At 41.8% G+C, this 72,089-nt stretch overlaps 1 protein-coding gene across 4 annotated transcripts; it reads right to left on the bottom strand.

Moving 5' to 3' along the window:
* Window positions 1–25,767: 25,767 nt before the first annotated feature.
* Map9 (microtubule-associated protein 9) lies at window positions 25,768–62,964 on the bottom strand. 4 transcript variants are annotated; one of them, NM_001081230.1, is made up of 14 exons: window positions 62,781–62,964; window positions 61,912–62,061; window positions 61,062–61,146; window positions 57,422–57,745; window positions 49,634–49,857; window positions 46,835–46,928; window positions 43,869–44,113; window positions 42,029–42,099; window positions 40,790–40,958; window positions 39,053–39,142; window positions 37,667–37,828; window positions 37,375–37,520; window positions 37,059–37,191; window positions 25,768–29,908 (listed from the first exon to the last, which is right to left on the bottom strand). In NM_001081230.1, exons 2-14 carry the CDS (start codon window positions 61,984–61,986, stop codon window positions 29,786–29,788), a joined length of 1,941 nt encoding a protein of 646 aa, NP_001074699.1. In that variant the 5' UTR covers window positions 61,987–62,061; window positions 62,781–62,964; the 3' UTR covers window positions 25,768–29,785. The 4 variants fall into 4 exon arrangements, with proteins under 4 accessions (NP_001074699.1, NP_001343386.1, XP_030108399.1 ...); NM_001356457.1 differs by having other exon boundaries at window positions 62,722–62,849; XM_030252539.1 differs by lacking the exon at window positions 62,781–62,964 and adding an exon at window positions 62,479–62,772.
* Window positions 62,965–72,089: the final 9,125 nt, after the last annotated feature.

The following is a 72,089-nucleotide window of genomic DNA, read 5'->3' as shown; positions in this document are numbered from 1 at the left end:
ACATCAATGCTCTGAAGAGTTACATTTTCTACAATAATAAGTACAAATTGATCTACCAAAACATTTAAGGATTAACATGTTACAAAGGGTTTTCAATCAGTTGTTAACAATAAAAATAAAATGCGCTTTGATGAAGATTTATTTTTTACTTGAAATCCTTTTTAATTTGGAAGTCTCATATGCAAAAGATGCCTTTGAGAAAAAAATGTATTCACTCTTCTTAGCTAGTAAATAGGGGGACTAGGGAATGGAGGAGAGCAGAAATTCTAAAGCTCCCGTACAGGCAGAGTTAGTGGGTGGAAGTATAGAACACACACCAAGGCATAAACTAACCAGTTCACAGTTACTAATGAGGTGAGCTCTTCTTGGTCTATGAACAATGGCAGTAGTAACATAGTAGAGATGGATCGTACATAGTGCTTCATTTAAAAATTAGATTTATTTATTTTATTTTATGTGAGCATTTTGTCTACTTGTATGCCTGTGCACTGTGTGTGTGACTGATGTACTCAGAAGTCAGAGGAAGGCATCAGATCCCCTGGAACTGGAATTGCAGATGGATGTGAGCTATCTTATGGGCTCTGGGAACTGAACCTGGGACGTCTGCAAGAGCAACAAGTCCTCCTAACTGCTGAGCCATCGCTGCAGCCCAAGAGATAAACTAAGAGTTTACAGCAGACTCACCCATAATTGTCAAAACTTAGAAGCCACAAAGCTGTCCTTTAGGGGGTGCACACTGATTTACCCAAACAATGGGCTTCTACTCATCAACAGGAAGATTGGAGCTATCAAGTTACAAATAGACACTGTCATGCATAGTACTACATGGATCTGGAAAGACTACTCCTTAAGGTTTCTGCAACATATATAGAATCGTTTCCTAGCAGAAAAGCCAAAGCCAAGGACAGAAGGAATCTATTGCTACCGTCAGGGAAATATGTCCAGAAAGAGCTCTGATGGGGTGGGAGACAGAATGGAAACTGTGTGGGGATCTCTAAGACTAATCAGGGAGTTGGGATAGGGAGGCTCCTAGGAATCTTATGAAGATGACCCTAGCTGAGACTCCTAGCCGCAGGGGATATGAAGGCTGAAGTAGACACTTCCTGTAGCCAGGCAAAACTCCCAGTGGAGAAAGAGAGACCATGACCCGCCCATAAAACCTTCAAACCAAAATTTGACCTGTCAATAAGAAGTACAGGGATAAAGAGAGCAGAGATTGAGGTAACAGTCAACCAATGACTGGCCCAAATTCAGACCTATTTCATGAGAGCGAGCCAACTCCCGACACTATTAATGATAATACTCTGCTATGCTTGCAGATAGAAGCCTAGCATAACTGTCTCCTGAGAGGCTTCATCTGGTAGCTGATGGAAACACATACAGAGACCCGCAGTCAAACATCAGGCAGAGCTTGAGAGTTTTGTGGTAGAGTTGGAGACACGACTGGGCAAGACATAGGGATCAAGGACACCACAAGAAGACCTTTAGAGTCAATTAACTTGGGTCCATGGGGGCTCATGGATATTGATCAACCAACCAAAGATGATCTTCATGTTGGTCCCCTATCAATTGTAGCCCTAGCGATGCCCCTCAAAGATTTCAATTCTGTCTCCCAGCTCTCTCCCATGCCCCTCCCCACACCTGATTCCCTACCCCTGTTCTTCCTCCGTCTTATCCCCTCTGACTCTGTTGCCTGATGTTGGATACCCTTTCCCTAGCTGGACTGCCTGGTAGGGTCTCAGTGGGGGCAATTGCTTAGTCCTGTCATGACTTGATATCCCAGGGTGGGATGGTATCCAAGGGGACTTCCTCTTCTCTGGGAAGAGATTTGTGAAGGTGTGACTGGGAGGAGAGAATGGATGTTGTGGTGTGTGTGTGTGTGTGTGTGTGTGTGTGTGTATGCTGTGACTGGGATGTAAAATACATACATACATACATACATACATACATACATACATACATACATACATACATTGAAAAAAATGTTTACAACCCATCTGACTGCAGCTTTTCCATGAACCTGTCTGTAATTTCATTACTGTGTGTGTTTTTCTTCATTCTCTTGCTGTTTCTAGTCGTGGCCATTCCCAGCCTCACCAGACATAGTAAAGTCCAGGTAGTTTCATTCTTTTAATTAATATGAAAAATATAATTAATGTAGCCTTCTTACTAAAAATAAATGCAGTGCTTAACAGCAACAATGGCAAAAGTAAGCATTTAGTTTTTCTTTTTCTTGTTGCTGTGACAGAACAACTTAAGAAAGAAAAGGTTTACAAATGTTATACATACGAATGGTTCCAGGCTCCCATCCATCACAGCATGAAGTGTCAGCTTCATGCAGAACTTGTCACATCACGTACATAATCAGGAACAGAGAGCAATGATGAATGGATGCTACTGCTTAGCACTCTTTCTCCAGCCCAGTTCACATGCCCAGGAAATGGTTCTGCCCATAATAATGGTCCCAATATAAATAATAAGGTGACTCTTCCCTCTCAATTAACATAATCAAGAAAATTCCCGTCAGGTAAGACTAGAGGCCCATCTCCCAGGTAATTCTAGATTCTGTGGAGCTATTAACAGTAAAATCACAATAACAAAAGCAATTCTAAATTCCCTATATGCTGTTAAAGTTTTCTCACGTTGCATAAATTATGCCTTTCAATTGTTTTTCTTTTTCTTGTAGCTATAACAAAACAACTTAAGAGAGCAAAGGTTTACAAATGTTATACTTTGAGAGGTTATACATTAGATTGGTAGAGGTGGGGAGACTCACCCTAAATGTGAGTGACACCATCTGTGGGATGAGATCCCTGATAGAATAAGAAGAGAACGCAAGCTCAGCACTAGCATTCAGCTCTCTCTGCTTCCTGACTATGGATACAATGAGACCAGCTGCCTTACATTCAGCCATGACTTTGACTTAGACTCCATGGTGGACTACGCCCTTGAACTGTGAACTGTGAACAACAACAACAAAACCCTCTCTGTGTTCATGCTGCTTTTGTCAGAGGGGGAAGACAAGTAGCTAAATGGATAAGGTGCGCTCCTGGTCCATTCTATGGAGATCAGGTTCCCCTACCAAACAAATGAGTCATTGGTTTGTTGTGGCTTTATATGCTGCTGTAGCGTGTGTATGTGTGTGTGTGTGTGTGTGTGTGTGTGTGTGTGTGTGTTAGCATCTTGGTTACAAATATTCTTTTATGTTTCTATTTATTAATGGGTTTACATCCAATGCTTTGAAAATAGTTTATTTCACACTGAAGTATATATGTTTGTTATGAACTCCTTCTTAAATGCTGGTTACAGGGGTCACTTAAGAAAATCCCTATTCTGATAGTCAGGCATCTGTATTAGCTCAAAAAAATTACATCCACACTTGTATCAGTCAGGGTTCTCCATAGAGACAGAGCCAACTGGGGTGGGGACAAAGTTGGATGGAGAGGCGAGAAGACAGGAGAAGAAGTGTGGGGAGTGTGGAGATCAACCTTGTGAAGGAAAAGCTTGGGAAGGAGAGTGAGGTGCCACAGTCTCCTGCAACTCCTCAAAGACTCCTGATTTGCAGTACATGGCATTAGATCTATGATAGCTCCTGGAACCCCTGTGGGCATCAAAAAAAGAACTGAGGCCAGGGAAGTGGCTGCTTTCTCCATCTTCGTGTATTCATAGATAGCCTAACAGGTGACAATGCTCCACCCGCAAGACCCCATCCTCATCAGGCAGGGCTTCCATTGCACCACAGTGACTGTGGCGAGATACAACTGACCAAGGGTTTAGGTGCTTGGGATTGGCTCAAACAGAGTACATAAGCTTATTTGCTGTACAATAAACTCAGATCTGCACCCTGATGCTGGTCTCTGGAGAATGATTATAGGGTTTTGTCACATGACTCTGTCACTTCTCATCACCACCCCTATCCATCCTTGGTCCTGCTCCTAAAAGGGAGAGTGAATTTGTTAGTAGAATTGTGGTGACTAAATAGTTATGTTTGTGGGGCAAGGCAGCAGGCTTGAAACTCAGGTAAAAATTGATGCCATTTGAGAAAGAATTCTTCCTTCTAGAAAGCTTTGTTTCTCTATTATTGCTCACAACTGAACAGATGATGTTTGTCTATATTATTAATGAGATTAAACTCCAGGAAAAGTTTGTTGGATGCAAGTATCAATCAGATCTACAAAATACACAATAACAACTAGGATGATATTGAGTAAAACACCTAGGTATCGTAACTGTCTTTGTTGGAATACTATAATAAAATACCAAACTTGGTCACTCATAAACACCACAAAAATAATTTCTTACCGCTCTAGAGTTTAGGGCTCTTTAGGACAGATATCTCCTAAGGAATTACTTCTTCCTTATAAGATGCTGTTTTTCTCTCTGCCTATGGGGGAAGTTGAGAGAGTTTTTAAAGGTCTTTTTCGTAAGTACACTAATCCTGCTTTGGGTAGACTAAAGGACATCTGTGATCATGAGAGGGTTTGGAGTCTGTGTCTACCTGAGATCAAAAGACAGATGTGTGTGTATGTGTTAAACATCAGTGTAGAGCAGGAGGTGAACACTTCACTTCAGATGAGACTCAGCAGATTCGTGTGAAGCTAGCAGATTAACCCTGCAAATTTAACCCTGGGCATGGCCACAATTCCATGACTTTGTATTCCTTCCTTAGAAAGCTTAAGGAGAATCTGGAATTTTCCAGCCAACAAAAAGTAATCTTTGTCCAAGAAATAAACAATAAACAAAACAAAAACCTACAAAAAGTAAACTCTCTAGGGAGGCATACTATTGTCTTGGTTAAAATGTATCTGGCGTCGGCTTGGGCTGGACATTAATATATACAAATCTCCGAGGAGATTCATTTACTTGGGTAAAGGAAATAAAATGGTAAATTGAAAATGAGTGAAACCAGAGAATTGAATGAAATCTCATCTAATTTACTGAAGGCTAAAAAATGAAGATATAAAAAAACATGGCTTTTATGTAGTGTCCCTCTGGTATGAATCTTTAACACTGTCACCTGTTCCTATGTTTGTATCCCCCACTCTTTCATCACACAGACACACACACACACACACACACACACACACACACACACACAGGGGGGGCATCATTATAAACAAATTATATATACAAGCTAAATTTTGCTACAGGACATGATATAGTCTAGACAAACTTGGGTTTTTTTTTTGAAGCCTTAAACATCTGGTTTAAAAATTCTGCCTTACTGAATTTCAGGATACCACATCACTTGTCCTTTGGAATATATCATAGATTTAAATGATCAGCATTTCCATTCAGAACTAATGTTTTTAGTGGACTTCTTCACATCTTCCTAGAAGTCCTTTTTCCTTTTTTGTGCCTGTGAACACGAATACAGGATTTAGGCTTTCCTGGATGCCCTTCTTCAAAAGTTCTCTGCTGCTTGTTCATTGCCTGTAGGAAACTTGTCTCTGCTTTCAAAGGCAGCTCATTTGCTCCTGACTTTTATTGTGACCGATTAAACTTCATTGGTCAGTGTTTCATGCGTCACTCAGCAATATGCCACAATGAAAAGGAAATATTCTACTCTTTCCCCTTTTTTGTTGGAGAAAGGTTTCCAAGAATCAAAGCTAACCTTATCTTCCTAATTGTAGCCTTTATGAAAAAAAATTTTTTATAAAATATAATGGGGCAGCACCTAGGCTGCAATACTATATAGCCTTTTAAACCTGGCTTGCATTTGCCTTCACTTTTTCTACTGTATAGTCATGTCCTTGACAACTAGGAACTCAGTGTCAAGGCAGGTGAGTGGAATGGATATCATGCCAATATTCCCAGGCAAGTGACTCCATAAAAAGCATTATCAGATCTCTTAAAGACAAATCCTAAAGCTGTCTTTTAGGAATAGTTACCCACAGAATAAAATAAATCACAGATCTAATCTAATCTAACAACTGGTGTGAGGACTACTATCTCTTTCCACCTGATAAACAATCACAGTGGGTCTGGGGATACAACTCAATGGTAGAGTGTTTACTTCATGTGTGTGAGGCCCTGAGCTCAAGTCCCAGCACCACAAAATTAAAACATAAAAATCAAAACACAATAGAGCTTTAGTATTTCAACCCACTGCATTCTATCACTCACTCTTAAATTCCCACTCCTTGAAGCCCACTGTAAATCTCAATCTCCCTCCCTCCCTCCCTCCCTCCCTCCCTCCCTCCCTCCCTTGCTCCCTCCCTCCCTTGCTCCCTCCCTCCCTTGCTCCCTCCCTCTCTTGTTTCCTCCCTCCTTCCTTCCTCCTTTACCCCCATTTCCCTTTCTCTTTCTTCTGTTTTTCTCTTTCCTTTCTTTCTTTCCTCCATTCCTCCTTTCCTTTCTTTCTTTCCCAGATTCTCTACTCATTTTTTCATTTTATAGGATTTTTATTCATTTCTGTTTTCAAGAAGCAATGATTTTAAAATACCTGTATATTGTGTTTTAAGTCGAATAGATGAAAACACAATAACACATACAAAAGGCATTACATATTTCTAAGGCCTATATGTAAATTCAGTCTTTGTAGCCAGTCTGTGGTACTAGAATATTTGTTTTCATTTTAGCAAGAAACATTAATATTTTGAGCAGTGATTCTCAACTTTCCTAATGCTGCAACCTTTTAACGTAGTTCCTCATGTTGTGGTGACCCCCCCCCCCCGAACTAAAAAATTATTTTTTTGTACTTTCTAACTACGATTTTACTATTTTTATTAATCATAATGTAAATATCTGATATGCAGCATATCTGCTATGTAACTTCTCCAAAAAGTTGAGAACCATTAGTTAGTGGATTAGTGACTTGTTCAAATTATCATAGATAATAATAGACAAGAGGCAAAGCTTATTCCTACTGACTCCATAAAACACAGTTTACTGGTCCAAGGCTGGTGAGTAAGGCTACAGATCCTGAAGACACAGCAACAATGTGATAGAAAGTCACTAACCTCTAGCTTTGTAAAAGGTAATTTCATGTGCATATCAAAAAAATATTGCACAGGACAAGTTAAGTAGGCAAAGGAGATCATCCTAGTCATATAAGCCAAAAATTCTGGCTGCTCCAGAAACTGATTTAGTAGGTCACAAAAATCAAGGTCAGTCTGAGTTAGAGTTCAACATCAGCCTGGGCCACATCTTAGACACTGTGTCAAAATTTTAAAAAAAGCTAAACAAGGACTGAGGATATAATTCAATGGTAGACAGCTTAATTGTCCTGAATATCCTCTAAGTTAAACCTCCAATAACACCCCCTCATGTGTGTGTGTGCGTACGTGTGTGTGTGTGTGTGCATGTACAAGTTTTCTCAAAACTGTTGCAGTAGGAGAGAGGAAGCAACGTCATCTCCCCAGCACAGGCAGGTGAAGAGTTTTCCAGTACTGAGGTGATCTCCTGCAGAATGACTGAAGGACATTAGATGGATGAGGTTATCATGGCATTCCAATTCTTATTGTCCCTTATCAAATTGAAATTTCAGAGCTTGGGAGGAAAGGTACAATTTTTCTTGATGATTACTTTATACAGGAATGGTCTCCAAGTTGTTTTTAAAAGCTCCTGACTGATGAATCAACAGAAGCCTAGAGATAATTACATTAAGGAAAGGTTGTTGAAGTCTTTACTCTGGAATAAGCTTGTCTAAAGTCTATTCAAGTTACCGAGAATATTGAAGCCATGCTGGTTGGAAGAGGGGTAAGAAAACCCATTTTGCTTTTATCAGATAGCCTATAGACACAGGCATAAGGTTGATGCTATATTACACGATTTATATGAAGTATACAGATCTTGGGGACCCTTATCTTGACTTATAAAGGCAGAACTCAGAATTAGGGAAAACATTTCCTTATACAAATGACATAACAGCTGGTCTTACTTTTACTAAAAAGAAATTGCTGCAGGCTAGATCTTCTGGTCTAATCAGGGCCTTTCTCGCCATTATTCTCAGAGCCCATCATTAACTTTGATTCCTACTGTTGATCCATCTCAATCATCTTCTCACTTGTCCAGGCTTCCGGCTCTTCCAGTCTAAACATCTTGTTATAAGTGTCTTGTTAGTCTTTTCCTTCTACTGGGAATTGAATCCATGCTGTCACCCATGCTCAGCCAACACAGGGCTATAAACCCAGGGCACCGTTTTACTTTTAATTCTGTTAAAGGCTCAGGATAGCCTAAAATATGATCTGTTGCACAGGCAGGCTTCAAATTTACAAACTTCCTATCTCATCTTCTTGGGTAGCTTTGCAGCCCCTGCTATAATGATCTCTTATATAATACAGACAACCTCCTGTTCTCCTGAGAGAAGGCCTATGTATTTTCTGGACTTCTTATTCACACCCCTTTTAATTCTAGCTAGTACTTCAGTAGACCTAAGAATTAGTTTATGCACTGATTTTTCCTCTAAATATTGTGGAAGATTTGAAAACACTTTCAGCACCATGGACAGCAACTATCCTCAGGAACAATGACAAACATCTCCAGCAGGGAGCCTTTTTCTTTTTTCTTAGATATTTTCTTTATTTACATTTCAAATTTTATCCCCTTTCCTGGTTTTCCCTACAAAAACCCCCTATCCCATCCTCCATCCCCCTGCTCACCAACCCACCCATTCATGCTTCTCTGTCCTGGCATTCCCCTACACTGGGGCATAGAGCCTTCACTGGACCAAGGGACTCTCCTCCCACTGATGTCCAACAAGGCCATCCTCTGCTATATATGCAGCTGGAGCCATGGGTTCCTCCATGTCTACTCTTTGGTTGGTGGTTTAGTCCCTGGGAGCTCTGGTGATACTGGTTGGTTCATATTGTTGTTCCTTCTAAGGGGCTGCAAACTCCTTCAGCTCCTTTGGTCCTTTCTCTAGCTCCTCCATTGGGAACCTTGTGCTGTATTTATTGTTCTATGCTCTGATGATTATGTTCTCACAAGTATTGCAAAGCCTCCATGTTTATAGATAAAGCTGAGGCTTATCTTCTTCTGGCTGCCTATATATTAATCAGGAGTGCTGAGACAAGAGCCTAGGTCATTGTACTTCTAAAACCTCTATTTTGTAGTTTTATTTCCATTGTTGTGTCTTAATACTAGCCACGTGAATGAGAGGTTGCATCTAAGTTCTCTGCTGGACTTGTTTTATTTCTTGTTTGCTTTCTTTTTCACAGAAAACACAGGCATCTTCAGATATCAGAGTGAAACATGAGAAATATTACTCTGTTGTCATGTAGAATATTAACTGTTTTAGTTTGTTTTCTCTAAGTTCCTATATTCTGATTAAAAATTAATATTTAAAGTATAGCAGGAAATGTTCCTTCACATCACTTCTATATCCACCCATCCTCTCTTTTGTGTACTTACAGTTCCAGCATCCCAAACTCAGAAATACACAATCTGGAGTGCTTCAAAATAGGACATGTTTTACTTATCAGCATGATTCTTCAAGCTGTAAGTAATATGAACTGTTGTTTTCTGTACAATTTTATTTAAAATATTGGATGAAATTTTTTCCAGGTTCTACATACAAGGTGTATTATGAAATGTATGTTATGTTAATATTTGGAGCACAACGTAAATACCCAACTATGTATGTGCAAATACAACAAAATCTGAAAACCAAAAACCCATGAGCTTCAATACACTTCTGTTCATAAGAAATTTACATAATAGATACTCAAAAATGTTTTCACCTTTATCATGGGGTTTGCTCTAGTTCCTAGCTTAGAAAAAATAGTTAAAACATCTCTTTGAAAACCTAATTAATGTCTTATCTTCTTCAAGTTGAATTTATGATGGATACTTGCAAAAATTCAGATCATCTCATCCAAGGAAATGTGATGTTTGTGACATGAAAACCTGAGCAACTATGTGGTGTGTGGCTGTATACCCAGGGTGCACCTGTGCAGCTGTAGACTCAGGGCTCACTTATGTGGCTCTAGACCCAGGGTATACCTGGTAGACCCAAGGTGAACCTATGCTTGTATAGACCCAGGGTGAACTTGTGTAGTTGTAGATACACAGGAGTTGGGCTGAGGCTGATATATTTATGAGACTCTTCTGTCAGGCAGCTGCTGCGAGCACATAGAACTGTGATCCAGTTTTGTCTCCTTGAACCTAATCCTTATCAAGGTCAAAAGAGAGATGTGAGGTCTCTGGTATTCTTACAGCACCATTGTCACCTATCAAAGCCATGTGTTTGAAAGGATGTGCAAGGGGTTCATTCATAAACAATGTTTGATTACAATAGAATCATACAGTCAGTCTCCTAGGGAGAAAGGACCGTAAAAGACAAGACAGTACAATCATTGTGGAAGTTCACAATGGCATAAAGATCACTCAGAGATTAGAGTCAGACATTAAGAATCCTGCATCACATCCTAATTTCCTCCCCAGAGAGCCTCCTAAATATTTCTAAGGCAGCTATGCCTGAAACTCAAGAATTTCATTAGGTGGTGAAATGATGCAACTACCTCTGAGAATTAGCAAAGGACATGTAATTCCTCAATGATTTCTTTAGCCAGAATAGTCTGGGGAAAACCTAACCAGATGTTAATGCTCATAGATTAAAAAGCTCTCTGTATTTAGCTAAATGGATGGATGGTAACTTTATTTGATTTTACCTCATGCAGACATTCTATGGCTATGCCCCTGGGGAGAGGAACAACGCCAGGACAAGACTGCCATTCTGGGGGAGAGTTGCTGTGTGACAGAGGACCCTCTTCTATTATGAGTGACAGGATACAGATATCAGTTTTTTAGGAATGATGGGATGCTCCAGTTGACTGGTCAGGACCCCAGCCTTTCCAAGTCTCAACACAGAGCATACGAAAACAGAAAGGACTGTTTTCTTCATGACTCAGTCCAGATCCAACAAGAAAGGGAGTGCTTCCCCTTACTGTGGCTAATTCATTTACCCTGATGTGTCTGTCTTAGCATCCCTGTACTGCAGTAACAGGCGCCATGCAAATGCACAGCTATCAGGGGAGAGGTCCCTCCATTCATATAATCTCATTGCTCTTTGCTTCATGAAATACTGATGATAGATCCAAGCTTTCATTCATTGTTTAGAATAATCCCCTGCCTGTTAGAGACAGTTATATTACTGAACGCTTTTATAAATATTGTGTATGCTTAATGAAACTTCTGGTGTGTGGTTTCATGGTCTGACAACCCTAGAATTAAAAAAAAATCTTGATTAAAATGAAAACTTTAATGTTGTAAGTTCATTTTCTTACTAAGGATTATGAGCACATAAATAAAAGTTCTCCATTCCATTGGATGAAGAGAAAATCTATGGTCTGGGCACAGTAGTAGTCATTGTTTCCGAAGTTCTCAGAGATTTTATGGGGAGAATAAATATCATTCACATCAGGGACCTTCCTAGATCTTCTTCCATTGGTTAAAATTTTCTTTCAGGTCTGAGATTGATTATTTCTTGCCTTCTACTCCTCTTGAGTGTGCCTACTTCTTTTTGTTCTAGAGACTTTGGGTGTACTGTTATTAGTATGATATATCCCATATCCCCATTTTTAAAATGTAGGCACGTAATGCTGTGAACATGCCTCAACTGCCAACATTGTGCCCCATAGTTTTGGGTATGCTGTGTCTTTATTTTCATTCAATTCTAGAAAGTCTTTCTTATTTCTGTCTTGGCCCATTTTCTTCAAGTGGTGAGTTATTCTCCGAGTTTGTAAGCTTGCTGTTGTTGATAGGTTGCAGGGTGTTATTTTTATTTTCTTGTATCTGTTGATACTTAATTTGTTTCTGAGTATATGATCAGTTTTGGAAAAATGTTCTGAGGTACTGACAAAATGGTATATTCCTTGGATTTGAGTGAAATGTTCTGTAAATATCTTTATGTCCATTTAATTTATAACATCTGTTAGCTCCAACATTTTTCTATTTAGTTTTTGTCTGGATTACATGTCTATCATTGAGAGTGATGTATTGACATCTCCTAGTATCAGAGTATGAAGGTCAATATGTGATTTAAGTTATAGTAGTATTTATTCTATGAATTTGAGTACCATTTTATCTGAGGTATAGATGATAAGAATTGATGTTGTTTTCTTTGTGGATTTTTTTTCCTTTGATAAGTATGTAGTATTCTTCCCTATATCTTCTGACTACTTTTTGTTTGAAGTCTATTTGGTCAGATATTTAAATAGCTACACCAGATATTTGCTTGGAATATCTCATTTCATGTTTGATGTGATGTCTATCCTTGGTGCTAAATAAGGTGTGTTTCTTGGTTGCAGCAGAAGGATGGATCCTAGTTTTTCATCCATTCTGTTAGTCTGTGTCATTTTATGAGGAATTAAAACCAACAATATTGAGAGATACAAATTAGTAGTCTTTGGTGATTCCTGTTTTCTTGTAGTAGTAGCAGTAGTAGTAGTAGTAGCAGCAGCAGCAGCAGCAGCAGTTGTTGTTGTAGTGTGTGTGTGCGTGTGTTTCCACTCTTGATTTGCTGGAATAAGTGATTCCTTGAGTTTTCTTGGGTGGGGCCAGCCTCTTCAGGTTGGAGTTTTCTTCGTATCTTCATCTTTAAAGCTGGATTTATATGTTGCTATTGCTTAAGTTTGGTTTTACTGATGAATTTCTTTCTTCCTCCATCAATTATGATTAACAGTTTTGTTGGGCATAGTAATCTGATCTGGCATTATGGTCTACTAGAGTTTGTAGAACATATATCTAGATCCTTTTGGCTTTTAGAATTCTTTTAGAGAAGTTAGGTGTTAATTTAATAGGTCTACCTTCATATGATATTTGTTCTTTATAACCTATTATCTTTTAATATTCTTTCCTTTTTCCTGTACATTTAGGGCCTTGATTATTAGGTACCGAGGAGATGTTCTTTTCTGGTCCAGTTCATTTGGTATTCTATATGCTTCCTGTATCTTGATAGGTATTTCCTTTTTAGATTAGGGATATTTTATTCTATAATTTTGTTGAAGATTTTTTTTTTGTGTGCCTTCGATCTGTGTTTTTTCTCCTTTGTATATACCTATTATTCTTAGATTTACCCCCCACCCCACCAGAGTCCTATGTATTCAAAATGGTTTTTGACAGGATTTTTAGATTTAACAACTTCCCTGACTGAGTTCTCCATTTCTCCTACTGTACCTTCAATGTCTGAGATTCTCACTTGCATCTCTTGTTTTCTGTTGTTAAGGATAGCCAACTCTTATTCGAGTTCCTAAAATTTGCATGTCCATATTTCCAAAAGTTTGGGTTTTCTTTATTGACTCTACTTCTACTTTCAGGTTTTGAACTGTTCTGTTCATTTCCTTCGACTGTGTTTGCTTAGAAGGACTTATTCATTTCCTCTTTAAGGACCTCAGCCACATTCATAAAGGGCTGTTTTAACATATTTGTCTTGTTATTCAGTTAGGTTGCAGCTCTCAGGGCCTGCTGCGGGAAGATTGTGTCCTCTAGTGGAGACTTAATATCCTGACTGTTAATAGTTGAGTTCTTATGCTGGTGTCTCAGTGTCTGGCCTTGGGAAGATGGTAATTCTAGGTGCTAATATATAGTCTTGACTTTCTTGGGTAGGTGGGGTTTTTATTCTTGATTTTTATTGCCCTCTCTGGTTCTTAAAAGGCTGTGGTGGCTATGTGTTACCTGGCAGGTAATTCCTCTGGGATCCTGACAAGTGTGTCTGCTGGGGCTTCTGGTTAAAACATGTTTCTAAAATACCTTTAAGCATCTCACTTTGCCTTTTCTCATCTAATCCTTCTTGTAAGTAATGTTGACGTCCTTTTTAATTGGGTCTGGATTCATATGTTCTGAGCATGTCAGATCCAGCTAAGTCTCCTTTTTCTTCTCTCTATTTGAAAGTGTATTTTAATGCACTGCCTCACCCCCTTTTCTTTTCTTACAGAAAAAAAATCAAAGGAAATAAAAATGTAATGAGATAGAAAAATAAAACCATGTTTCTAAATATTCAAGTTAACATTGAGAAATAAGAATGGGCAGGGAGGTGCCGTTCTGGGTTGGGGGAGGTCCACAGGTGAGATAAAAAGCAGGATTTCCATCATGATCTGCTCAGTTTCCTAGAAATGGGAACAGAGAGTGAGGAGAGGCCATAGCAGGGGGCTACCCCAAAGCTGGGGGTGATGGTTAGGGGCTAGATTTGAAGGAGAGGGGAAGCTCTGCAGTACAAAAACAAATTTGTTTAGAAATATAAAATTGTATTCTGATGACAAGGGGAGACATCTGGGCCCAAGCAATAATTCAGGAGAAAAATCTCCCACAGTCACATTGACATACGCAGACAGAGCACTCTCTGTGCCATCTGATTTCTTGCCACTGCAGAGTCTACATAATCTGCTGAGATGCTTTCATTTCCCTAGGAGCAGTATACTTGGAGGTTAGAACCTTTAGCACTAAAGCAGCTTGCTATAACAAGGTGCATCTGTCAACAGTGAGATCCTTACCCAAGACTGTGTGGCTCTCTATAGTAATAGGCAATTTTCCTTTCAGAGAGAAAATGTAAACTGTCAGATGGCAGAAGTGCTGTGGAGATGGCAGAGAAGTGCAGAGATGCTGGGCTCGGCAAGCAGTTCACAGATGCCAGTCTCCGTGGGTGGTGAGATAACGTGCCAGAAAAACTCATACACATATGTACTACTTTACAGCAGAAAAGGCAGCTCAGGGAATCAGGCTAAAATTCTGCCAGCTTTGCTATATTGGATAGTTTTTTCTAAATATGTTTCCAAAAATAAATTAGTCAGGATTGACTTAGATCATTCAAAATGGAAATAATAAGTATAAACAACCACTACCAGTTCTAAAATGGAGGGAAAAAAAGGTAGAAATAAGAAAAGTTTTCTCCATTGGATTGTCAGCCTATGACATAGTGAATATAAGCCACAATAAAATTAACAACAACAAACCATGAAGCAGAGTTTTAAACATGTGAGGTGAGATATGGAAGCAACGCAAAAGGACATGGAACTATAGAGTCAGAGATCCCAGTGAGCCAATACCAAAGCAGAACGCGACAGGAGGAGTCATCCTGAGAATAGAACAGGCACACTGCCTTCAACAGAGCGATGGATGGCCCACAGAGCATGAATGAGAAAGGCAGAGGATAATATGTAATAGGAAAGAATATAAAGCATCTCAGGAAAATATGGTATATATGGATGACGGACAAGAACATCTGTGTGCATCTCAGGAAAATATGGTATATATGGATGACGGACAAGAACATCTGTGTACCTCTGAGTTCTCTAGTTTAGCAAATGGAAGACGAAAAATCTAATATATGAATTAAGAAAACATTCCTTATTTATGTGCCTTAACATCTATGCTTTTTAACAATGTTGTCTGGCTCAGACAAATAGAACAATGGAATGAACATAAAGCCACGTGTATTATTGGGCTTGCATACTAGGAGACTTTTGTTTGTTTGTTTGTTTGTTTGTTTGTTTGGAAGGAAGGAAGGAAGGAAGGAAGGAAGGAAGGAAAAACAAAATCTAAAATGAACAAACCACCACCGATCAGGTTATCTTAGAATAATCCAACACAATTTAAGCTTACTTTGTGATAGTTCATGAGTCCAAGAACTAAGTATGATCATGATGCAGGCATGGTTGTCTTCTGTGAGGGATTTCTTCCTTGGTTGCAGAAAGCCACCCTCTTACTGTGTCCTCCTTCATAAGGGAAAAAGGGAGTCACCTTTAGTGTCTGCAGACATCAGTCCCATTCTGTGGCCCCACTCTTGTGACAGCTTCTAAGTTTGTGACATCTCAAATGGCCCAGCATTAAGTAACACCACTGGTTAAACCTGCAGCAGTCAGTCCGTAACAGTTAACCCTCTGGGATGGAAATTCCGTCAGACTCACACCTGCTTCTGAGCACACTCAGAGAAGGAAAATACTAAGTCTTGAATGCACCAAAAAAGTATGGAAAACCTTCCAAATTATTTATCTAGCATAATTTCATTCACATACAAATGTTATAACATTACAACCTTAGATCAGATTTCAGTATTGCAATTCTCAACTATTTTGTATTAAGCACTATAAGATAAAACAGCGCAACCTGAGTAGACCCAAGAGTGACTGGAGAAATCAAAGTAAAAGATCAGCAGTCACCCAGAGTTTGTTTAACTGTAGAACTGACTGACACTAAAACTAAGTGTGTTAGGAGTAAAAGTGTTTTTAGTGATCAGGTAGTTCTAATAGGAACTGCATAGGAGAGAGAGAAAAAATATATACAAGGAAGGTCTTCAGATAATGGACGGAAATTTTAATCATTGATAAAAAGTACTGTGAAAATCTACAATAATCACTGGAGCCTATAATAATCACAATAATAATAAAAATCTCTCATGGATAAAAAGGCCAGGGCCTGACGGATTCATCACAAAACTCCATCAGACCTTGGAAGAACTAAAACCAATACTAGTCACAATATTCTGTAAAATAGAAAAGGAAGGTACTTCTCTCGATTCTGTATGAAGTCAGTATTAATTTGATACCTAAAAGCAGATAAAGGTTCAACAAAAATCAGAACTACAGGCCAATCTCCCTAGTAAATACAGACATGAAAATTAAGATAATGCTTACAAACCATATTCAAGAATACTCAAGATGGTCATTCCTTCAGGCTCTACTCCGAACTTTGTCTCTGTAACTCCTTCCATGGGTATTTTGTTCCCCATTCTAAGAAGGAATGAAGTATCCACACATTGGTCTTCCTTCTTCTTGAGTTTCATGTGTTTTACAAATTGTATCTTGGGTATTCTAAGTTTCTGGGCTAATATCCACTTATCAGTGAGTACATATCAGGTGTGTTCTTTTGTGACTGGATTACCTCATTGGGGATCCATCTCATAAACAACCACCAAACCCAGACACTAGGTAGATGCCAACAAGAGCCTGCTGACAGGAGCCTGATATAGCTGTCTCCTGTGAGGCTCTGCCAGTGCTGGGCAAATACAGAAGTGGATGTGCACAGTCATCCATTGGACAGATCACAAGGTCCCCAATGAAGGAGCTAGAGAAAGTACCCAGGGAGCTGAAGGGGGCTGAAGCTTCACAGAAGGGACATCAATATGAATTAACACGTACCCCCAGAGCTCTTTGGAACTATACCACCAATCAAAGAAAACACATGGTGGAACTTGTGGCTCTAGCTATATATGTAGCAGAGGATGGCCTAGTCAGTCATCAATGGGAGGAGAGGCCCTTGGGCCTGTGAAGGCTCTATGCCCCAGTATAGGGGCATGCAAGGACCAGGAATGGGAGTAGGTGGGTTGGGGAGCAGGGGGAGGGGGAGGGGACTTTTGGCGGGGAAACTAGAAAAAAGGATAACATTTGAAATGTAAATAAAGGAAATACCTTAAAAAAAAAAAGAATACTCAAAAGATCACTCCCCATGATCAAGCTTCCAGGGATGCAAGGATGGTTCCACATACCTAAAACAATGAACACGATTTATCATGTAAATGGACTCAAGAATAAAAAAAATCACATGAAAATTTCAGTTGATGTACAATTAAAAAAAAAACCCTTTGATCAAAATCTGAAACCTTCTTATAATTAAAAAAAAAACCCTGAAAAAAATAATAATCAAAATACTGAGTGTGTAGCTTATTCATATAGAAGCAGTTCACTTGAGAATGAAGAAACAATTGGAATGGTTAAGCATTTGACAAAAAAAGGACTGTACTCCAAACTAATTTTAAAAGAATTCCTTATTCTAAGGGCTTTTTGAATCTTTGGCTTTTACCTCACTGAAACTATTTCTGAGCAATTAAATAGATAAAAATTAAGTTTCATTATTTATATCTAACTCATGATTTTCTATTTTTAATCTTGTTAGCACTTACATTCTCCACTAACCTTGATTCTGTTTCAAAATTGGGTATATTTTTAAATTATTTCCAAGCTAACTTTTCTTTAAAATAAGTTGGTTATGTTGGTGGTATTTGTAACTTGTGGCACATTTAATAGTCATAAATTAACAGAATGATAAATGGATGTATGCCAGTTTGAGACAGTATGGTTGCACGTTGAAAAGAACTGTGAAAGAAGTCCTCAGCTAAGTCTTCTTTACTCATACTCGAAACAATTTATTGAACAGGAAAGTTGTGATAGGTAGGAAACTCCGGATCTAAAGCCAATCCCTAAACAGCCTTGAATCTGCTACTTAGACTGAACAACGCTACTGCAGAGAACACATGAACAGTTGTTTCACCCATGACCATAACACTCCATATTTTGCAGTGAAACCAAGTACTCACTTGGTGAGTACTCAAACTCACTTTTGGACAATTTACTGTGACACTGGACAGATGATCAAATGATCCAACACATGGAAATAGCAGTTGTCCCTAGCCATGTCCCAAAGTCCACTTGAAGTTATCTGCCACCAGGAAAAGAGCCCAAAATCACAGCATAGAGTAATGTTGCCTTGTCTTTTATATTATTCTTGACTGCTTCCTGAATGAGTAAACAAAACTAGTGATGGCTTGTCATGTTCTATATCTAACTCATGATTATTATTGATGACAGACTCAGGCAATGGGACTCATAATCTGACAGGTAATAGTCACTGAGTTAGTTAATTGGTTCAAATGCAATTATTTATGACAGAATCTAAACTCATACATACTTACCTTGAGGCAAACACATGTAGGTAGTCTCCCTTTTTAGAATAAGATTACTAAATGACATCACTTAGAGGCTTATAACAGGGAACATGGCTATAAAGGAGATGTAATCACTCTGGAATATTGGATAATCATTCCTTTAAGTGCTTAGGCATACACTTGTAATATGACCCAGCAGCTCATTTCAGAGGCATTTGCTCACCAGAAATGAAGCCCATGTTTCCCAGGAGCCTGGATGAAGGTCCTTAGAGTGGCTGCATTCAGAATCCCAAACACTAAAGCCAGGCACTTGTCATATATACAACGCACAGTAGTATTCTATTAGAAATCAGACGACGGAGACTGACAACACCTCCAGCAGAATCGGCAGAGGAATCTCAGAGATGTATGCTCCATGGAAGAAGAAAACCTTTTATGGCAAATCGGTAGTTTTGTATATTTCTGATGTGGGTGACACAGGTAGACAAGAGAGCAGATTTGTGAGGGCTTGGATTAGGAAGGAGTGTGAGGTTCTCTGGGGTGGTAGGATGTTGTGTTTGTGTATCAGGAGGAGAGTGTATATATAAGTGTATACCATATATATGCATATATACATGTACATATATACAAGACATCAAGACATCAAAACCTTGGAGATCTTCTTATGACTATTTTGCTGTCTGTGAATTATTCTTCCATAAAATATATGTTTAAGCAGTGGGGTAATATCTGAAGAGATGGCCCAGCAGATAAGAGTACTTGCTGATTTTTTAGAAACCCTGGGTTTGGTTGCCAGCACACACAGCAACTGCCTGTGTTTCTAGTTTTAGGGGATCTTCTTGATGAATGTGGGTACATACATATATTCAAGACAGATACACACATATCAACTAAAATATATTCATTTTAAACCATTAAGAAAGCATGGGATGTATGCAGATAACATTATTTACAGTTGATATAATCATAGGCAGTAAAACAGGAGGCAAATTTGGTGGACACTCATCAAAATCTGTCTACTGAAGGCAGCCACCATGTGAGCACCAAATCGGTCTCCGCCCATCGTGGTTCACAGGTGGCTTCTGTGTATATGCTTCCCTCTAACACAGACAGCAAGGCTCGGAGCACCAGCCAGAGAAATGGGCACCTCTTGTAGGCCTGGCTGAGAAATCCTCCCTAGAGTTTGTACTCCTCTACCAATCTTCCAGCTGGATGATGGAAGTCACTGTGGGAGGGGGAAGGGCCAGGATTGCCGAGGCTGAGTGCCATTTCTGTCTTCCCGTTACACTCCTGACCTTATTTCCTAGAGACGTCCCTGTAGAGAAAACAAACTTCCATAGGCCACTGAGGTTTGGGATTTGCTGGTTGTGGTAACTAGTATGCTTATGGCACCCCAATACTGGGTAATTGGGGAAGATCAGATTCATTCTGTTGCTGTGTACATTAAGAGAATGAGAGTGTGTTCATTTGTTTGGTTATAAATCATTGAGGACCTGTTGTCAACAGACTGAAGAGCTAATTATTATTTTATGAGAACAGGTTCAGAAGTAACAAGTACTGCCTTACTTTATTATGTTAGATATATAGGGATAAGGCTCTTGTTAATCTCTCATGATGATAATGTAGCTGCTATAGCTCCAACCAGTATTCTATGTTCAAAGAAAAAGTAACAAAGGGAATTCAGCCTGTGTCTTTTTATCAGGATTTTCAATGCTCACCTAAGCTGCTGAGCACAGTATGCTATTTATACTGGTCACCATAGGAACTAGCATGGGAAAGATGAAATATCAATGTTTAAACTGGGTACCTTGCACCCTACACATTCAACCACAGCTCTATTACCAAGCAAGAACTGAAGCATGATACTGGCTAGGTAACTGGCCATGTCTGCAACATATAACAAAGATCTCCGCAGATCTGATTTGTAGCTTAGAGTATTTGTCAATGCAGGAGATATAAAGACCCATAAAAACAATGAAGGCGATTTTATACAGTTCTGAAAGTCAACAGAAATATCTGCCCAAAGGGGATGTATTTTAATAAGGTTATGACGACCACATTCATAAAGACACCCCTGGACCCTTCAAGCCCAGTTTTCTATTTAACTTACTTGTACTCTCCAGATTCTAAGCAATAAAAAAAAATCTAAAAATAAGACATCTGCAGGGATATTTTCAAAATGCTGGGATAAAATAGTGGGAAAACATCAAATTCTAAGGTCAGAAAAAAATAAAATCTCAAAGATGTCCATGTACTAGCATACTCTATCCAATTTTCAGATTTTAATTTAAGTTTAATGTTGATAAATTCAGTAGTAGTCTCATCCAGTTTGAGTGTATAAACACAATGAAAATGATTCCATCGAGTCTCTTTGTTATGCTGGAAATTCCCAATGAATCAACTCTGAAGAATGATTCATAAACAAAACATATACTTTGGCCTAGTCAAAAACATCTGGAAGCTGCTTTCATATGTGATATTTGTGACAGATTTTACTTGCTGTCATAGCTCGAGGATGATAATGATTATCATTTACTTGAAGGGTGACATTTTCTTTCTCTATTCTTTTTTTTTTTTCTTCTTGATGTGAGGGGCACTTAAGCTAACATACCCAGGAAATGCCAACAGCTTCAGTGAGCTACATATGTAACCACAGTGTGCATGGCTCTATTTATTTTCTCTGTATCTCTTTCACCATAAGAAAACTCTTGTCTAACCTTACATATGGAATACATTTTCATTATTATATGTTAATGTGCATACTTATAATTATTTATATGAATTTCCACATCAAATGTTTTCTAACATCTCTAAGTCTGAGCATCTCACTAGTGTACCTATTTTTACCTATCATTATTTCCCCAGTATGCTCATCAATTCCAACTCTTATGGCTGGTCAGGATGATTTTTAACCAGGGCAGAAAAAAATGTAAGATTCACCAGGAAGAACTTGACAGCTGTCAATTCTATGTGATAAACATTATATTTTCATTTCATTCTTTAGCTGTCTCTTGTGAGACTAGGCTGGGGCCTAGCAAACACATAAGTGGATGCTCACAGTCAGCTATTGGATGGAGCACAGGGCCCCCAATGGAGGAGCTAGAGAAAGTATCCAAGAAGCTAAAGAGATCTGCAACCCTGTAGGTGCAACAACATTATGAACTAACCAGTACCCCGGAGCTCTTGACTCTAGCTGCATATGTATCAAAAGATGGCCTAGTCGGCCATCACTGGAAAGAGAGGCCCATTGGACACGCAAACTTTATATGCCCCAGTACAGGGGAATGCCAGGGCCAAAAAATGGGAATGGGTGGGTAGGGAAGTGGGGGGGAGGGTATGGGGGACTTTTGGGATAGCATTCTAAATGTAATTGAGGAAAATACGTAATAATAAAAATATTTTTTTAAAAGACCGTTTATTATATACTACATAATGAGGAGAGATTGTGAATGTTATTGTCCAAATAGCAGAGAAAATTTTTACCTGTTGGTTGAATTCTTCAATTATAGAATATGCACTTTCTGAAAAAGAATAAAGGAAACAATTCTATTTTATTTTTGCTAAATGTTACAGACAATTTACAGACTCTCCCATCTTAAAAACAAGCAAAGCCCACCCTAGATTCCCCAAGACCCCCTCCCCCTGTGATCCTCACCCAGCATTTTCATTTCCTCTCCTCCCCGTTTCTAAGATGTACTCAAACACTCATCTCTGGGCTCAGATGAAATCTTGTTCTCTTAGACCACCATTGACATCTGTATTACCAAATACACAAACCATTGGTATCCTGGCCCCTGATCTACCATGAGTATTTGTCACTGTCTTTTAAATACTTCTTTTACAATTACCTTCAGGACTTCTGTAACACTGGGGTTTCCTCTAATTGTACCAGCTTTCCTTTATGCCGTGTGCTGGGTCCCTTTTCTTTCCAGCCTATAGGTGTTAATGCAGGGTGTTTTCTGGGACCTTCTTTTCTTCTTCATATATACTCACTGGCTAGCTAATTCCAGCAAGTCTATGATGTCATAAAAACATCTATATTTATGGGTCTTCTCTTTTCTAGTTGAATATTCAAACTAGAGACCTGTTAACTCTTTGTGTAATTAACATTTACAAAAAGAATTGCTTTCTCATTTAATCTTGATTTTGCCCATTTTTGTGACTGTCTTCATAACTCATCAAGTCTCCGTCTTGGCCAATGAGCCCTTAAGGCTCTGTACTTAAGTCTGCGTGGTTTGCTCAGTCACTTCTGTTGGGATTTGCTCACAATACTTTTCTTTACAGATGTGTGCTGATCCTTCATGAGAGTGACTATCCTTCTGTCTCCTTACCCAGCCTGCAGGTCACTAGACTTATAATCACCACCCTATGGGTTTCATGTAGTCATACATGTTCAGTGTCCTGCTTAGCTCCTGGAGTATAAACTATATAAAGCCATGAACTTGGCTTCATCCCTCCATAATTCTCAGTATCTAGGCTGGCCAGTGGCACAGCCTATGTGTCTATAGCACACAGAATCATGACTGACCCACAATCATTCCTATGAAGCATGGCAATGCCAATTTTTCCACTTTGAATATTTTAAAAAGTTAATCTTTCTTGCTTCATTTCAGAGTAAAATTCAGTTTTCACTTGTTTCATTTGCCAAGAACATATTTGTTGCTTTGCCATAAGCATAGCACAATAAATACAGCTGGATAAATCTTTGCCCAGAAAGAGCTGTGTGGGCTCTGCTTGTGAACTTCTGAGACAAGAGCTCTCTGATCTTGGAGGGAAAAGGTAAAGTCATGCCATCAAACATTTGTCGTGTGAGACCAGGAAATCAGTGTCACTGTTGGTGTGTCCCTGTCTGTAAAGGGTCCTGTAGCAGGCTGGGTTAGCAGAACTGCATTTTCCTTGCATAAAAGTAAACATTTGATTATTATGGGTTAAATTAAATATTGAACTCACACAAAGGCTAAAATATACAGTGGCTTAAAATGTATAATAAAAAGTCCTGTATCAGCTATTTGGATTTAGTATTTTTCTGATTTAATTACGTGAGGTGTCTGCATAGAATCCTAACCAGCATATTTAATATTACATCACCTCCTAATTATTTACCTCCGTAGACAAGACAGCTTGTGTCTGAATAAATAATAAAAGTATTTTAATGTCATGTAGTCTACTTTCTGTCTTTGATGGAAAACATGAATATGGAATATAGGAAGTAATAGAAAGAATTATAGAAGAAATTTTACTTAAGATCTTATTTTTCACTATTTTAGGATACCATTTTTAACTATACCCATCTTTGTCCTATATGTTTCACATGCTAAGATATTTCTAAAATAAACTTGTAAGAACATAAAAATGATATGCATGAATGGGTTATCATATGAAATACCCTATAACTTTCATCAGGGTAATAATAGATATCTCCTCAAGACCTTATCATTGCTTTGTGGTAAAGCATTCAACACCCTCTCCTCTAACTTCTCAGAGGCACAAAGCGTCATAGCTGCAGTCACCTGCTGAAATCAAGTCACCACTTATGTTGCTTCTGAGCAATTCCATGAGCAAGCTGATGAGTAGTTTGAATATTTCCTGGCATTGTGTAGGTGGGATCTTTCCTCTGGTGACTGTCTCCTTTGCTAATCAGAAGTATTTTACTTAGATTTGTTCAAGGAGGTTTTTGAAGACATATTTTGCACCATCAAATCCTCAGTGTAGGAATTACATTAAACACACACACACCAAGCAACCTTTTCTTTTATTGGCTATTGAAATGCTAACATTTCTTGTGCAAAGGTAAATAGATTTTAAGTCATATTGAGTATTGTGTTAAAGTTTGCCAAATTATCAGGAAGCTCTATCTGCAGGCTCACACCTTGTGGTTTGAAAGAACCCCGTCAGTCACTCTTCCAGCAGCTGAGGTACATCCCTCAAAACACTGTCTTGGCAGTCAGTATAGGCCTGAAGGCAGGGAGCTGTGCCTGTTGGGAGACTTCACCTAGTCTCTAGGTGACACCTGCCTCCTTTAGTTCTAGCTGGCCAATGAATGCCATACAGCTGTAACTCTTAATGACATCCAATGCAGCTGACCTACGTAGTCAATGTCATAGATGACTCTTAAGTCTCAGGCAGAGCACCTACTGTTAAGAGTTCCTCACTTTGTTTCAATTTGTAAGTACCAGAGTGACATATCAGCAGCCCAGCTCATGAGGCAGTTCATGGCCAGAGGTGACTGACTCCACAGTGACTCTGGCCATGTTCCCCTCGCTGCCCTGGCAGATCAGAGAGCTCTGGCTCGTGTGTGCACCTGTGGCACATCAGTTGGGAATTTCTGTAGCGGGTATGGGAGAATGAAACCCAGAAGCCTTTTATCTATCTGTTTCATTTGAACCTTCCAGGGTCAGGGCTGAGAGTTGCGATTGTTTAGTAGATATGGCTAGTGATATTTAAAAATAGAAGTTATTCCCTGGCTATTATTGGTTGTTGCCAAGCTCCCTTCCCATCATCCATCCTCCCTGTGCCATCTGCCTCTTCAGGCCCGTGGTCTCTACTACTGCAGCTATCTACACATTAGTCATACTGTGTGATGGGCTAGAAAGACAGCCAGAACTAAAATGAAATCACATTGCCAGAAAACTAGTGGTTATAGAGCATTTGCCAAGGTTGAAGAGACCCTGGGTTCTAGTCTACACACACACACACACACACACACACAGCCCCACGCATATTGAAGATGTAACATGTGTGACTTGATAGTGGAAAAGGCTTGGTGACCTAATATACAGGGAGAGGCGACATCCAGTGTAAGCAGAAGCCCGAGTCTTTCCATTTACTTTAAATGATCCAATTGACTTGTGATGACTTTGGGCTTCACAGAAGAACTGCAGCAGGAAGGTTGTCTGTGTGACTTCTATTCTATAGCCTAAGGGGGCTTCTAACATTCTAGTACTTACCTTAAGTTTTGTCATATTTTACTTAATTCTATGGATTCCGAGAGGTTCGCCATCATTATTACTGATATTTACTACAAAGATATGGGCTACATGCTTATGACACGTTAAGGGAATAAATTAATCAGAATTAAATTATAAGTACATCATAAAAATGATTAAAGGTATATTAGTGTGGAAATATGTCTTTGATAAATTGTTCAATAAAAACGTCAGTTACCAAACTGTGGCTTGAGTTCATTTTATTCCAATGATCAGATACCTATTATAAACACATACATATATGTATATACATGTAAGGAACATAGAAGACAGGGAGAGGCGAGAGACAGAGAACTAGCAGACTAGAATAGGAGCTCCTTCCTTCACCCCCTTATTCCCAGCAACACCAGAGAACTCACTAGAAAATAGACAGGTGAGTGGAAATACCGCATTAACCGCACGCAGTCATCGCGGAGAGATGGAAACATGTGACCTCACTCATCTGCAGTTTACAATCAACGTAGCAATATTACTAACAATTTAGTTATTATGTCATATTTGCAATCCATACAGTAAAATCAGTTTCATATCCAAACCTTAAGTTGAAAATTCCTTCCTGTCCACCATTCATTTCCAGTGAAAGATATATCAACATGACATATTTTATCTTTAGCTCAGAAATAAACACACATCTTACTTATTAACACCTGGTATATAGGTAATAAATTATAACACTCAATAAACTAAACTGAAAATGGCTAACTTGAATAAATTAAGTATAAAACAAAACTGTAGTACTAAGGAGCAGGCATAAAATGTATTTCCCCAACAATCTCAAAGACATCCTAAATTCAGCACCAAGAATTTCACGTACTCTGATTAACCTTATACAATTACCACTACGTGTAGCACAGCATTCCAAAAGAGCAGTATCACATGACATGTCTAAGTAAAAGGGCTTGAAAAAGCCTCCTGTTCTGCACCCACAGAGCACTTCACAATTCTATCAGTCAGTGTAACTAGGAATGAAGAAAATCAATAACAGATTTGCTTTGTGTAGAATGGACACACCTGGGTTTTTAAATGCCTTTTTGTACAGTACAATTGAACTAAGAGTCAAGTGAAATTAGGCAATTTTGGTTCCTGTACTATCTTATTTTTGAGACTAATTTTGACTAGCATGCACTTTTCCTTTCCCCTGATCTGAGAAACTTCCTGTCTCTGTTGGGTTTTTTTTAGGCCATGACTTAGGATTTAAGTGCACTGTTTTCTCAGAGCAGTGTGAGAAGCCAAACAGCTGCTTCCCCTGGAAGGCTGGGGAGAAAGGGGGAATGGGAGACAGTAACAAGCAGCCCCAGGAACAATAACCACAGCTAAACGAAGTTGGTGTGAGCATGAGTGGGCCACACCTGTGGGAAGATGGGCAAAGGGCCCACTGCCAGCCTCGAGGATAACTCTAGGCATTTGAGGTTGGCAAATTCAAAAGTGTTGGGCATCAGGTGACTCAACATAGAAATAGAGTCTATCTAGTCCAGATTGAGTACAAGCTACATCACGCCAAGGAACATCCAGCTGTAGCTGTCAAGCTCCTACAAGGTAGTGCTTTGTCAGTAAAACCAGCAGCAAAACAGTAAACCCCGCTGCTATCTTTACAGCCTAAACCAACTAGTGAACCGGCACCTCCAAGTGTGACGCGCAGGCTGCTGGAATACTGTTATCCGAGCTGTTCTTGGCAGATTTCCTTAAGGAAACTTGAACTCTTCTAAAGAACCGTTTTATTCCTTGTAATGTGTGTGCTATCTTTTTGCTACTATGGAACTAACTTTCACGTCAGAGTTTTGTTTATTATTATTTATAAATCTATATTGATATTTGGTACTTTTGAAGGAAATGCAGAAGAAGTCTTATTTCTTAAATAGGCAAACATATTAGGACCATCTCACCAGGCTTGCTTCTTTCCTCTGTAATTCAGACTGCCACATTCCAGAACTGGATGCGCACCCACTGTCCAAAGCTCTGCTCTACATTCACTGCAGTAGAAAGGGTCAAATCTGATTTAACCATAAATCCCGCACAGGTTGAGTACAGGTTAAGTTTAGGGGAGAAAACTATTACTTGCTCTATAAATAGACCCATCCTAAATCACGTTTGAGGAAATGGCTTTGGGCCCATTGGGCTCATCTTCATTGGTCACTTCATTCTCTTCAGAGGCGATCTCAAGAAAGCAGTATGGAGTTGTCTTCTCAGAGGGTCCTGTCTCAGGCAGTGCTTGCCGGTGACAGGTAAGTCAGAGATGGACCAGCAGACTGAGTTTTTCTGTATGCCACAAATGTAGGCCAAGTGACTACTGTTCTACTCATCCCACATGTCCGTGGTGGGGAGATGTAGTAAATAAATGATAACAATGAATGTTTACTAAGTCCTTATGTCCCAAATACTTTAGATGACTTAAATCGGCCATTCGACATGATTTAGTTAGGCGCTAACAGCGGTAACAAACACAACACTGTAGAAAGTTGTCCGGGAGTGGAAGTGCACACCTGGTGGTTTCTGATCCCTAGAAGCAGCTACACCTTTGTCTCATCTTCCTTTGAGTTCCTTACAATGTGCAAACATTTTTTTTTTATCGCTTCCAATTTACTTCAAGATTCCCTTATCACTCTATTCTCGCAGGCTTGATTGTTTGCAGTTGTAGGAAACCACACAAATGTGAGTCCTGAATCCCAGACAGACAGCACACTGCTGATAATGCTTTCAGTGACCACTTCTGGCAGTCTTGTATGTGAGTCCATCTGCTCCGTGATGCTGCGAAGCAGCTCATGACATCCTGTTTTGTGCACATCCCACGATTCAATACTGCTTAGTGGGTCTTAACACAAGCTGCTGGCTTTGTTGGTATTTATTAGATATGTGATGAATACCTTAAATCCCATGAATCCTTATTTCATTTTATAGATGTAAGAAAATGGGCATGTCCAACCAACATTGCCTGACTTTACACCCTTGGGAGTGACAAGCATTTGCAAGGTCACAGTCTCTGAGGTCACATAGGCTTCAAGGGAGATGTGAAGTTCTGGTCCCCACCACTCACATGTTAGCTGAATGGCAAGTTAGTTTGGACTTCCTAAGTCCCAGTCTTTTTATCTGCACAATAAAGCTAGTAATAGCTACCCTGAACAGCTCCAACAAAGTTGACAAATCGCATCTATAAAGGTCCAGCAGAGATGACATAAGAGCTAAGAGAACCATAGCAACTAGGTTTTCCATTGATTGTCTCTGCATTGCATGATTGCCTACAGCAGCATCCCAACAATTTGTCTGTTTTAAGAGATGGCCAGTCAAGTATAGGACCAGTTGATACAGGGAGAAGTAAAGGTCAAATAAATAAATAAATAATAAATAAATAAACAATCTTGAATATTTTTACAAATTTACTTTCTCATTCAACCGCTTCCATATGCAGGTTGAACCAGTCTTAATTAGTTAAGAAAATGGGAGTTATTTTCATTACCTTTATAACTTTAGTCTAGAAAAACTTTGATAGTCACCTTGAAGTTTTCACAACTACTCTATAAGAAAACACTACCATCAAACTGATTTTGGTGTCAATCAAATAATAAAGATATTGAGATGGGCTTTAGAAAGAACATTCCAGAAGTGAGCCCATTATAGAGGTGGCTACGATTGTCAGGTAAGCCTCAAGAAGGCAAACCACACCGAGATTAAACCCTATGGCAAAGTTCTTTACTAAAGTGACTGACTAGAGTTCTGTGGCCTCAACTGACTGAGTCGATAACTTGCACAGCAAAGATACTTCTGTGACCTGAAGAACTGGAGTTAGAAGAGATAACATGCCCATGGTCTCCAGGGACCTTCAATGCCCAAACTACACTCTAGAAGCACAGACTTCCACAGACCGAGTCATCTCTACGATTGTGGTATCTAGCTGGCATTCTTTCATTAGTGGGATCAAACATTCTTTAAAAAGACTCCGAACTCAGCGACAGTGACCACGAATCACCCCACACCAGACTGTTCAGGTCATAATAAAGCTTCATGCGTCTGGATTGTCCCAGCAAACTGATGAGGACACTTCAGAAAATGTTTCCACTGATTAAACTGCAAAGTATCTCTTTCATGCTCCACAGAAGCTCCTGCAGGGAAGTGACATAGAGTCTTCTAACCACAAATAATGAGATGACTCGTTTTAAATCCATGAGTACAGTTGGTGAACTGAAAAAAAAATCAAGAACCAGAAACATCAAAATACTTTTGAGGGCGCAGTTCTGCTCGGAGGACTCCATGGTGGGTGTGTCTCGCTCTCAAGGAAGGAGTGGCGCTTCTTCTGTTTCCGTTCAATTCTTTCTTGCCTTTCTTTCTTTTCCTAAAAGGGGGGGGGGGTGGACAACAGAAAACTCTAAGTTTATATATACTACGTGAACTTGCTATTAAATCGGATTATTAGAAGAAAATAATTCATTTTAAGATCCCCGTATACAATTAGTTGTTTAGTTAGTGATAAACAAGCAGCTAGGGAATATTGCTGATTTGCATGATTATATACGGATTTACTATGAATCTATATGAATGTCACATCATCTTGTTTGTCTTTTGAGAGAGACTCTCATCAAGCATGGTCTAGCACCAAATCACTACACAGTCAAGGAGGACCCTGGACTTCTAACCCTCCAGCTCCCCGCTTCCCAACTGCTGGGATTAAAGGAGTGAACCAGCATCATGCCTGGCTTCACCCTACATTCAAAATGTTGATGGCATAATAAAAATGATGTCCAACTAGTCATGGAAGCTTACAACTACAAACCTAATATTCAGGAGCCTCAGGCAAGATTGCTAATGAATTTGAGGCTAGCATGGGCTACATATTGAGTTTTAGGCAGCCTGAGCTATAGAGTGAGACCTTGCCTCAAGTAGATGATGATGATGATAGTGGTGGTGGTGGTGGTAGTCATAGGAAATAGAGAAGGGGAGGATAGGAGAAGAAGGATTTTAGCAGTGACAAGAAGTAATGTTTTCAGCATGGGGATACACACACAATCCCAGCTCTTGGGAGTCTGAGAGAGGAGTCTCGTTAAGTTGGAGGCCAGCTCTGTCTACACAGCAAGACTGTGCCTCAGAAACCAAAATAGAAAACCTGTGACTGTGCAGGTTTATAACAAACATCGTGACTTTGAAGTTAGTGGTGACCTTTGGGTAACACACTTCCGGAAGGAGACCGGAAAGAGCCATGTCTGATGTGCCACAGCAGCGCAGGACATCCCAGATGCCGAAAGATCTAGTCTCACATTTTATTGAGCTTGTGCACATTACAATTTCTTGCCCTTGCTGTGAGTCTTTTGTTCAACTATTTGATTTATCTAACTGCATAGATACCAGTGCTTTTAATTTTTAGTAGTTTCGGTATTTTCAAATGATATAAATACTGTCCTTGTGAGTTCTGTTTGTTAATTTGAGTGTTAGGTTTTACAGAATGTTATTAAGACAGAAGTCAGCCTCAGAAAGCAGTGGAGCATATTAAGAACACGTGAGCAGCCTCTGAGCAGGACCAGCTCTGAGGCCCTGTGTCAGCTCCCTCAGGTCCCACAGAATATTTCCCTCCCCCAACCTTCCCACTGTTTACCTATGTTTAGTTTCACTGATCAACCTTTTATTCTCGTAAGCAGCTGTGGGCACTGACCTGCCTGCCAGCATCCACACTGAATCTTAGATTAGGATACCTTGATGCTTTTCAATTTGATAGCATGGCTTTATTCCTTGATGACCCTGAGCAATTAAAGGTTTAGAAAGCGTGTCAGACCCAGGAGACACTGAGTTTCATTTTATTTTGGTTTTGGCAGTAGCATGGAATTTTCTATGAACTGCACTAATCCTTTGGACATTTTTTTTCCTGCTTTAAAACAAAGCCTGGAAGTCTAAATCTCAAAGGCATTAACCAACAGCAAGTCTCCTGCCACCACTAATGTGCGCCACTCCTCACACATCACGTCCTCGTGTGTGATAGGCTCCGAGGTCTCGGTGGAGCTTCTACTCTTCTGGCACTGTGACACCTGGACGTTTGTTCCTTCACTCAAATGTCAAGCAGTTACCTTACACTTGGGGTCATGCTCAGAGTGCTTATCAATGCAAACACTGAGACACACAGGCTTTCTGTTGCTCAGAAAAGTTTCAAAATGGACAGGTGAGAAACAAGTAAATTGATAACATATAACCCAAAATTGTGTGAGTTTTTATGAAACAGAGGACAGAGGAGCAATGTGTGTCCACAGAAACGTGGATTAAAGTACAGGCGCACCCGCCTGAGCTGATACACATTGGAAGGCCACAGCATGTGGGGACTCACTGGGGGAAGAGTTTGCAAGCAGAGAGGTGTCAAGAGTCATAGTTCAGAAAATCTGGGAAAAAGCTGGTGATGTCAGAGGAAACAAAAAGGAAGCCTTTGGGACCAAGGCATGGGGGACAGGAGAGTCATGCCACATGGGAATAATGGGACATAAGTCATGGTACTATCCAGAGTTCAGGTGGCAAAGGACTGTAAGGACATATGCCAGAGAGTATTGGGAGGACACTGAGGGAGGAGCACGTATGTGTGTATGTGTGTGTGTGTGTGTGTGTGTGTGTGTGTGTGTGTGTGTGTGTGTATGTGTGTGTGTGTGTGTGTGTGTGTGTGTGTGTGTGTGTGTGTGTGTGTGTTTATGTGAGCATGCTACCATCTCAGGGGGAGTGAACCAAGTGTTACAGCACTAGGTGGCTTGGCCAATCCAAGAACTTTTCTACTTTGGTTTTGGTTTTGGTTTTGCAGGTGACAGGGACAAAGCAAGGGAGGAGGGGGCTGGGCAGTGTGAGGAATCCCAGAAGTGTCCACCAGCTTTCTAGAGCATTAGAAAAGTAAAGACAAGCAGAATACGAGGAACCAGAGCTGGCAGGAGCTGCTGAGTAGAGACTTCATTATTTCATTTTTATTTCTGATTAAGTTCCAGGACACATGAGGCAGATGATTTAGAGAGAGAAAGAATGCAGCTTCGCAGAGGGGAGAGGTAGAATATTTCTGTTTTATTGGTTGAAGAAGAAGATTAGTGGCTGTTGTAGACTATTTGATCACATTGTGAAACCCAAGATTGTATTATTTACTGAAAAAAACTATTTCTAGTTGTGGTGTGGCTCAGCCCTTGGCACAAATGTTTTGTCCCTCGGCTGGAATAGAAAAGCCCTGAGAGTACACACCTTTAATTCCAAACAATGAAGGTGAAGTTAGTTTATAGAAAAATGCACCCATGTTTGAAACTGATATCTAATTGAGTGCCATTCAAATTAATAAATCAGAGAAAGATACAACAGAATAGGATATGCCTAATTCACATGAGAAGAGAGAGGAACAAGAGAGGCTACTTAAGAAAGCTGTGTAGATTAGTATAGCGAGATATAAGGTACAATATGTAAAACATATGAAACTGAAGAAGAACGAAGACCAAAGTGTGGACACTTTGCTCATTCTTAGAATTGGAAACAATCACCCATGGAAGGAGTTACAGAGACAAAGTTTGGAGCTGAGACAAAAGGATGGTCCATCTAGAGACTGCCATATCCAGGGATCCATCCCATAATTAGCCTCCAAGTGATGACACCATTGCATACACTAGCAAGCCTTTGTTCCAAGGACGGTGATATAGCTGTCCCTTGTGAGACTAGGCCGAGGCCTAGCAAACACAGAAGTGGATGCTCACAGTCAGCTATTGGATGGATCACAGGGCCCCCAATGGAGGAGCTAGAGAAAGTATCCAAGGAGCTAAAGAGATCTGCAACCCTATCGGAGGAACAACATTATGAACTAACCAGTATCCCAGAGCTCTTGACTCTAGCTGCATATGTATCAAAAGATGACCTAGTCGGCCATCACTGGAAAGAGAGGCCCATTGGTCAGGCAAACATTATATGCCCCAGTACAGGGGAATGCCAGGGCAAAAAATGGGAATGGTTGGGTAGGGGAGTGGGGGGGGGGGGCTTTTGGGATAGCATTGGAAATGTAATTGAAGAAAATACGTAATAAAAAAAAAGAAAAAAAAAAAAAAGAAAGCAGTGTAGAGAGAGGAGAGAGGAAAGGAGGCAGTTTTACTGGAACAGTTGTTCATAGACAGGTTGCAGGAGAGAATAAGCTAGACACAGGTGAAGACAGAATGAGCCAGAGGATAAGAAGGAGCCAGAGTTAGTTTAAGGCCAAGCAGCACAATTCAGGAGAAGGTAAGTACAACCAGTCAGCTTGGAGAGGAGTTTGAGACAGAACAGCTAAGTTGAACCAGCCAGCCAGAGCTCAGAAAGAACGAGAAAGGGTGAGCTTATCAGTAGTAAGTGTCAGAGGCTGAAACCAATATAGGCCTAGGTAAGACAGTACGGAGGCTAGAAGCTTTCAGGACTAGGCCTAGGTTAGCAGATGCAGGCAGTGAGCAATGACAACAGGAGACTAGAAGGCACTTTTAGTAGTGGCATTTCCTCTTATCACTGAACTGCTATCTTTCATGTTTCCACATTATTATAGCAGGTAAATTTGAGTCCCTTCTCATTTATACTTATTTGGAAGAAAACTCTATCTAGGCGTTAATACAAAATCTACACATTCATCTAGACACATTTTACTTGGTGTTTGAACAACTCTTGCTCTTCCATCCTAAAACTTAGATCTCCTCTGTTTCTGATTCTCGGCTAAGACCAAACATGCAGTTCTTTTTTCTGGCTTCCTTCTATGACTCAGAAAAGCAGTGGTTCCCATGAGGCCCGGAGGCAGCCCCGCCTCTGCCGGCTGGCGGCTTGGGGAAGACACTAGAGTGGATGCTGGCTGTCTGCATCTCCCATCAGTACAGACGAAGATGGAGATGTATCATGAGAACAATGTGGCAGGGTAAGAGCTCCATCGGAAGTCAAGATCTGTCAGTCAAGAAAAGTGAGGCGAGGTCTCAACATTCACAGCCTTGCTCCTGAGGATGTCTGCATGCTTGATATTCCTACTGAAGCAAAGAGGAACCATTCAGAACCTTCCAAAGAAAAGGCTGTCTTTACATCACCTGATGCAGCTCTGCTTCTTTTTCTGCAATCTAGCTTCCAAGAGGGAACCTGAAACAAGTTTGACCTAAGAAGTAGGATGCCGAGAATCCATAGGTAATTCTTACCCTCACTATCAGGTAATGGGATACAACAATGTTAGAGTAGGTAAAAGAGTTAGGAGAGGTTTCCTATTAGTTGTGTGCGTCTGGGTTCTTTCCTCGTCTTTACAGTTTCCTCTGCCAGCATAAAGTTTTAAAACAAATGGGTAAGCTGGAGAGTGGGCCAGCAGTGTGCTGTGCGTTCCTGCTCTGGGGTGCATTCCTGGGTGAAGTTTCACTGCAAGGTGCGATATGCGAGCAGCTCTTAAGGCTTTGAGGATGTTTTGTTTTCCCAAGTAATGGTGAGAACGAACGCGTCAATCCTGCAATCTAATAATGGTTCAATAGTCAAGTGTGCTCAGGAATGGGAATATTACTCCAGTTTCAAGGATATTTGGAAATAAAATGGAAACTTCAAACTTTGAAATTTAATTACCCAAGTGATATCATCAGTAACACAAATTATCTGATATGGGAAGTAGTCTAATATTTAAAAAACAAAAAAACAAACGAATCTCAAGCATTAGCTTTAAAAGATCACAAAATACCAACCACTTCATTCAAACATCACACTTTTTCATGTTTTATTTTTAAAGATGGGGCCTACTAGCTAATACTGACCATCTAATTTGTTATTTCCCTGCGTGGAATTGTCATGAAGCAGTACAAGAGTCCCCACACACTGGCAGATGATGCCTGCTTTCCAGTCAAGACTGCTGACTTAGAATGGACACCTTTCCATCACCAGTCTAAGGTTTCTATCCGAGAGCTTTGCGCTGAGTCTCCTGAAGACTTGGCCTGGGTTGGTCATGCATGATTATCCATTTTACTCCTAAATGCTTTATCATGTCTTCTGCTTTTAAGGAATAAAGTTGGTCTTGTGAGCTGTAGGGGGTGCTAATCCTAAAAAGTGTATGAAAAAGAAAGACTCCCCGGAAGAAACACTGTGACGTGGGGTTGTATCACCCAGATGCACGATACATGAAGCCCAGCAACGGAACGGCTAGCACTAGAAAAGTTCCACATCTACTGAGACAGTGGAGCACAAGGTCAAGAAACAGAGCCCCCAGGGCAGGGAGAGACGCTGAGCTCTTGCACCACAAAGACAAGATGCGTCAATTAGTAAAACACATGTCCTGGGAAAATGAAGTAGGAATCAAATTTCCTGTCATGCAAAAAAGAACTTGAGGGCAGACAGGGGAAATGGGAAGATAGATCAGAGCTACAAAAGAATGAGAGAGACTGGGGAGCTGCAAATTACGGGAAGCTCTTTTCACCTAGGTTTGAGAATCAAAGGTCAAAAGAGAAGACTGACAAATCTAAAACAACACTGGAATGGGCATGGCCTCAGACACTGATGAGCCAAGCTGAGAAAGCAAGAGGAGAGTGGGTGGAAAACCTGCAGCTTCTGTCAGAGACTCTGAGTATATTTCCCTACTATACAGAGGCTGCTAGAATCAGTAAGAAAAAGGCAATTCCAATAGAAAAATTGTGTGTGTCTATAATGCGACAATTTACAGAATATACATTCCTAATACATCTTTATAGCTGAAAACAAGCATGCTCAAGTTCAGTCTGAGATATGCAAGTCAAAACAGAACAAAACAAACCCTAACCTGATGCTTTCAGAGAGCAGATGGCTGAATTCAGTTAAGTCAGCTATGAAGAGAAAAAAACCAAAGCCCTGTTAGATGGATTATGGAAAAAATTTTATGTGATTTAGTCATAGGAATGCCATCTACTTGCACAAAGTATAATATTCATGGGTATTATTACTTAAAATTAAGAAAATGAGTCTTTGTTTTAAAATAAAGTAACTAAATGTAACTTGTTAACATATGTAAATTAAAACCAAGTATTTATTACTCACACATGAAGGGCAGCTGGATATTGTACCTTCCAACCTCACAGTTGATCCCTTTCTTTAAACAATGCCTACATGAAACCCCCTTCCCTAGATCATCAGTGAGATCGAAAGAGTATGAGAAATAGACTAGGTTCCTCACCACCATTAACTTCAGTGCTATTGCATGCAGGGGCTGACCACATCTACAAGACTCTCCCCTCCCCTCCGTGCATTTGTCTCTTTCTATGAGGTCAGAGGCATGAGGCACAGAAGCAAGAATAGGCATGATGGGAAGGGACTGAGGCAGGGATGCAGGCCTAGAGCATCCCAACTGCTACAAGCTCAGATGCTTGTGTCAAGCTCAGAATCAAGGTCAGACATGAGAGGCCACGGGGGAATCTGATCTCAGAGGAGGAAAGGCTGAGCACAACAAGGTGCACTCCAGGTGGACGAGGACTGGGAATGAGAAGCAGAAAAGGAAGAAAAAGTCAGTTAAAGTTAAAATTAAAGGGTCAAGTTCATCTGCACGGAACACATACCAGCCACTTTTCGTATTCACTGATGGCTTGCTTGTCTTTGTCTTTCTTCTCGGCTCTCTTCAGCTCTTCCTTTCTTCTCTCATTTATTTTCTCCTTCTCCTTTTGCTTGAGGAGAGCTTCCTTTCTCTCACTCCTGTGTGGGAGAACATGAAACACTGGGAGGTTAAAGAAGAGTATATGCCGGCGATGGCCTCCTGTAGCTTTGAAAGCCATGAGGTTGAGAGGCCGGAGGAGACCTGTAAGCAGTAACTAATTTCTTAGGGAAGCCTCAAGCATTACCATGAAATACCGAACTGCGCATCGTGGGGGGAGTTACCATTTTTCAAAAGCAGTTAAACTGTCTTTCTTTTTCTCAGCAACCGCTTCCTCTTCTTTCTGTTTCTTTGCTCTTTCATATTCTTTCTCCCTCCTGGTCTTCTCTTTGAGGTATTCTAGCTTTTTCTCTTTCCATTTTTCAAATGCCTAAAAAAGTTCAGAGTGACTCTTTTACTTGCCATGGCTTTTTCTGAGATCAGCCTAAGTACAAAAAATCCTGCATTCAAGCCCAGCACTGAAGGGCACCGAGAGCAGAGTCATGCCCCCCCACCCCCACCCCCGGGGGCACTCACTTGCAGGGCCTCGCCTTTCCTCATGGCATTTTCTTCTTCTGTTTTCTTCTTGTTCTTTTCCTCCAGCCTCTTTTTTGCAGCTATTCTCTTTGCTTCCTTCTCTTTCATTGCCTTCCAGGCCTCAAATGATGCCAGGGCTTCCTCTCTCTTAGCAGCTTTTTTCTATGTTGATTAAAAACACAAAACCAAAAAACAAGAAAAGCATTCAATGATGTGTCTACACAGAGGTCGAAGCCTATACATAAATTCAGAAGTATGTATTTGCCTTTAAATGTCTCAACAGTTACCATACAAGGAAGCGACAAAGCAGTTAACTTAGTGAGAATAATTTGAACAAGCTGATCTACAAAAATCGTTCCTCCAATTATTCCCTGCTTTTTGCAATGTCAAAGCACTTGTCCCGTTGCCCTACTTAGAATTCATGAGAACGAAGCATCTTTTGACCTTGGGAGGATGCTAATAAATGTTTTCCAAATAAACTACGCCAGGCTAACTGGTCCTATAAAATGTTTAGTAACAATATCATGAAAGTTAAGAGATTATAAACTACGGTAAGTTGCCCAAGGCATACTGGGTGTGATGCTTGGCTTGATCCCTGTTTTGGTGCTAGGCAGAACTGTCCTATAACGTGAACATATACCAAATGTTAACTAAGGGAACAGCACTAAAACATGCAGGGGCTGTACCAGAGCTGCTGTGATTCAAACATAATGAATTTACTCTCTAAGCCTCATTAAGGCCTCGAATGCGGTTCAACCTTAGAAGACCTAGATTGCATCACAGAGGTGACCTAATTCAGCAGCAAAAGAGCCCAAGGGCACACTCAGCACTCAGAGGCGCAGCCCCTGGAGGCTGCTGCACAAAGAACTGCCTGGCCCCATGCTGCTCAGTGGAGGAACGCGTCCCTGTGCGCCTATGTTAGTGTGGATCAGTACAGTGAAGCGGGAGAGAAGAGCAGGGGCTCTCAGGTGAGAGGAACAGAGCCGAATCACAGTGGGGGCAGGACAAAAATCTCCGGCGTGAGGGGAATGCGGGTCAGAGGTCATAACAGGAATTGGAAAAACAGAACAGGAAAACTGAAAGGCAGTGTGTAGCATCCAACTTCTTGGCTAAACTCTGATCAAAGTCAATTTCTGTGACTGAATCTGCTGGTCACACAAATCCTAAGTTCACAATCAGCCCTGCTGCTTATAGCTCATGCGCATAAAACTTACAATGTATGTGTTTTAATGTAAAAGTGAGATTGAACCCAAACTAAAAAGATGAAATCAGTTCTTCAATATCTCCATTGTACCACTTAAAAATAGTTCATTCACTAACATTAAATATTCAGAGACATTTTGCCGATGTAAAATTCCATCTTTTATGATTCTGTCTTTGTGATACCTGTTCATTTTGGATCCTCAAGTTTTCGCTTTCAATTCTTTTTATTCTGTGCATTTCATGTAAATACACATTTTTCTTTTCTAACCACTCCTATGAAATTAAAGAAAAAAAAGGTTATATGACACTATAAGGTGTCCAAATGACCTTGAATTTTTATCTTCTTCTAAAATATTTGTTGAAAGAAACCACCACGAAATTAATATGTTTTATCTAAAGTAGTATTCTTTTTCCAATAATACTGTAAAACATGAAGATGAATATTGCTGTTTAAGAAAAATCATATGTTAGCTGGGCAGTGGTGGCGCACACCTTTAATCCCAGCACTTGGGAGGCAGAGGCAGGTGGATTTCTGAGTTCGAGGCCAGCCTGGTCTACAAAGTGAGTTCCAGGACAGCCAGGGCTACACAGAGAAACCCTGTCTCAAAAACAAAACAAAACAAAACAAAAAAACAAAACAAAACAAAAAAACAAAACAAAAAAAGAAAAGGAAAGAAAAATCATATGTTTACCATCTTTCTTTATTGTAAGACTGAAATGATTTCCTATAATGGTTAAGTATATCAATATTTTACACTGAAATCCAAGAGTAAAATTTTCTGTAATAGATTATATTCTGTGTAACAAAACAAAAAGAATTTTTCTTGAAGTTGTGAAAAAATTAGGAAAATTGGTCTGTGAAATTTAACAAAGTCTCAGGAGAGAAAAACTTAAAAAAAAATTGTTGGTCATGACCCACATAAACATTCATAAGAACAAAATAAAAGGCATGTAGATTTTCCAACAGACTGGATTCAGCCGTATCTCTATATACAACAATATCTTCTCTTTCTTTAAAAACACTACTTTTATATTTTAAACAAAATATGGCAACAAATACTTGAGAAAAATTCTTAGGATTTCCCACATACTTATAAGGAAAAAAAAACCTCTCTCCCAGTGACAGTGAGTGCCCAGTGACAGTGAGTGCCCAGTGACTGACAGTGAGTGCCCAGTGACAGTGAGTGCCCAGTGACAGTGAGTGCCCAGTGACAGTGAGTGTCCAGTGACAGTGAGTGCCCAGTGACAGTGAGTGCCCTGTGACAGTGAGTGCCCAGTGACAGTGAGTGCCCTGTGACAGTGAGTGTCCAGTGACAGTGAGTGCCCAGTGACAGTGAGTGTCCAGTGAGTGAGTGCCCTGTGACAGAGTGTCCAGTGACAGTGAGTGCCCAGTGACAGTGAGTGCCAAGTGACAGTGAGTGCCCAGTGACAGTGAGTGTCCAGTGACAGTGAGTGCCCAGTGACAGTGAGTGTCCAGTGAGTGAGTGCCCAGTGACAGTGAGTGTCCAGTGACAGTGAGTGTCCAGTGACAGTGAGTGCCCAGTGACAGTGAGTGCCCAGTGACAGTGAGTGTCCAGTGACAGTGAGTGTCCAGTGACAGTGAGTGCCCAGTGACAGTGAGTGCCCAGTGACAGTGACTGTCCAGTGACTGACAGTGAGTGCCTAGTGACAGTGAGTGCCCAGTGACTGACAGTGAGTGTCCAATGACTGACAGTGAGTGTCCAATGACAGTGAGTGTCCAGTGACTGACAGTGAGTGTCTAGTGACAGTGAGTGCCCAGTGACTGACAGTGAGTGTCCAGTGACAGTGAGTGTCCAATGACAGCGAGTGTCCAGCCACCATTTTGGACAGTCGCCCTATTTGTTGCGCAGGCGCTGTGGAAATTGTCGGTTCTCATTTAGGAAATATTTCCCCCTTTACCTGATAAACAGCTGCCCTTATGTGATCAGCCTTGTCTGGCTCTAGGCTCTGCTTCCGTGGTTGCTTCTGGTCCAAGACTTTCAAACTCCCTAAATAGTGTGAGGAGGTAGCTGCAGATGGACTTCTTTTTGTGGGACCGGATCTCTTTAAAAACTCAGAGGTCATCAGCCTGGGAAGTTCCAAACACACCAAGAGCATGTGTTAGAATTGCACCCACCAGTTATTTAAAACTATATTCTAAAGCCAGGTGTGGCACCTCATACCTATCTGCCCCACAAAAGTTTAAAATCAGTCAGATATACACAGTGGGTTCCAGGCTACCCTGGGCTAAGTGTGGGAACCTGTCTCAAACAAAATGAAACAAAATTATGACTGGATGTAATGAATTATATAATTGCTTTGAAAATAATCAGGTCAAAAGAAGTCATGTTTGATTAGTTCCATTCAATATAATTTAAGCTTTATAACTTTGAACTATAGTTCTTTTCTTGGATACTTATACAGCCTTTTAAAGAAACATGATCACATCTCAAATTATATGAAAAATATCAACCAAGTAGGTTTTAATCACTCTTTGAATATGTTATTGTATTATTCTGTTACTTGAGTTGTTACAGAGTTATGCTCTAGCTATAACTCTGGAAGCATGAGACCCTGTATTTAGGATATTTATGGGAAAATCTAGCCTACCTTCTCTCTTGGTGAATAAGGTTTACCTCATGGCAGGACTAGTCACTCATCTGCACACCCCTCATCTGCCCCTAACCCACAACAATCCTCCTGCCTCAGCCTACCAAGTGCTGGATCATGTGCTGGCATGCTTAACTTCAAATGCTTATCATTTTAATAAACTCATTTAGCCTGTGAAAACTGTTCAATTTTTTCCCATGTTTGAAAAACAAACGAACAAAAACACTTAACAGGGAAAAAAAAATAGGTGCTGGTCTTCAGCTTATGGCCATTTATATAGCCTGCTTATCAAAATACAGGAGCTTTAGGCAAGGATCGGTGTGTGAGATTAGGGAAAAAACACAGCTGGAGAGGAAAAACCACAAGAAGACTGCCTACAATGATGGTTTTTCTACGAAAGAGTAAAAGCAACACAGAGTTTTGCCATGAAGTATCCATCCCGGCTGACAGTGGAAATGACCAGGAAAATCCACAGCAGCAAGTGGAAGTTGTGCATGGATTCTAGATTAAGGTGAGTTTTGCTCGATTAGATCCCATGCAGACTTTTACCTGCCAGAGGCACTGGACACTCTGTTATTCGTTGTCTTTTTATTCTTCGTGTTTCTGTCTTCATTTGCTTTCTGGATGGAAAACACAGAAACATTATCACTCACCATGAGGATGCCAGGCTGGGAAGCAAAACTGAGCAAAGCAGCAACGAGCTGCATCTAGAAGTGGCCCTCAACCTTCCTCAGCTGCGATTCTTTAACACAGTTCCTCAGGCTGCTGTGACCCCCACCATAAAATTATTCTCATTGCTATTTCCAAACTGTAATTTTGCTACTGTCGTGAACTGTAGTGTAAATATCTAACATGCAGATGGTCTGAGGAGACCCCTGTGAAAAGGTTGGTTGACCCCAAAGGGATTGAGACCAACAGGTTGAGAACCGCTGCTCACTGTGTCTGTCAGGCATGTTAGGCACTGGGGTGGGTCTGTATGCAGGATGGTCTCAAGGCTCCTATGCATCAGAGGCATGGATGGCACCATCCCAGAAGTAATGTAGCTCATGACACAGATAGCACTGGTGACAGTGAGTGACCAGAGTGGGGATGAAGGGCTTCTCTGGAGAAGCTGACCAGGGGAGGGCCCTGGAAGCATGACGGGGGCTGAGGGGAAAGTGGAGGACAATGGGAAGGTCTACAGAGAAGAAGAAAAGCATGCGTGCCTTGCTGTAGTTAGCAATCCACACAGAAAGAGGACGCTGAAGCTTAGGGGGACAGAAGAGGGGACATACATTCAAAGAAGGATTTGTGAGCTCATCAGATGGCGCTAAGGAGCATGGACATCATTCTCGTGCCCAGAAACAGCAAATAAACTGTACCAGGGGGACTGCTGGGTTCAGAGTGGGAAGGATCCCTCAGCAAAACATAAGAATAAAACAGGGCCTCCTAAGACTATGACCTTACTGTGGTGTGTAAACTTCGTAGTTTAGCTTAGACTTGTCCCTGTTCTAGTTGGCCATCTATATTTTACAACAGACTCTTGCTTGTTACATACAGCTCCCAGTTCCACACAGGTGGGGGTGGCCTAGCAGAACAGTGAGGGTGCCGAGGTAGCGCAGCCCGAGACCAGTGGTGCATGGGTGCTTCTGCACTGTGCCTGCATGAGCCTCCCTGATATGGTTTGATCAGGCTTTGGATTTTGCATTATGTTTATATTTGTACTACGTAAGGCAGCAGTGGGTTTGATATAAGCCAGTTCTCAGCCATTCCTAATGGCGAGGCATGGACATTAGCAATCCGATGCTGTAATAGGTTAAAAGTTCAGAGGAAAATAAAGACTAACAGGGCGACACTGTAAAATTTAAAGGCACAGTAGTCTGACATATCCTATCATAGAGAATCATAGTTATTATAAAACCACAAATCTGTCCCTAACACTATGTTAGGAATATTTCTGTCCTGATGATGGCCCTGTTCATCCACTCTCAAAGGGACAGACACTGAGACACTGGCCTGGCCTGGAGCTCACTATGCAGCCAGAGTGTCATCACACTGCTCATTAAAACTGCTTATGTTTTGAAGTGAAGTTAAAATTTCACCGGTGTAACAACTGCATTGCGCATGATCTGATCTAAAGAAACATATACTTACAGACACATATACTATATGGTTCTGCAATCTTTTAAATTATATTACTAGGCCTGACAGTTTCCAGTGAACACTCGGCTTCACTCAGGCCAAGGGCAAACTTTCCTTGAATTTGAAAGTCCATTGACTTGAGTAATGTCTACTTGAAAATATAATAGCACTATCAAAAGACACAGAGTTGCAAAGACGGAAACACGATACCAGATGGTTCTATTTCATGCGTGACGCTGCAGTGCCACGGTACACATTACCACCGTACCTTGGCCGGCTCTGCTGGCTCAGTGGGTGTTATGACACTCGGGGACGTGGAGAGCAGCGGGTCAGTGGTGAGGTCATCTTCTGTAAATCCACCCTTCTCTCTTTCTTCCTCAAGGTCGTCAGCTGCCACCTGACCGTCCTTGGGCTGCTCGAGTTCAGGAGTAACACAGTTCACCAAAACAGAACTTCCTTCATTTTCATTTGATAGCAAGGAATCCCAGATTTCAGTAGGTTCTCCATCATGATCTGTTTGGAGGCAGAGCACAGCGCTAGATCCTCCTTGTTCCACTCAGTGCATGGCAGATTCATTTACTCTCCTTCACAGAAGTGTGGTCATACTTTCTAAATTGTTTCACTTTTCAGCGAATGCATGCATGTGTGTGTATGTGTGTGTGTGTGTGTGTGTGTGTGTGTGTGTGTGTGTGTGTGTGTGTATACGTGTGACTATGAATGCAGATGCCCTTCTCAGAGGTCATATGAGTCACAGTCTCCAGCAGCTGTGAGGGGCCTGACATGGGTGCTGGGAATGGACTTGGGTCCTCTGGAAGAGCAGCAATACAACATGCTCTTAACAGCTGACCCCTTCTTTTGGAAAGAGGAGTTATAAAGCTAAAACTGACCTTGAACCCCTGACCCATCTTCTTTTACCTCTCCAGTGCTGGAATTGTAGGCATGTGCCATGATGCCTGGCTATAATTTCTCTTTTCTTACAAATCAAAGCTATCCAATTAAATTTGAACACACTCGATTTATGAATGCAAAAAAATGCTTATTTGTGAGACATCTCACAAGTCTCGCACTTAGAAAATACATCATGCCATGCGCATGATTAGGATGGAATAACTATTCCCAAGTAAAGGAGAACACGTATGTGAAAGTCAAGTGCCTGAGACTGCACTATCCACTCATAAAGTCCATATATTTGAAGCTAAAAGAGCATGCTGGGAAGGCAGGAGGCAAACAACTCCACGCACTGTTGAGTGTGAGTTGAACTACACAGCGGGGGAGTTTGGGGGAACTGCATAGCATGGTGGATTGGATAGGTGTGACTCCCACAGACTGATGAGTTTGAATGCTTGGCCCATAGCGAGTGGCACCATTAGGAGGTGTGGCCTTGTTCGAGAGTGTGTGGCACTGTGGAGGTGGGCACTGAGGTCTCCCAAACTAACGTATGTGTAGCACACAGTCTCCTTCTGCTGCTTGCGAATGAAAATGTAGCACTCTCAGCTCCTTCTCCAGCCCCACACCTGCCTGCACACTCCCCTGCTTCTCCACCATGATATGACTAAACCTCTGAAACTGTAAACCAGCCCATTATTAAATGTTTTCCTTCGTTAGAGTTGCTGTGATCATAGTATATTAACATGCAATAAAACCCTAACTAAGACACACAGGTTGATGTAATTCATCTCAGAGATCTAGTCAGGGGCAGGTCATCTTTACCCCTTTCAAGATGCACCTCAGATGAAGAAGGCACCAAGGGCTGGCTTGTTGCACACTCAGGCCTCCTCAGTACAGGCTCAAGCTCCACATCAGAAGACTAAGTTCGGCTTCCACAGAACGGCTCCTATTTATACGGACTCAATAACACTTTGAGACATCCAACAGAAGGAGCCAACAGTCCCTGTATGATAGCAGTTCTGATTTCCACCAAGATCTAACTTGCGGTCACTGAAAAGTCTTAATTCTGCTGCTTTCATTATGGCTACTGGAGATGGGGGTGGGGAAGATGACTAAGTTTAACAATCAGTTCCTCTTTACAGTTGTTATGCTCCCATCTGAAGAGCACCCATGACTGCATTCACTGCTACAATCTTTGGAGCTGTGAAAAGAACAAGGACTTAGGAGTCAGAGACAAACTACGAGTCCACCACTGACCTTAGGCATGTGTCTCAATATCTCTGTACTTCAGTTTTGTTTTGTTTTTTTAAATCTGTAAAATGACAAAAATTACACTATATAGTAAGTACTTATCTAATTTTGCCTCTCTGCTGTTGTGACAAAACACTTGTCAAAACAACTTGGGAAGGACACAGTTTCTTCGGGTTACATGGCCTGATCACAGTCGACCCTTGTGGGAAGCCAGGGCAGAAGCTCAAGGCTGGCAGCAGAGCAGAGCCCATGTAAGATAATGCTATTCCTTGCTTGCACCCCATACCTTATTTTTTTATACAACGCAGGACCACCAGTCCAGGGGTGACATCACCCACAATGGGGTGGTTCTTACCATATTAATTAATCAAGAAAACTAGCCACAGGCTTGCCTACAGGCCACTCTGATGGAAGCAACTCCTCAACTGAGATTCTCCCTTCTGAGCTGTGTCTAAGTATGTGCCAGGGTGACTGAAACTAACCACTTAATGAATGCTAGCCACACACTAGAGTCTCTACAAACAACCCTTGCTTTCAGTTGCACTGAGCTATACATGGAACAACACTAAAGAAAGAAATGGCATTAACAATACACAGGTCACATTTAATACGTGTCTATTCTCATAGTGTCCTCGGGGCTCCTTATGCACCCCTAATTTTTAAAATTCTCACAACCACGGCCATCTAAGAATAGTTCACAGGCCCAGAGAGGCTTGCTACTCTGCTATGTGTCTCCATCTGGATAAAATGTCCAGGTATTATGTTGTGTTATCTGCATGGTTAAAGCAACACACACACAATACAGGTTCTCCTTAAATTATCTCCCCAGTTCTCCTTGAGAGTATGCTGGAGGCATCAAAACACTTTAACACTTAATTTTCACAAGAGCCTTTTGAGACAGGACCTACAATATATTGGGGAATCAAAGGCACTGGGAAATTAACTTCTGTGTTCTGAAGTCTCCCAGTCAATTGCACAGTCAGGATTAAAACTCACAGAAAAGCAAACATACTTTTCCCATAAATATTCAAAATACAGGACACTAAGTAATTAATACAGAGCTCACAAAGAAGATATAGTAAGAGGTGTGACTACCTTTTATGGGCACCTTTTCCTGAGATCCTGGTGATGTGCAACCTCCGGGGCTTTCTTTGAAGGAAGATGAGGTCAGACTTTGTAAGAGTGAGTCCTATGAAAAAGTATTACCATATACGGTTAGCCCTGCGGACTCCCAGAGGCAAGAGAATCATTAACACTGCTGTTAGTTCTAGAAAGTTCGCTCAAGGGTTAAGAGTGCTTCCTGCTCTTCCACAGGACCCCAACTCAGCTCCTAGAACCCATGAAGGCAGCTCCTAGAACCCATGAAGGCAGCTCACAACTGTCTGTAACCTCAGCTCCGGGGCACCTGATATTCTCTTAGGCCCTGGACAGCACGTGCCAAAGTCTCAGGAAGGAAACACCCGGGGCCAGTAAGATGGCTCAGGAAATGAAGGGCTTCCTTCACAAGCCTGGCCACCTATGTCCAATGACCACCCACGTAAGGTTGGAAGATTGTACGTGTCACAAATGTGACCTCTGTCCACCACAGGCAAGTCAAAGCATGCACAGGCGCACAGAGGCAATGCACAAAAGTAGTAATAGATGCAATGTCAAACAGGACAGAAATAAGGGAGAGAAAAAAACAAACAAACAAAAACCAAAGTTGATGGCACAGATGTCTCTGCAAAGAAGACTCCAGTCCCAAATAATTTTACTCATGAACCTCCTAATTTAACGTTTCATAACTGTGTGTTTTATAACAAACTCCTAACAAAGAGAGAAGACACAGACACACAAACACAGGAACAGACACACAAACACAGTAGCAGATAATCCCATCTGACTAACATTCAAACCTGATTACATCTTAGAAAAAACTCATATAGCAATATCCTTAATATACATATCCATCCACACACTTATATGAGAGGCTTGACGAAAGAGTAACAAATCAAATCACAAAAATGACAGATAATTCCTTGATCGATCATGGTGTAAGCCAGGAACACGCATGAGTGACAGGAACATCCACCCCGCTCACGGGTACACACTCTGAAGAAAGGCAAGAGGAGGATGCAGAGAGGAAGCCAGTGTCCCTCCCTCTCACCTCTTCAGTATCTGGTGTGATATCTGGGGCAGAGGAGGAGGCAAGGCATTATGTGAGAGCTACACAGAGATGAAGGGCATGAGAACTGCTGGACACACGGAACCAAGCGGTGACAAAGGCTCCACACCCAGTAAAGAGAAGCTCCGGTCTAGGCACATGGGAAATGCCCTGAAAGTGACCTTCAGGTATCAGAGAAGCGCCAGGGAGAGGTACAGTGAGCAGTAGGGAACATGGATTGTTAAAAAATGGTGTCCAGCAGGACAATAGTTCACTATTATGGGTTAGACTACGTGAGTGAGGCCTCAAGACTGCCTCAGGACCTGGAAACATTCTGAGACTTTCAGCCAAGAAGTCCAACCTCAAACACCAACATTGTGATGACAAAGCTGAGGGAAGCCTGGAGGGAAGCCCAGGGCTGAGGCAGTGGGGAGGTGCTGGGTACGATCCTGTGAGACTTGTCGTACTGTGCTGCTACTTCAAAACAAAAAGGAGCATGCACACACACACACACACACTCACATCACAGTCATTAACCTCAGGGCATGTGGAAAGCAACACTTACGGTTAAGACTCCCTACCTTTATAAACTGAGACCCCTTCCCCAACTCATGTCCACCCAGTGACCTCTGATTTAAGTACCATGTTTGCAAATATAATTGTAGTTACGATGAAGGCATACTGCCCTACCTCCGATAGTACTTGTTTTAGGAAAAGAAGAGGGATACAGAGGCATGGGGCCTGGTGATGGAGGCAGTATGGTGTGATGCCTCTTTAGACCAGGGAGGGAGAACAGATGCTGGCCCCCACCAGAAGGTGCAAGACGCAAGAAGAGAGGTCCTGTCTAGGGTCTTAGATGGCCTGACGCTTAGATTTCAGAACTACAAAAACAACATTACTCCTCTTGTCAGTCTCCTGGCTTACGGCACTTTGTTCCAGCATCTATAGGAATCCAATCCCAAATTCACTAGAGCAGGTAACTGTATTAAATGCATAAAAATCAATGTTTGGGCTCCTCTCTTTGATTTTCCAGAGCAAAATTAAGAACTAGCCAGAGATCACTGTCAGCTCTAAAGAAGACGAGATGGGGTCTGACTTGAGGTGGCAATGCATGAGCTCAGGTCCTGCGGTCGTGAGGCCACACTATCCCTCTGAGCGCATCCTTTCACACCTACACTGCAGATGACCCTGGCCAGGCTGCTTGCAGCTGGTCTTCCTGGATCCGCCCGAGCAGATGACGGAGGAAAATGGACTTTGCTGAGACGTGAGCTTGAAGTTAGCGTTGACAGGTGATCTCCCTGGTGACAGAAACCTGGGGATGGATCAGGTCCCAGAGAAGACAGAGCAGTACCCTGAGAGTCAGTCCGGCCAAATGAAGGAAACGAACCAAAATGTCCTCAGCCAAAGTTATATAAGCAAAGGCAAATACATAATCATCATTATCATTTAAGACAGGCTACACTATAAATACCCAGAAAGGGAAAATTATATTAGTATTTCACTTTCTCTGAAATTGGATGCAGCTCACTATAACTGATATATTACAGCTTTCCAGTGGCGTGTAAAACCATGCTACCTACATCTTCAGTTAAGGGAACTTTAGGTTCAATAGGATCTAGTATGCTAAAGAAGTGAGATCTCTTTACCAATTGCAAAAGAAACTGAAAAACACACCCACGCTCAGACACACACACACACACAGGACAGGTCTGAAAGTGAAGTACAATTCAATAGTTCCACGTTACACCAACCTCAAGATCGAGGTTTTCCGAGTATATTTTTTCCTCAGTTTGCAACTCTGTGCCATTCTGCCTTGGAAGGGAAGGTGTGGGAGCAGAGGCTTCGCTTATGGAATGTTCTTTATCAACTCCTGGTCTGACTCCCTCCTCAGTGTGGCTGCTCTTTTTTAACATGCTCCTTGGCTGGGGTGAAGGCTTAAAGTGGCCATCTGCATCAAGACCGCTGCTGGTTTCCCCTGAAAAAGAAAATGCTTTCGGGTGAGTGTATGAACCTGACCGCAGCTTCAGCTGCCCTCCACGGTGCTCAGAGCATCCAGGGAGCACACAGGTCTCCACAGCTCCGATACAGCACAAATAGCTGAGACTTCATGATCAAAAGCCAAGAAATGTTGCCGTCCTGCAATTAGCTAATTAGTCTAATTTAGTTTTATAAAAAGTCCATTTTGCCTTTATGAGTTCATATAGTATTAAAATTTTTTTTCAAAAACATAAACCATCACACAATCTTCCTTCTACAAAACGAAAGCTCTACTGAAGCCAGGTCCTCCACTCAAGAGCAACTGTTTTAACCGTTCAGCAGCAAGGTCTCCGCCCACACACTTCACTTTGTAGGGCGAGAAAGGATAAGATTCTAAGTATGTAACTGGGCAAGACGAAGGTAAGTGTTGTTACAACCATGCAGAGAATGATCTGCCCTTCAGAGGATGGGAGGCCTCTCACTGGAGGAAGAGATGCAAGGCAGGGCAGACTAGTTAGAGAGCTCTTCCATCCAGAGAGCTTCCTTAGCAATTACGTTGGTACAGCAGGTGCTTAGCAATCAGCGCTTATGGTGGCACGCACGGTGCTTAGCACTCAGGAAAACTGAGTGCAATCCCCAGCGTCACAGATGCAGAATAGGAATTTCAAAGGAAACTTTTACAGGCATTGAGTTCTGTTCTTTCTAAAATGTAAACAACCTGCTGCTGGCATACTTTTAGCTAGCAAGCACTGATGGGGAGATTTTCCCACATACGTACTTTTAACCTAAATTTGCCAGTCACATGCATTTATGTTCTAACCAATTTATTCTTCTATAACTTTAAAACTGAGCTAACCCAACACACACCTCCTTTGTGACTACGAATGCCTCGTAAAACGTTGCTAGAAGATTCCGAAGCCATGTCAAAATGGTGCCACTATGCCTCACTGTTTGTTTTAGCTCTTCATAAGCTCTGGCCAATGTTCAACCCAACAGGTAATTGCCGGCCCAGGTTACTTTCACTTTTCTGTATATCAAACCATCAAAGGTTCCACCAACACAAACTGGTCACCCTTACTCTGTGTCCTCCCCATTCCTGGCTCTTCCTGTTTCTAAATACTGCTTCCCTGATGACCATAAGCCCCATCATTTCTCTCTACAGAGTCCTTGGGGCTCCTCCTCATCCGACCCTAAGCAGCCATGCTCAGTGGCCTGTGAGCAGCATGGAAGGTGTCCCTGTCCGGCTGCTGACCACTCGTGCTGCCTGCTTCCTGGCTCTTCCACTTTGGAACTTGTGTTCTGGGGACACAGAGACTTTATCTGTTTTGCAGGCAGGCACAGACTCTCTACAACACATCTTTCTCAAGGTACACGTCCACATCTAAAACATCTGCTCCTGGCTTCTTTTCTGACAAATGTGCGTGGGGTTCGAGCCTCAGCACCAATCATCGCGCCAAGAAGCTGTCGGGTTATTTTTGTTTGCATTGTGTCATGAGCCACCTCTTAAAATACTTTCTCATGCTCAGTACAGTACTGCCTGTGGCACAACGTTGAACTGATCTCTAGAACATGCTCGCCTTGCACAACGGATACCGTATAGTGTTGAATATAAACGCCCAATGATCTGCTCTCTCCGGTCCCCAGCGATTCCTGTTCTACTCTCAGTTTCTGTGAACCTGACCCCTTCGGAGGCCCCATGCTTCCCTTTAGGCTCTGACACTTGTCTCCCTAAGCTTCCCAGGAGAGCCTAACCTTGGAAGGGCTGCAGGGATCGATTTTTTGTCAACTTGACCTACACCTAGACATGTCTTGGAGGAAAAGAATCTCAACTAAGAAACTGACATTTAGGCAAGTGTGTGGGCATTTTCTGATTAATGAGCAATGTGCAAACAGCCAGCCCATGAGCATGGTGCCACTCTCGGCAAGCGTTCCAGGGTTGTGTAAGAAAGCAGGCTGAGCAAGTCAGTGCCCAGCATTCCTCTGCTTCATTCAGCTTCAGCTGCGCCCCGGGTTCCTGAGGGAGGCTCCTGTCCTGCTGTCGCAGATTACAGATGCTAACGTAATAAATGCATTCTTCCTTGTGCTACTTTGAATTGGATCAGCTTCTAAAGACTCAATTTTGAATGCTGAACGAGTACCAGTAGGAGGTGTGGCCTTGTTGGAGTGGGTGTGGCCTTGTTGAAGAAAATGTGTCACAGAAGGTGGGCTTTGAGGTTTGAAATGCTCAAGCCTGGATGTTATGAGAAAGTGAGGGAAAACCTCAAAGATATGGGCACAGGGGAAAAATTCCTGATAGAACAGCAATGGCTTGTGCTGTAAGATCAAGAATAGACAAATGGGACCTCATAAAATTGCAAAGCTTCTGTAAGGCAAAAGACACTGTCAATAAGACCAAAAGGCCACCAACAGATTGGGAAAGGATCTTTACCAATACTAAATCAGATAGGGGACTAATTTCCAATATATACAAAGAGCTCAAGAAGCTGGACTCCAGAAAATCAAATAACCCCATTAAAAATGGGGCTCAGAGCTAAACAAAGAATTCTCACCTGAGGAATACCGAATGGCTGAGAAGCACCTGAAAAAATGTTCAGCATCCTTAATCATCAGGGAAATGCAAATCAAAGCAACCCTGAGATTCCACCTCACACCAGTTAGAATGGTTAAGATCAAAAACTCAGGTGACAGCAGATGCTGGCGTGGATGTGGAGAAAGAGGAACACTCCTCCATTGTTGGTGGGATTGCAAGGTTGTACAACCACTCTGGAAATCAGTCCGGTGGTTCCTCAGAAAATTGGACATAGTACTACCGGAGGATCCAGCAATACCTCTCCTGGGCATATATCCAGAAGGTGTGCCAACTGGTAATAAGGACACATGCTCCACTATGTTCATAGCAGCCTTATTTATAATAGCCAGAAGCTGGAAAGAACCCAGATGCCCCTCAACAGAGGAATGGATACAGAAAATGTGGTACATTTACACAATGGAGTACTACTCAGCTATTAAAAAGAATGAATTTATGAAATTCCTAGGCAAATGGATGGACCTGGAGGGCATCATCCTGAGTGAGGTAACACAATCACAAAAGAACTCACACAATATGTACTCACTGATAAGTGGATATTAGCTCAGAAACTTAGAATACCAGAGATACAAGACACATCTGCAAAACACATGAAACTCAAGAAAAACGAAGACCAAAATGTGGACACTTTGCTCCTTCTTAGAATTGGGAACACAACACCCATGGAAGGAGTTACAGAGACAAAGTTTGGAGCTGAGATGAAAGGATGGACCATCTAGAGACTGCCATACCTGGGGATCCATCCCATAATCAGCCTCCAAATGCTGACACCATTGCATATACTAGCAAGATTTTGCTGAAAGGACCCAGATATAGCTGTCTCTTGTGAGGCTATGCCGGGGCCTAGCAAACACAGAAGTGGATGCTCACAGTCAGCTATTGGATGGATCACAAGGCCCCCAATGGAGGAGCTAGAGAAAGTACCCAAGGAGCTAAAGGGGTCTGCAACCCTATAGGTGGAACAACAATATGAACTAACCAGTACCCCGGAGCTCGTGTCTCTGGCTGCATATGAATCAGAAGATGGACTAGTTGGCCATCAGTGGAAAGAGAGGCCCATTGGTCGTGTAAACTTTATATGCCTCAGTACAGGGGAACACCAGGGCCAAGAAGGGGGGGGAGGGAAGTGGGGGGGTATGGGGGGAGTTTTGGGATAGCATTGGAAATGTAAATGAAGAAAATACCTAATTAAAGAAAAAAGAAAAGAAAAGAAAAGAAAAGAAAAGGAACTCACGGAGCCCTGCCCCTTATTGATGAACTGTTTACTGCTATTTACTATTTACTGCTATACCCTTACTAATGAACTGTTTACTGCTATTTAGATTCAGGGAGTGGTAACACCACTGCCCGCCCACCAGAGACACAAATAGGCCCCAAAGGATACCTCCAATGCAATAGACATGCATATGGTCCTGGTTAAATAAAACTGAACCAAAATTTGTGAACCTGGGAAAGGGCCTGCCAGGGGTTGGGGCAGGAGTCTTGGTAGAGATGGGAAGCAAATAACAGAAGGAGGGGAGTAACCTGAGAACACAATATACATGTGTGAAATAGACCAAAAAAATTGATCCATAGAAACTACTTTTAATAAATACTTCTTTAAAAAAAAAAAAGAAATGCTCAAGCCAAGCCAAGCCAAGCCCAATGAGAATCAGTCAGTCTCAGTCTCTCTCTCTCTCTCTCTCTCTCTCTCCCCCCCCCTCTCTCTCTCTCTCTCTCTCTGCTGCCGATCAATATGTAGAATTCTCAGCTTCTTTTCCAGTCCCATGTCTGCCTGCATGCCTCTTACTTCCTGCCATGACGATAATGGATTAATCCTCTGGCAACTGTAAGCCAGCCCCAGTCAAATCTTTTCTTTTATGAGAGTTCCTGTGATCATGGTAATATACATCTTCACGACAATCGAAACCATAATGAAGACACTCCCCAGGTTGCTTCCGGTTATGGTGTTTATCACAGCGACAGAAAGCAAACGCAAACAGAGTTTCCCCTTAACTGCCTGGGTAGCGAGAGTGAGAAGACATCAAAAGTCCACAGGGCAGGGCCTGATAAACACTCAGGGCTCAGGGAGCACTCACAGCGGTGGAATGATGTCTTCCAGTTTTATTCACTGGCTTGTCAATTACGATTGCAACTCTTTGGGGTGAAGCTTCTCCTTGCCAACATCTGTACAATTTTTGCAAGTTAATACATATCTCATGATCTACCTTTCCCTCCTCCATCCCCTCAACTACTATATCACAGAGCCCAGCCCAACACCACACTTTATCACGCCTCCTCTTCCTCTCCGTCCCCCCTCCTCCCCCTCCTCCTCCTCCAGACACCTTCCTTGACATTTTAGGTAACTCAGATATCCACTTTCTGCCATTCTTACTATAACTTTCATACAGTTTCTTACTAAACTCTAAAGTCCCCGTCAACTGGTAAGCCGTTTGAATGTAGTATTCTTGCTCATCATCAGTTTGTAGCATGAGGAAACACAATGAGTTCAGAATACACACAGAGAGACAAATTGATAACTTGCTTATGAAAAGATCCTAAATATTAACAATATTTCACTTATTCTAGAACTTTTCTGAGCACTGCAAATGTAGAAAATAATTGTTGATTTTAACTCTTGAGTACTGAACCACTTAGATGTGTCTAAACTAACATCTCCATTTCACAAATAAATTAAATGAGGTCAGGGTTGAATTGTGCCCAAGGCTAAAAGCTCCACTAAACTGCAGACCTGAGATGAATGCAAAAACACCTTAACTATAGCACCCTGCAAGACCCTAGCAAAAAACCGCCATAGTAACAGCTGCTCTGCCAGGCCAGAGTCTGGTTAGCACAAGCGGTACAAAGGTAAACGGGAGCAGAGCAAAGCATCAGTGGAGTGCTGTGGGCTTTGGAGGAACCAGAGGCTTCACGCAGGTCTGGCCATGCTCTACCACTGACCTGCGCCTCACATTACAAATATCAAGTTCCAAACACTCCGGGAAAGGCTTCTAAGAATTAGAGAGTACAGCTAAACCCAGGAAGCGCATCCCTCTTTTCATGAATGAATTAGCTGGGTATTCTATTCATCCATTCATTTAGATCCTTCAGGAATTCTCTGTGCCAGGCATGTTTTAAGGCCACTAGCCTCAATTTTTATTCTTTGCACTGGAAACACCTGATGACCTTAGTATATTTTATGCCCCAATTCCTCTTCCAGAAATGCTTTCAAGTTCTCGGGGGAAAAAAGTAAGTTCTTTTCATTTGAAATTCTTTGTCTCAACCCTACGGAGATTCTCTACTTAGTGATTTTCAGCTTGGAAAAACTGAATGCACCCACGCCCATGGGTGCACACAGATGCTGCTGCCACCTTGTGGCTAGAATGGAGTATTGCCTTACTCATTTTAATTCACCTTTACTGCAGCTTCCCCCAACCCACTTTTCCCGTAGTTTAGGCAAGCTCTTGTGTTTTAGTCTGCATCTATGTAGTGCAGGCTAGCCTCAAACTCACAGCAATCCTCCTGCCTCATGATCTAGAGTGCTAGGACTTCAAGTCTGCACTAACACACCAGGCTCTAGCATAGCTTTAAAAATGTATTAACTAGGTGGAGTATTGTTTAACACCTACAGTAAACTGATAATTATACACATCCAGACTAAAGTTTGTTGCTATATTTACATTTCTCCTCTGTCTCCCTTTTTAACTTATCTCTCTGGTCAGTTCTGGACAAGCACTTGGTCCCAGTACAATACCCCCGGTCCTTATATATTCTTAACATAGTTCAACTATGTTCCCGTCTGCCTGTGATTCCCCCCCACACACACACTTGGAAAGCTCAGGTTAGAAGTTGGCCCAGCGTCCTTACGCCATCTGCTCACATTTGATGGCTTTTTCTGGTTACTTCAAAAGATTCCTAAAGCAGTATTGCAGGACAAGAAAAGCAGGTTTGTCCTCCCACTCACCAGGCTCGAGCGCCTGAAACTATTCTGCCTGAATCACACGCAGCTCACATGTGGCAACGCTTTTGTATCCATGTCTTGGACACTTTCCTAGGGGTCTCTGCTCTACTTTTATCCTTCTAAGGTTCCCAGGTTGCACAGGGAGGGAAGGGTCGTCCTTTAACATACGTCTGAAATAAAGTCTTACCTGATGTTACTGGTACTATCTACCATGGTAAGTATGAGCCATCTGACAGCACCACACTTGAGAGCATGACAGGAGGGGGTGGGGTGGGGATTTTAGTCTTCTCAGCATCAACTAGTTTTTCCTTTGTCAAACAGAAGGAAAGATAACCAGGAGACACCAAACCCTCGCCTTGCCATGCTCCTGTTCCGTTGCCTCTCCCAAGGGCTCCCAGGGCACCACTTCTTGGCCGTCCTCACTCCGTCCTTCCTCCGGAAGGTCTAGAGTTCAGTAGACTAGTGGAGAGTTCTCCAGTACTTCTCAGTCACACTAGGAAGCCACCTTCAGGAAGCTGGGCTTTGGCTGGCAGCATATGCAGTGCAATAAACCAAAGAAAGCTTCCGGTCTCTTAAGGGAGAGGCAAGACACTTCATCCAACAATAAAAGCAAAAGCTTAGTATGGAGAAACGCTTCCGTGCTCCATGGTCCTGACTTTGAACTCACAGCCTTGGCCATGCCAGCCACCCACCCACCACCTCACCACACCCTCAGTCTTCACAGATGACCGTTTCAATCTTGGCAGCTCTTGGGGATTAGAACAGTTTCACGGCAGCTCCGGCTCCACAAACAGAATAGAAGCTGATGAGCCAGGTATGTGGGAGCCACAGCTGTGGGTGACCCCAGCTGCCCTGACTTTCTCTCCGGCCCCAGCACAGACTCCAGAGTGAATGGGCCTTTGTAGCTATGGTTACTAAGGGACGGGTGGGAAACTGGAAACTTAAATACATTAGCCACCATAAAAACGCATTTCGTGACATGTTATCCTGAAAGGACTGCTCTGGAAACACAAGGTCAGTAATTTCCCAGCTTACCCGAGGACGTGCTTCTTTTGACGGGGTGCATCCTGGGTGTAGGCTTCACTGTGATGATCTCTCTGCCGACTTCTCGATCATCATTTTGAGATTTGGGGAGGGAATCTCCAGTCACATCTTCTTGAGCATCCGGTGACGAGCCTTCGCTGCCCGGAGTGCTGGAGTCCAGAGCATCGTTGGATATTGCCCTGTTTACTTTCTTGGTTTTCAAAAAAGACAGTCTTGGAGAATTTTTTTCCTCATCGTCGGATATATGAAAATCATTCATCTTTTTTCTAACTAGACTTTCATCTGTCGAGGTATCTGAAAATTCACCTAAAGAAACTGGAAAGAGAAACAGGAAAAGATGTGCTCAGCAGTGTATTTTAAACATTCAAAAGCTATGTTCTACTTCTTTGAAAAGTAACACTACCTTCATAAACAGAAATGGCTAGAAATAAATCAATAACCCTAAATACATCCATATTTATTTTGTTACTCTTCAAACCAGGAATCTAGGTAGGCTTGGTTGGCAATTATCAAATAAAGTCTGAGTTTCATTAACGTATTCAAAATATTTATCAAGTGCCTACAGCACTGTATTTTTTGGGGGAGGGTATGTCCATCAAAGGTTGTTCAATGTAGCACCCATCCCAAAATACAAAGATGATACTGTCTAGTAAAGAATATTCTAAGAAAGAATACCAATTTGGCAAGACAGACATGATTGATTTAACAGCTATTCAGAATACTTTTACAGAAAGCATTTATCCAGTGAATATTTCAAAATAACACACTTAATTTCAAATCAGAATTTTACATGATTATATCAGAAATCTAAAGTTTAATGTTTTGCTTACTTAACAGAAACCAAGTTAATGTGCTGATTGAAGGATCTATTTTTCAAAATGACCCACATTGGTGGTCTGAATGAACATGGTTCCTAAAGGCTCAGTAACACTCAGTCCCCAGTTGGTGGCACTGTTTGGAGCGGAGCTCCTCCACTGTCTTGAGGAAGTTCATGGCTAAGGACAGGCTGTGGAAGTGCACAGCCCTGTCCCGTTTCCAGTCTGTTCTCTGCTTCCTGGCTGCTGTTGATGTTATCTTTCATTTCCAGCTCCCGTCCCCAGGCCTGCAACTTTCTGCCATGCTGTCCCCACCGTGCTGGACTGGCTCTCTCTCTCTCTAACCATAAGCTTAAAAAACTTCCTTCTTTAGGTCATTTTGGCCATGGTGTTTTATCACAGGAACAGAAAAGTAACTAAAGCAGAAGTTGGTACCAGAGAGTGGGCTGTTGCTGTTGGAAACCTAGCATGCTGGCTGTTCCTTGGAGGAATGTGGATTATCTTAGAACTTTGGATTAGAATAGAACTAAAGGCTTTAAGGAGACCCTTAAAGACTGATGTTCTAAGAGTAATTGGAACTGTAGAGGTCTGGGTCAGGAAGTTTCTGGAGGAAACTTTATGGCCATTCCTGTGATATCTTGGTGAAAAATCTGGCTCTTGTCATGAGCCCTTGCCTGAGGATAAATGTGCTGGTTAGTTTTTGTTTACTCGACACAGACTAGAGTGTGTGCGTGCGAAGAGGAAAACACAGTGAAGAACAGCGTCCAACAGACTGTCCTGTGGGCAAATCTGTAAGGCATTTTCTCCATTAATGATTGATGTGGGAGGGCCCAGCGCACTGTGAGTGGTGTTCTGCCTGGGTAGTACAAGAAAGCAAGGTGAACAGGCTAAGGAGGAGTAAGATACTTAGCAGTGTTCCTTCACCATGTCTGCTTCAGCTCCTAGCTCCAGGTTCCTGAGCTCCTGATCTCACATATCTCAGTGATGGATTGTTAGGGGAAACTTAAGCCACACACACCCTCACCTCCCCAAGCTGGTGCCGGTTAGTGTTCTATCACAGCCATAGAAATCAAATAATATACCAAATTAAAAAGTAATGGATAATTTCTTTGGTAAGAGACAAATTCTTTGGTTGAATCTGTGGCATGGTTATTACTGCTTTTGCTTATGTAGGTCTACAAGAAAATGAAGGAGTGAGACAGAAAGCAATTCAGGCTGGACAGAAAAAGATCACTAGGAAGCTTAATATTTTAGCCTAGCTGGTGCTGAATGCAAATGGAGGCCCCCAGCTCTGCACTGGAGCAAAGGGAAGGGAGCCCTCAGGGTAAGTCCCCTCCCAGCCAAGGAGCTAAGCTTCCAGTTGTGCAAGAGCAGAAGGAATTTTCTGCTTCTAGACAACAACTTGGTAAAAAGGGTGTGATTCACGGGAGTAAGAGTCTGTCCCAAGCTGGCAGCCAAACTTGGCAGTATCATCCGCCTGGTTCTGACTTTGGAGGCACAGAATATGAAATAGTGAGAGGATCATAGATGCCCCTCCTATTAGAGAGGCCCCCTAGGCCAGGCAAGTTAAGGCAGGGCAGTCTATGCATACTCCCCCTGAGAGGGGGACAGGCCGTTGTGCGAGACTGTGAAAGGGAAACCTGGGCTGTGGTAGGGACCTCAAGATATTAGAGATGCAGTATGACGAGATCTCTGCCAGAGTGTTACCTATGGCATTAGAACCAGCCCCAAAGGCAGATGCATGCAGCAGGCAGAAAAGCTCGAGGAACAGAGCCAACTAAGTCCCAGACACTAGACACGGAGCCATTGGGGCTTGGAGTTTGCCCTACTATGTTTTAGTCTTGCTTTAGTCCAGTTATTTCCTTACTATGCCCCCATTCTTCCTTTCTGGAATAGTAATGTCTGTCTGTCTGCCTGCCTGTATGGACATATATCCTATCCCATTACATGTTAGAAGCATGTATTCTGCATTTTGATTTTTTCAAGAGGCTACAATTAATAACCTTTAATTAATAGTTCTTCTGATTGACTTCAGAAGAATTTTAAACAGTGCAGAAAATGTTAAAGACTATGGGGGACTTTAAAGTTAGACTGAATGCATTGTGCATTGGCCATGAGTCTATGGGTTATAGGAAGTGAGTTATGGTCACTTGGGTGAGAATGTTTCCCGTAGGCTCAGGAACTTGACTACCTAGTCCCCACGTGATGGCACTGTTTGGTGAGGAGGGACTGGCTTGTGGATGAAGTACTTCTCTGGGAGTGGGCTTTGTCACAGCCTTGACATCATTCCAGGTCTCTTTCTGCTCTGTGTGTCTGCCGTTGAAGGCACCTCGCTCACATCATTTTGAACTGTAGACCGAAATGAACTCTTTTTCTAAGTCACTTTTGCTCATGATGTTTTACACCAGCAACAGAAAATCAGTTACTATACCCTCTATTACAGCCCCAGATCTGGTCTGTGTCACAAAAGCATTACATAAGCACCACTGTTTAACCCTGTGAACCCCGGTTGCAATTACAGATATAGAATTCTTAAAGTTGAACTTAAAGATGAAACTACTTCCAAAGACAGCTTAGTCCTAAGGTAGCATTTTACTATAGACCTAGTAATAGTTTTAAATTTACATTCAGAAATAAGTAGAGATAATTTGTGATCTCCTTGAAAATTAAGAGTGGCTTCCTAACTCACTGCACACATAGAATTCTGAAGCTAGTGAATTCACAGGCATCCATCATGAGAGGTTATGGGATAGGTGAAATGCAACTAAGACAGCAAAACACAGGACCCTGGCTCATTTGTCTATTCACTTACATACCAATCTCGTCACTGTCAAAGTCATCGGAGTATTCGGAACTTCTCTGCCTGGCTGACCGGGCTGTAATGGCTCTGATCAGCTCATCCTGCAACGAGATCAGTAACTAACATCAATTCCCATTCAAGCAGGGATGTCTCGTACTTAGATCTTAAAACAACTATACTCGGTTATTCTACATTCACATTTAAGTTCATTCACCCAACTTTACTCTAAGCCTACGCTGTACAACGTACCCACGTCATCAGACTCAGCGCAGAATTGAGCCATTTCCTCGGGACTGGTAAATAAATAGGAAGTGACTACTAGTATTAGATAGATTAATTGCAGGTTACAATCTTCGCTAAATGCTAATGAATGATAGGGGCATCAATTTAATTGGATTTACTAGAAACTGACATTCTGTTACAGATGCCTACATTTTGAGGGAGGGAAGTGCTTAGGTTTGACAAGCATGACAGGCTACTTTGATAGCCTACCACTGAGGCAGACCCTCAGCCTCAAACTGGTCCTTGAAGTGTATTACAGAGATGGGCATAATGTGATAAACACGGGAACAAGAGTTGGATGCAGCATTGGCACAGTCAGACCTTGTGACGCTTACGACAGAAAACCAAAATCTAAAGAGAGCCAAGCTCTGAAGTCGCTCTTTGGCTTGCAACTTAGAAACCAAATATTGAAGACAGGATCCTACAGAGAGGGGTGTTTCAATACTGGAGCCCAAAGTTGACAGATGACCTACAACACACTAACAGTGAAGCAAGAACTCCTCCCACGTCATGCCAGATCTTGTGAGAACCAGCAAGGGCTAGGCAGCAGCATAATCAAAACCAAATGCTTTGCAGCGTTTTACCTGAAAGGAAGTTCTCTTGGTAGCCTTTGGACTCTTGGTGTACGCCAAAGTTGTGCTGAAGATTTCATCGGACATGGTGTGTCCTTTTTCTCTGCTTTTATACAACAGTTAATAAATTACTGAAATAATTCATTCAACCTCTGATGGTGGCTGAAATATACATATAAATATTTTAAAGAATTAGACGTTTTTACATGATCAAGACACTGTTCCTGGGATTAGTGCCCCACAACCCCGCTCCAAAGAGAAATCGCTCTAATCATTGTACAATATATTCACCTAAAAACGTTAAGAGCGTTTTATGTTAAGTACATAAAAATTTCACAACAAATTGGTTTTCACGAAAAGAAAATCCATGAGGAAGTTATTACTGTTCTACATCCACTAGAAGGATGAATGAACTACATAATAACAAAATGTTGCCAAACAATTTCACTTTCCATTATTAAAAACACACAGCATTGCGGACGCCACCACGACTTAGTTCAAGCTGCAACCAAGAGGACTGTCAAGGTTCCCAGCCCCGGAAATGGCTTGCACATAACAGTATTCAAAACGATGCTTAACCACAAGCAGCAGCGACATTTTCCCAAACCATTCGTTTGCTGTTACACACACATCTCCACACTAAGTTGCAGCACATCAGGCTTCCAGCGCGCGACGTCGGAGGCCCATTTGGATCGCCGGCCACCGCCCAGAGCTCCCCGGGCTGGCCAGGCGGCGTCCGCATCCCAGCTCCGCGCGGCTCCCGGCCCAGCACGCGCCAGGGCCCCGCACACCCAGCACGGTCCCCTCCGTTCCTCCACGTACCACGGCCCGCGCCTCCTGCATCCACCCCGCTCCCCGTGCACCCGGGCCCCTGTGACCACCTGAGAACCCAGCGGCTATGCTCTAGCACAGGTGTCGCCCCCGGCCCGGGCCTCGCGGTCTGGGAAACCAGGTATTGGAATAACCTGGAGGCGGGGCAAAAGATGGAGGCAGAAGGCGGTTGCTAGGCAACAGCGTCCCCGGGAGGAAGTGACTTCCAACCGCCTGGTCTCTTGGGTACCCAACACCGCCTTTCCGCCGGCGTCGCTGGGACAACCGCACAGACCAAGGAAGTGACATCACTGGTGGAGGTGTTGGGAGCGCGGTGCCCTATCAGCTTGTGTGCAATGGCTGTTACCTAGGAAACAAGACCGGCCCTCTGCCATCACGCCACAAGGAACCTTGATTGCCCCTGCTCAGAGTCCTTGTTTATAGGCAGGTATTGCGTGACCACGATGCAAAGCTTCCTTTTGCTAGTTAGAACGTGGAATGCGTGAGTCAGTGCAGTGTCAGCGGACTCAACAGAACGACGTAGTAGTGACGTTTGCAATCGTCGGAGTTAAACTGCACGTTTGATTCTTGGAATATGCAAAATAAGATCTCTATGATTTGATAAGAAACTAATAAGACTGTCTCCTTAAAGGATTGCAGTGAATACCGAATACAATATATAGCGAAATATTGGGAAATGTTTAGAATCGCATTCAGTTAATATTACATAGGAGCGTTTCTTGTAAGTAATGCAGTTGGGGGGGGGGGGGCGGAGGAGGAGGAGGCAGAGAGTAGGGGTAGGGGTGTGTGTGCTAAAGTATCCCATAAGCACACACAGCCCAGAGCCTGTTTTACATCTTTGGTGAAAAGTTTACCCTTTCTATATTTAGTAGATAATCTGGTTAAAAAGAAGTCAGCAAATAAAACACAGGGGAGAAGGCTGGAAAAAGTACTGCTGACAGTATCACTATCTTTGCCATTTAATAATTTATTAATACACAAAACACTTAAACTTTTAAAGTTACACAGACTTCATCTATTTTTAACTTGAAAAAGGTATGTCGAAATCAATTCATTAACAAGTGACTAAACTTGTTTCTGTATCTCCACAATGTTTCTTTTAAAAAATAACCCTGACAAATAGATCTTTAAATACACAAAAACAAATATGAAGTTCAGTGAGAAAAAGGTTTCTAAGTAATATTTGCAATAACTCCTTTAAAAAGCCTAGTTTAAGTTTTTCAACTTGTTCTTGGTTGGTAAATTTGTTTTGGCTAATTATGTTGTTTTTAACTATTTTTAAGTGAATATCTGCATAAGGAAAAGATTTTCTATTTTCACCAGTTACTGTTAGCTTTTCTATCCTACATTTTATTAACATCTATGATTCTGATAAAGGCCCTGTACCCACGGCGGGTACCCAAATGGGAAGAACTAATTTTTAGATAATGTGTAAGGGCTCTATTCATTTGGTATTCATTTAACTGATATAACTTTAATGTAGGCATGACTTACAAAAATAAACTTACAACAACATCAATGATAGAGAACACTGAGTTCCCAGCTACCAATAGGGCCGGGTTGCACACAATGGGAATGGGTTTCGGATGGTTGTTTGCCACAAGCACAAAGTGAGAGGCTCTAAAGAGAATTCTTTCTAGCAGCAATTCAGTTGTTACACATGTGAGTTTGAGTTGAGTACTAAGTATGGGAGAGAAGGCTGGACCTGAAGTCCAGTATATGGACCCACCTAACCATGGTTTTGAGTGGCTCAGCACAGGAACTGCTTTTAGTTAGTGCTCAAGATAATTTACTGTCAGTGATTCTTCAGGTTGCCTTTTGGTTTTGGTGTGTGTGTGTCTTTGTGTGTGTGCATGTGTGCACCTGCATGAGCACCTGTGCATGCCTGCATGTGTTTGGGCAGGATATAGGGTAGACGAAGACCCCTTTTCATATCACAAAGAAATTGAGATGTGACTTTTATTCAGCAGTTCCTAATCCTCGCTTAGCACAAAGTTAGTTGTTCTGTGGCTTGTGGTACAGGTTAGAGATCAGAAAAAATTGTTTAAAGGAACAAGGGTCTGTGCTCACAATCATCATGGGAGCAGTCTATGGGCACTGGATGGTATGCTGTAAGACATGAGTCCCCACAGCTCTTGCAGGTTGAAGGCTGAGTTCAGATACAAGTTGCAGAATTGTGGGGGGAAGGCACTGTGGCCAGGGAGAGACTCACAAAGGGGAACATCAGAGTCACAAGGAAAGCCACCTCATTGTAGTGATCTGTGGTGACTTAAGTGTATTTTTTTCTGTATGTGGGAAAAACTTAACATCACTATTTGAAAGAAATATCAACATTATCAAAATTAAAATGGAGTCACTTTGGTCAACCTTAAACTTAAAAGCAAATAATGAGCCAGGCAGTGGTGATGCACGCCTTTAATCCCAGCACTTGGGAGGCAGAGGCAGGCAGATTTCTGAGTTTGAGGCCAGCCGGGTCTACAGAGTGAGTTCCAGGACAGCCAGGGCTACACAAAGAAACCCTGTGTCAAAAAGACAAAACAAACAAAAAGCAAACAATGCTTTGATGTTGTGAAAGAAGGTGTCTGCATGGTTGACTGATACCACTAAAGATGGCCATAACCCTCTGCTTCAGATGTCACCCAGACCAGAAGTACTTCTGCAAGACATCTGCGGCCAGCACCTATCTGTTCAGACTGGAAATGACATCCCACTTTTTATTAACCAGAGACTGAAGATTATTGTTTCAAAATACCCCATTTGGGTCCTGTTCTCCAAGGTCCTTTCATGCGTCCATAATTTACATGTTCAGATCACAATGTTCTGCTGTTACTAAACAAGTCCTTTTTTAATTTTGGAGAATCTCTCTGTTTTGAGAAAAGCAAGTTGATAAATATAACTATGTACTTTTGCATGTTACATAAAGATATGTTTTATACAGCAAGAGAAACATGATTCTTTATTGTAAAATGGAACTCACTTTGAGCAAACTGTCTTTGTCATTAGGTTTATGTGCTAAGTCAGTAGTCACTACAGATGCTGTTCTTGTTAGAAACGTGGTCTGAGTGGATACTAGAACATTTGCTAACTCTATTGGGCCCACTATAATTCTTTCTGCTTTAGTAATTATTTATTTTAAACTTTATCTACCTTTGTGAAATATCTCCTTTTTGTATATTCACATTTTATAGGTGAGAAAATAAAGCAAACTTAGTTTTTCTCAGTATATTTATTTCAGTTATTAATGAACAGAGAAAAACTGGACCCAGTTAGGCTAATGTAGAACTGGTGCTCTTAACTAACAGTCTAAGTGGATAGCCCTGCCACCAGAGCTAATTCCTAACACCTGTAAAATATATTGCTTTATTTGTTTTTAATTAGATTGATTTTTACAGTATGTAGGAAATATCCCCTATGATTTTGGAGAAACCAACATAACCACAGGAATCTTCACAAAAGTGCAGGGTACCAGATGTGGCCATAGTGAAAACGGAGGTTGGAGAGACGCAGGACCATAGCCAGGCGATTCGATCAGCTTTTATGAATTCTCCTTTATATCCTTCAGACTTGCAGCCCCATCTACCCATTGCAGATGAAACCAATGACAGACCAAGGGCATTACTTGCCCCGTCTCTAGTTTGTTGAACCAACTAGAGCTTATTAGATTTACTTACAGAAGCATGTATGACTGCAGCAAATCCATCACTAACAAGTCCACTCCAGCATGACCAGTGGCATACCAGAGCTGCATCATTACAGTTCCCTATATAACTTGTGCAAAGCTACATCAAATGGTTCCATCTCTCCCAACCATTGTTTGCTACTTGTATAAATATTGCGGAGGGGCAGTCCTCAGGAGTTGTAATTGTCCTGTGAGTCTGCACCCTTTCCCTATTGTCTATGAGGGAATGTTTCGATCTGGAGTGAAGTTACACAGCGTCTCAATCTGTGAACTGTAGAGAGCAAATATGCATTGCTTGTAAATAACTGTGTTTTAACATGCTATGGGAGCACAAGGAGTCTATAAAGCATAAGACATCTATGGGGTTGACCCTAGCTTTGATTCCTACCAGTTGGGGATACAGAGACTGAAGTGGACATCTTCTATAGCCACACAGGACTTCCAGTGGAGGGAGGGGGACACCAACCCACATACAAAACCTTTGACCTAAAATTTGTCCTGCCTCCAAGATACACAGGGATTAAAGATGGAGCAGAGATTGAGGGAACAGCCAACCAATGACTGCCCCAGCTTGAGACCCATCCCATGTGAGAGAAGCAGCCCCTGACACTATTAATGACACTCTGCTATGCTTGCAGGCAGAAGCCTAGCATAACTGTCTCCTGAGAGGCTTCATCCAGCATCGGATGGAAACAGATGCAGAGACCCACAGCCAAACATCAGGTGGAGCTTGGGAAGTCTTGTGGAAGAGCAGGGGATGGGATTGAGTGACCTGGAGGGATCAAGGACATGAAAGAAGACCTACAGAGTCAACTAATCTGGGCCCATGGGGGTGCTCACAGAGACTGAAACACCAACCAAAGAGCATACAGAGGCTTGATCTAGGACCCTTACACACCTGTAGCAAATATGTAGCCTGGTCTTCGTGTAGGTTCCCTAACAATTGGAGTGGGGGCTGTCTCTGGCTCTCTGGCCTGCCACTGGATTCCATTTCCCTAGCTGGACTGCCTGGTTGGGCCTCAGTGGGAGAGGATGAGCTTAGTCCTGCTGGGACTCGATGTCTCAGGATGAGGTGGTACTCAGGGGGGCTTTCCCTTCTCTGAGGAGATAAGGAGGGGATAATAGAGGAGAGTATTTGTAAGGGCTGTGACTGGGATATAAAGTGAATAAAAAAATAAGTTACTGGGGGAAAAAAAAAGAAATTATGTCACTTCCAAGCCAAAGTTACTTTCATATACATGATTCTTAAATCAAGATTCTGTGTTTATAATGGAAAAACTAAGTAGAAGATAGGCTGTTCTTATATTAACAGGTTTAGTTTCTGTTCGTGCATGTTACACATAGTGAGAAAGCAAGTGTAGTTATGAACCATGCACTTAAAATTTTAGTCTCTAGGGAAATGGAAGCAGTTAAGATTGTATCATACTAAATAACGGTAATTTTAACTATCAGAGGAGAGACTAGCTAGAGTACAGAAGAAGAACCAAGAAACAAGTCAGGAGAATAACATTGCCCAGGAAGCTATGGCTTCAGCTTAGGGCAGATGTGACACAAACAAACTATCCAGACAGAGGGAGTGGAATGAGAAAGGGTAAAAAGAGTCTAAATAGTTACACTGAAATTCCCCTAAAGGTGTGTGTGCTAGGCCAAAGAGGAGCAGCAGTGTGCTGGGTCAAGGCGTATGTCAGGAGGGGAGTGAGCCCAAGAAAATAAGGACAGGGAACACAGAATGGGGCAAGAAATGGAACCCTTGGGAAACATCGATGGGATGCAGACAGGTGGTATGTGGCACAGCAAGTCAAGCATCTGCTACAGGAAGAGAGAGAACCCGAAGAGAAGAACGGTTTCCAGTGAGTGAGTGGCCAGTACTGTCCACTGGCCAGCTGAAGAGAAAGGAAATGTATTGGGAGATCACAGGGCCAGGTCATGTCCAGGTGGGCAACACATGCTTCACAGGGAGGTAGAGTGGAGTTGCACCAGCCCATGAGAGTCCCGAATACTCATCCAGTTTCAACTTGGCTTTCGGTGACATCAAGGTGACAGCTTTAAATCAGCTATGGTGGATTTTAACGTGGCAAATAGCAGCGTGCTATAAATCAAGGCTTTCCCTTCAGACTCCCATCCAAGAGTCAAACATTCCCCAGCACTTAACTTGACAAGGAAGAAAGTGAAGCTTACAGGCGAGCGTGGAACGAGGAGTGAGGAGGGACAGAGATTCGTTCCTGAAGGTAATGATGAAGGGAAAAAATAAAGTGTCACAGTATCTAGTGACCCAGGTAGGATCAAAACACTCTGTCTCTGGAATCTTCCAGGCAACAGAATCTTCACTTTTAATAAATTCTCATCTTTGCAAACCTGGACTATTGTTATGTAAGATGCTGACCCAGTGAATTTTCTCCTTTGCTGATCTGCTAGCGCACAGAGCATCTATCTGCATCCATTCTGTGTGTAGCCCCCTGAGGTATATGACAGAGAGTTGTTTCTGCTAATCTGTGTCTCTCTGCTTATTCTAGGAGCACGTGTTCCACTATGTTCCTAGCGGCCTTGTTTGTGATAGCCAGAAGCTGGAAACAACCTAGATGTCCCATGACAGAAGAATAGATACAGAAAATGTGGTTCATTTACACAATGAGATACTACCCAACTATTAAGAGCAAGGACATCCTGACTTTTGCAGGCAAATGGATGGAACTAGAAAATATCATCCTGAGTGAGGTAACTCAGACTTAAAGGGACATGCATGGTATGTACTCACTAATAAGTGGATATTAGAAAAAAAAAAGTACAGAATACCCAAGATACAGTTCACAGAACTCAAAAAGGTCGACAAGCTGAAGGGCTCAAGTGAGGATGCCTCAATCCCACTTGGGAGGAAGAGGAAAGCAATCACAAGTGGGTAGGGAGAGAGGGACCTGGGTAAGGGGACAGTAGGGGAAAGAGGCAAACATGATCTGGTATTGGTCAGGGGAAAGGACTGAAGCCCTGAGGGCCAGCAGAAAGAATGGAAACAGGCAACCTCAGGAGGTAGGAGGTGGGGCACCCTCCAGAATGCACCAGAGACCCAGGAAGTGAGAGACTCTCAGGACTCCAAGAGAGGGACTTTAGATGAAATGCCCTAAAGTGGGGAGAGGGAACTTGTAGAGCCCACCTCCAGCAGAAAGACAGGGCATCAAGTGAGGGATGGGGTTGCTATCTCACAGTTAAAACTCTGACCCATAATTGTTCCTGTCTGAGATGGAAATGGAGAGGAGCCTGAGGAAAAGGAGGTGCAGCAACATGTCCAAAGTGGGATCCAGCCCAAGGGGAGGCCCCAAGGCCTGACACTATTATTGAGGCTATGGGGCACTCACAAAAAGGGATCTATCATGACTGAAAGGCCCAACAAGCAGCTGAAAGAGTCAGATGCAGATATTTGCACCCAACCCATGGACAGAAACTGCTGACCCCTTTGGTTGAATTAGAGGAAAGCTGGAAGAAGCTGAGGAGGAGGGCAACCCTGCAGGAGGACCAGCAGTCTCAATTAACCTGGATCCCGAGATCTCTCAGACACTGAACCACCAACAAGGCAGCATACACCAGCTGTTATGTGGCCCCCAACACATATACAGCAGAGGACTTCAGAATCTGGGTTTAGTCAGAGAAGATGCACCTAGCCCTCACAAGACTGGAGGCTCCAGGGAGTTTAAAGGTCTGGTGGGGTTAGGGTATGGGGGTGGGATGTGGAACAGTTGGAGGATGGACCGGGAGGGGAATAAAAGCTGGAGTTCAAAATAAATAAATAAATAAATAAATGATTTAAATATTTTTCCTACATTTTAAAGTGTATAAGTTTTGTAGAAATAAATACAACTCAGTTTTGAAGAAAGCCCAAGAAAATGGCAAAATGGGTACCTAGTATTTTCAGGATGTTCAAGGAATGTCCATAGGCCAAATGAAGGTTCTTGGGATAAAGTGACTCACAGAAGCCAATTTTCAGTTAGCATTGCTATGATTTGAGAATGCAATTATCTCCTCCTTGTCTCCTCTGGGAAGCTTTCTCTAGAAGGGGGAAACAAAACAAAACAAAACAAAACTGTCGGCATGTACAAGTTACTAAGTTCCAGAAGATGGCAGCAAAGGATTCTATCCTATGCACCTATGTAGATAGAAGTAATTTTGAATAGTGGATCTTAAAATGATTTATTCTTTCAAAAATGCAAACATTAAAACGCTATGTATTTGAAATAATTTCATGATGCTTTTTACATGATCAGATTTGCCTTTGTATTATGAAGTTAAATGATTATTACTTAATGTAAAAAGAAAACATAAAATTCTTTTTAAAGGTTTTACATTCGCAACTGGCCCAAGTCAACTCCCTACTACCCCAAATAAACTCATGTGTAGGAATGCTTTGCCATAGGGAGTGTCACTTAGGAGTTATGGCCTTGTTGGAGGAAGCATGTCCCTGCAGAGGCAGACTTTGAGGTCTCCTAGCCTCAATTTATGCCCAGTGTGCCACACAATTTTCTACGGATGCCTATGGATCAAAATGTAGAGCTTTGGCTCCTTCTTTAGCACCATGTCTTCTGGCACACTGCCATGTCTGCCACTATGCTTCTCACCCTGACAATAATGGACTAAAGCCCTGGAACTGTAACTCAGTCCCAGTTATATATTTCCTTTTATAAGAGTTGGCTTTGTCATGATATCTCTTCACAGCAATGAAACCTTAACTAAGACAATAGTTATAACTATATTCTGCAAAATTTTAAGACGTAAAAATATTTACCTAAGACATACTCTTCTCTAATATGGTCATGCCACTCAAATATCCTTCATGCTGCCTTACTTAGGTTTTTACTGCTGTGAACAGAAATCATGACCAAGGCAACTCTTATAAGGACATTTAATTGAGGTTGGCATACAGGTTCAGAGATTCAGTCCATTATTATCCAGGTGGGAGCATGCATCGTCCAGGCAGGCACAGCATAGAAGGAGCTGAGAGTTCAACATTCTGTTCAGAAGGCAAACAGGAGAAGACTGACATCCAGGCACTGGGATGAAGGTCCTGAAGCCCTGGGCCACATGGATGCACTTCCTTCAATGAGGCCACACCTACTCCAACAAGGCCACACCTTCTAATAGTGCCACTCCCTGGGCCAAGCACATGAAATTACCACACATGCTAATTAAAAACTGAATTGTGCCTCCTTCAGTAGTTATACAATTACATGCACTTCTGGTTCATTGTTGATTATGTTTTGGAACCTCTTGAGCTTCCTCGAGAATTTTAAAATAAATATAAAGTATTTATATATGAGTTTAGAATAAATCCTTTACACAGAATCAGTGGAGTAAAGTATATACCACCAGCTGTCATTATACATATTGCCACAAATGCCAAAAAATTTCAAGTATTTGTAATCATATAAACTGTTTGTGAATACCATGAGAATAGTGTTTACCTAAATTTATCAGTTAATTAGGCACCTTTATCATACCCTAGAAGACACAATTTCTTTCCTAACATTTTCTTCTTGTTTTTTTAATGCAACTCAGTTTATTTTTTCCTCCAGAAATAATCTCACAGATGTACACAAATAAAAAGTTAGATGTCAAATAAAAATATACATACTACCCTATATCCTTATATCCTTCAGTTTCTAACATTAAACATTAAAAGATGAAGGGAAGAAAA

This window comes from Mus musculus, chromosome 3 (assembly GCF_000001635.26).
Source record: "Mus musculus strain C57BL/6J chromosome 3, GRCm38.p6 C57BL/6J".
NCBI classification, from domain to species: Eukaryota; Metazoa; Chordata; class Mammalia; order Rodentia; family Muridae; genus Mus; species Mus musculus.
Note: the sequence above shows the minus strand (reverse complement) of the source record. Positions and strands in the feature narration are given on the sequence as shown.

What these genes read in the sequence shown, in the direction of transcription:
- Map9 (NM_001081230.1), bottom strand. Translation starts at nt 61,986, where the DNA reads ATGTCCGATGAAATCTTCAGCACAACTTTGGCGTACACCAAGAGTCCA. An exon ending in AGCCAGCAGAGCCGGCCAAG is followed by an intron (nt 42,100 to 43,868) that starts GTACGGTGGTAA and finishes TTTTCCATCCAG; the next exon opens with AAAGCAAATGAAGACAGAAA. An exon ending in TTAACTGCTTTTGAAAAATG is followed by an intron (nt 37,192 to 37,374) that starts GTAACTCCCCCC and finishes TCTCCCACACAG; the next exon opens with GAGTGAGAGAAAGGAAGCTC.